The following is a 71,666-nucleotide window of genomic DNA, read 5'->3' on the forward strand; positions in this document are numbered from 1 at the left end:
TTTTTCATGCTCAACAATAATTTGTCCTGAACCTGACTCGCAAAATCTTTTCTAGTGCTTACCTATCTTTTTTCGTTGTGCAGCTGAAGTTCCAGATTGCAACAAACCATCCAATAGTCCAACCAAAGCAGACGATGCACTGCAAAGTAATACGAAATATTTGATCACATTGCAGGAGACGTTTCTTCCAATAGAAGACATGCACTCAGAGCGGACCAGATAATCCAAGCAAATATCAGTAAAATAGTAATTGAAAGCACCAATATAAAATCATTGAAGTGAAAGCGCTGCTGTTGTATTGTTTGTGATCCCATGATGGCCAGCATGAATAACCATGTTCTACAAAGCCAATGTTCAATGTTTGAAGAAATTGTGCCTAACAAAGAAGCAGGAACTTTCTGCTGACAAGTCGCACAAAAGTTTTTTCTTGAACACACAGGAGGACTGCGATCATTTCATTTATAGGCAAGTTGCACAAAAGTAAAAAAATCAAACAAGCTTATAGTCCACCATTCTATGCTAAATTCTGAAAAAAAAAAAGTAAAATAGGTTAACATGTGCAAGATATACAGCATATTCATGACATCAAAAGTGAAATTTTAGTTTCATCAAAGAATTTTTTTACTAGAAATTCAGTAAATCAACATTTCACATAGTATGTGATGCTCAATTCTCTTTTCTTATTTACAGTCATCTACTTTTTGAACGGAAGCTTCTGTTCAGGCATATAGGATGCTGTACCTATTATTGAGAAGTCAAAACCAATATGATGAACTTCTGAGACTCTTTTTGAAATTGTTAGCGCTTCATTTTGATTGTTATAACTGAACCAAAACTGTTCTCTGAGGTAAACAGTTGGTCACGACTACTATCTATTTTTGTACATGCACTCAATAGATTCAGGCAGGGAAGTGTTTGTACTTTCTACTCCACCCTGTCCCACAAAGACTCCACTTTTGAGACAAAGTTGACAAATTAGTGGTGAGAGAAAGACCACAGTACCCCTGATTATAAGAAAGTAGTATGTGAAGTGGTAGGTAAGGGGTATTGAAGGGATAAAAGTAAACTTCTCGATTTGCGGACCGAGGGTAAATAAGAAGCTAAAAATGGAGTCTTTTGGGGACAGTTGAAGGGCTAGAAATGAAGTCTTATTGGGGCAGAGGGAGTAGCTTTTAAGACTTATCCAGCAGATCAGACTGTAGGGAGTTCCATGATTTTTTGTAGATCTTAACTGAACAAAAGAATAGCATGTGCAACACTTGAACAAATAAAATTTCAACATACTTGCTCCTAAATTTAGCTAAGCCTGGTTAAAAATGCTTCAGCATGTAAGATTTCAATATAACCGATACACTGATTGTGTTCATCAGTATTGTTCTTTGTGTTCATTTATAATGTTATGGAAGTCCACAACAGAATGACTACCACCGGAAGAGGCCAGATGGAATTTCTTTAGAAGAGGAAGCGCTAGATGAACAATGCCACTTGGCAGAGGAGAGGGCTGGAACATGAACAGGAGTACAGGGCTTTTTTTTTTTTTTAGTTAACCTTCCAATAACAGTTAGGCAGCCCTTTATAGATATGGCATACACTCAAACTAACATGCCAACACAACTAACGGATAGACCAACTAACAGATAACCTGACCATTCAGAATAACAAGTCAACTGACTAAGCCTAATGACTTATCTGCCACAGGCCTCATCCCTTGACAATGCAGACTTGCCACATGATTGCTGCCACGACAGGCCTGAAGAAGCCTCTCACATAGTGGCATTTTTCTTGCTCTAGATTGGTAAAAGGAACTAATATGTTTGCTTGTTTCATTTATATCTAAACAACTTAGATTTATAGCATCTTTTCATATAATAGTTTATGAACTTAGAATAAAGTGTTAACTTCTATTGCACAGTTGTAGCTGGGGATAGAGAGAAAACACAGATCTGATTTATTTGTTAGACTAATGATTATTTAAACCCACCATCCAGAAGCTTGAAAAGTAACCGAAATACCACCTCAACTCATTCCTCTTGACCCACAAAGAAATTGACAGAATCAATGTACATTGCTGACACATGCAATTTCAACAAGATTGAACCACAGAAACAGCACCTAATCACAATATTGAAAATTCAAATTGATAAGTCTGCTCGCATTTCGCATGGAAATTGGTGATGACTTCAATAGATAAGCTAGTACAACAGTGGTCAAAGTTGATTTTTTTTTTAATAAATGTTTCCTAAGAAGAACAGCATGCAGCAATGTTTTTGAAAGGAGCACGAAGAAAATTGAAGTGAGAAAACAAATGTGTGTTCACAAAATTTTTGACATGGAGCTTTGACAATAATTGATTTATCCTTTTTAAGAAAACATCTTAAGATAACAAAAAAAGGGAAAATTCTATCAGTTCAAGCTTCATGAAATTACCTGACTTCACTCTCACAAAGTTCTTTGGCACGTGTATATAAAGCACGAAGCCGAATCAACGTAGCATCAACCTGTTTATCAACCATCTCTGGAGCTACAAAACAAACCAAATGTAAAGAATTTTAAGATTTATGTCCATTCTAGCAGACCGTAAACATTACTGCCCACTTAAATAGTACCAAGCACAAAATAAAATCCATAGAACAAAAATACAGGAGGGCAAGGGCTCAGGCAGACAGAAGCAGCAGAAGCCCAGACATATATCAGCTGGAGGCTGATCCAAGGAATAGCAACAACAATCTGGAGGAGCACTGTAATAAGATACTGTAGTGATCCATATTCAGCAGAAAGAAGCCAGCTCCAACACAAGAGAAGAAGCATGGCTAGGATATCTAGCAGAAAGAGGCCATAATTCCAACAGAGCCAACAGAAGCATGCAAGGACACCTGGCAGCAAGATGTCATTTCGAACAGACGCACCACCAACATTCGAGAGGCCTGTACTGAAGTAGGAGAATTCTTCAAGGGTTTTTTCTCTATATGCAATATAGATTTATTTGATGGCTTAACAATTGTTTCATATTCAAGTTCCATAGTTTCATTTATCTGTTTGTGTCTACTAACATAATGAAAACAGTACGATGTTACTAATATGCATGCACGAATCTGACTATCAAAGGACCACCATCATGACAACAATGCCCATGGATCAAAACTTCAGTTATTTATCTTGAGCAGAACACTCACAGTTAAATACCAGAATTTCAACATGATTTCAAAGAGAACGAAAAGGACAATTTCAAGCAGCCTCTAGAGTCTAGAGAATACAAAAAACTTCATGTATGGACCCTCACAAACCTGAAGTGGCCTTTCTGTAAACAGTGATTCAGAAAGAACAAGTAGTTAAATTTTCAGCATAGATCAATAGAAAACGAGGAGAAAAAGGGAACTCTTCATTCTCCTCTAAATCCATTCCGCTTCTCCTCTCCCAGCCAAGAACAAAAATATATGGATGGGCTTAAGCATAGTGATGGGAACAAAGCAGCTTACAGAAGCGGAGTATTTTGTGGATTTCATTGATCTTCTCGGTGATGCTGTCCTGATCTTTCTGCAGCTGATCCAGGTGATTCAACTTCTCAAGCAGGTGCTCCATGTAACCTTGCCCTCTTCTTCCTCCTCCTCGCCCTCCCTCTCCCCCTGCCCTAGACGATGACATCTCCTACTCTCCCTTAGATAAGAATTTGACCAGATTTGCACGAGTGAACAAGGCACAGATTGATGGAGATCCAAGGAAGGGGGTTCGGTTCTCTCAATTTCAGCTTTAAAGGTGTGCAAGAGCAGGTGATTGGAAGTAAATAAATGAGTAGTCCATTTCTAAAAGGACAAATTCAGGCGCAACCAGGTTACGGTTGCAACCTTTATTGCTGGTTCTAGGCGTATGTGCCAGTTTGCCTTCCTAGCTGTCGTTTTGCTTATTGGGCTCCGCAACTTGCTCATTTTCAATTATGTTCAGCAGAGTATCTAGGTGCTATAACCTCATGAGTATTCTTAAGCACATAGTAATATATTGTGTTTCTTATTCATTTGGATTCGACAAAAAAAGTATAGCCTATGATCATCCAGTCTACTCGTATATATATTCCTTACTCTTATATACATTCCTTCTTCAAGAAACAATAATTGACTAGCTTGATTGGCGAAATATTAACGTTTTCATAAAGATGATTACCCAAATTGATCGAAGAAATATCAAGGTTTTCATAATCTTCTACTATTAGTTATATTCTTATCTTCTACTATTAGTTATAATGGTATATCATTAACTATAGAAGCTATAAAGTTCTAATTCGTCTCATTTACCCTACTACCCTTCTGTAGAAAATACCATTTTTGCACACCTCCATGCGCTGCTCTTGTGGCATGTATGGAGGAAAACCTACAGTTTTTGTTCAGTTACCCATAAGAGATTTCGTATCTCTGCTGCTCCTGATAAATATGCATTTATGTTACCTATAAGAAATTTGTGTCTATCCTCCTTAAAAATATGCATTTATGATTGAGTCAAAAAGAAGTTGAGCATGAGCAAGCATCTTGACTTAAGTTAACTCACAAAATGGTCTTCATACGTAAGTAGCCTTCGAGATTGTTTCTTTCATACTCACACTCCCCAGCCAATAAATGTTGTTAAATAATAGAAGAAAACAATATTTACTGATCCAAGTATTTCAGCAATGCATCATATCATTACAAATTTGGCTTTTCAAAACACAAACCTAGAGGTTATATTCATATTTCGATTTTTTTTTATGAACAAAGATAACTGGGTAACTTAACAGAGATGTATACTGACATTTTTTTTTCTACTTTACCTTGCTCCCACTTCCCAACAAAAACACTACTTCTTACGCATCTCCATGGCATATAATTTTACTCTCGAACGTCTGGAAAAGAAAACATCTACTCTTTTTCATAGGAAGATTTGTATGTTTGACACATGCATGAGATTCATACACCCTGAAACTTTAACCAAACAAGCAAGCACAATCAAGAAAAGGACAACAGATCAGAGTTTCAGTTCTGTTTTTTTTTTTAATAGAGGGCCAAAAGGCCTCTTTCCAGCGATCCTAGAGTGGAGACAACAGCAGTCATGCACGCCCCATCCACCCCGCACAATCAATCCTAATGGTTGTGCTCGAGCAAGCTATCAGTCTTGCAGCTAAACACATCCTAGCCAACTACTAGCATATCGCACAAACCAACAAAACAAGTCAAAACCCCCGTAGCACCGCCTCCCAATCCACCTAATTCGAGGTAGCAAGCAGCTAGAAATCCATCTAAACCGTCCAAAACTGAACATCCAGCTACTGGATAAGAAACGCATCCAACATCTAACTGAAGGGGGCCGAAAACCGTTCGTCCGTTATCTACAAATATAATCCAACACCTCGGCAACAATTCGAACAGCACGGAAACGAAAACAGCACCCACGCGCGCGCATGGCGAGCTACTTACAGGAGAGGATCTTCTTGTGCATCTTGTTGATCTCGGTGACCACCTCGTCCTGCTCCTTGCGCAGCTGGTCCAGCTCCTTGGCCTTATCCAGCAGGCTCGCAATGTCCGCTCCTCCGCCACCGCCGCCGCCGCCCGCGCCACCTCCCCCTCCGCCTCCGACCGACGACGACATCCCCGGCGCGGATTTCCCCCACGGTTCGGTAAAGGAATCGGAGGGTGGATCGAATCGATCTACTACTCTCCAGTTGGGGGATGGGGGGACAGCTCGAGGCGAGCCGAGGCTTTTATTTGGTGCCGTGCGCCAGTGCAGAACAGCATAGTCGGATGGGAGAATCAGGAAAGCATTTTCTGCTATAAACACAAGGTTATCGGGATAAGGATACTTAAAATGGTATCTTAGTATCGGGATATGAGATTTTTTAAAAAAAGTTTAATTAATATTTATATTAATTACATATAGCCACTATATATATATAATATAGTAATAATAATATATGTCATGCAAATATAAATATTTATTAATAGAAACCACGTTGGTTTTCATATATTTAATTGATTTTTATATAAACTTGAGAATATTTATTTACATTATTTTCAAACTATCTTATTTTAAATAATATTTTATAGTATCGAAGGGATCGTAGAATCGGGATACTACCTAAAATTTTATAGGATCGTGTAATAATGAATAGTAGGATCGAGATACTATGAAAATTAAAATACTAGGTGGGATCGGTATTGTTTTGGCTTGGTAGGATCGTAATATCGTAAGATACGATATGAATCAGGATACTGACAATATTAATAAACACAAGCATACCATCCGAATATTTACTACTCTCACTAGTCACCATCCAAAAAAAATACTGCATCTCCAATACTAGATTGTTTTTTATTTTACAAATGAAGTATTTATCACTTTTAACGTAGAATTTAACAATTTGCCACGGGACTCACATGTCATAGATATATTAGGGCCCATATGACATATGAGTGGCAAATTATTAAATGTCACAACTTAAAAGTGGTAAATAGTTAAATGTCGTAGGTTTGTTGGGGCTAAAGAAAAATTGGTGCCTAAGTGCTCATGCGTTACAATGGATGTTAAAAAATAAGTGAAATACATGATTCGTTATGTCATTTACGTACATGATCTTATAAATCACATAATTAATTCATAATAATAGCTTAATGTATCTGTTAATGACCAAATTTGGTAGAACCATAGATCGGATTCAAGACCAGAGTCAGGGCGGATTTGAAGGGATTCTGGTTGAGAAAAGCAGAGTGTGTATCGGCTACGGATGGCATCGGCTGCCATATGCATCGGCTGACACTAAATCCGACAAGGACAAGCCGATGCAACCGATCCCGAACAGGTGGTCCTGCAACTGTTGTCGGGATCAATTAAGGCACTTCATAGGCATTGCCACGCAAGGATTAGAGTCCAGAAAAGGAAATTGTATCTATTAATTAGAATATTTTGTTAAATTCCTTATAGATATTTTTGGTAAAATTCCGCCTAAGGGACTTGTTCGTGTTTTAAATTGTAATAGAGATAGAGTCGTGTCCAGCAAGGACATGTTATATACTTCGGGTATAAATATGGCCCGACACCTTATAAACAAGGGACGACAGTTCAATAATACTTCGGCGCATCGCCACCCTTTTCTATTTTCATTGTTTCGACGAGTTTTTGCTTTTGAGTTGGGCTGCATCGAGTTCGATTTCCAACGAAGAGGTAAAGCTTGTTATGGCGGTTTGTGTTATCGGGATTAGTGCTTACATCTCCATGATACTCTAATCCCGCCCATGTGAATCGCTAAGTTATCATATACGCTGTATAATCTAGATTGATCTCGTCATCTAACCTCATTGGCTAGCCTCTATCATCGAAAACGGCCGATAGATTTAGATATCGACATTGAGTTAGATTATACAACGTATCTACCATCTTGAAGGAGTTTTCATCGGTTTGTTTGGATCTTGCGTTTCTCTTCACACTTAATGTTGCATCGGTTAGGTCCGATCTGTTAAGTAATGTCTTGAACTGTAATATCTAACTCATTCTATGAATACTATGGAGATAGTATCGGGGTTTCAGACGATCTTACCTGGTTTAGCAGTCTTGTTCCTTATATGGTTCTTGATCTTCTAAATCTGCCCTTTATATTAAGATCTCACTTGTTTGAAATATATCGAGCTCTCTATCGGTCTGTTAGGGTATCCCAATTCCTGGGTTTATGCATGCTTTATATATTTCATTTGTACTAATATCTTAGTGTGAGGTGGTATCGGAGTACTAGCCAATACGCGTTAGGTTTGCTTTATCGGCTATGCTTTGAGCATATACGATCCCTACTTTGAAGTATTTTTAGACATCAAGTGATTTATGCTGTCTCGGCATGTTGTCCGATCTATCCCAATCACTTGGTCCAAATGTATTTCATTGGACAGATTGTGTATTGTTGACATCTACAGCCGATCGAATATCTAATAATCTCTATGCTTGATCTTCCCTCGCCGATCTAATGCAAGTTACATCGGCTTGGCACCGAACGATATGTCATCAGCAAATCAATCGATCGGCTAACTTTGTTCTTCTTTGTCTCTTGTTGGTTGCAGGATCAAACCAACTGGCACGCTCAAAACCTGAAAGCAGTTTCTTTTGACCTATACTAGAGTTAAGCAGATCTCTGAGGCCAGTACGTGTTTTCCACATGAACAGTATCATAGTATAGGTCAAAATTGTGTTTAACCAGTCTAAGCTTTGCATTTGGCCCTCTTAATACCACTGAGGAAAAAAAAGTGCAAATAGCCCCTCCTTCCTATAGTGCACATTCAAATATTTATTCAGCCCCCTCTCGCACTTCATTTCACCATTTCGACTCCCTAGCACAATTAATAAGGAGGGCAACGATTAGGCGATGCCGACAATCGTCAGCAGGCCGAGGTGCTTTGGGCGGTGATTTGTATAGCATAATAGGTGGCACACGATAGGCAGTGCAACGTGGCACCATCGCTAGCATGAAGGTAGTTGATGAACATCAACTTTGAGGGGGGATAGGGATATGCCTTTTTTCTGTCACAGTGGCTTATGTAGGGGTCAAATACAAAGTTTCGATCAGTATGGACAGCCACATTAGTGCCCAACACTGGTCAAACGTGTTTTGCACCTGATTGTCATCATTAAACCAAGATTATAGACCTAAATGTGCAATTTAGAATATCACGAACCTAAGTGACACCTTGGTCAAAGTTTAAGCATCGATCGTGAATTTCACTCTTAAAATATCAATCTTTGATTTTGGGTATGTTAAACCCTATGATTGCTATATATTGTTTGTATAATTTTCTATAACTCTCAGTGAATTTTTTTAGCGTTGTATTTTAGTCCAATGTCTTAATCCCCTCCAACGCACAAATGATGACATACCAAATCCAATCCCCGCACATATCTTACCTTCTACTTCGTCGAGTCTCTATTATTGATCGGTCACACATCAATCTTTCACAGTAACAATTGTCATTCTACAGTTATCCTATTTCATGATATCCTAGACCATACTCTCTACTAGTTTTGCCAATCCCACTCATCATCCCCATCATTCCCCTAGGGACTATCTCATTCATTGTTAGGTTATACCTCGACCGTCTAGGTCTTCTGTAAACCCACCCCCTCTCAATACCACCCGAAATCTATCTATTGTGCTTGAAAAGGAAATAAGGTGAAAACGGTGGTCTAAATATTTGTATTGAATCAAAGGCTAAATTTGAATGAAATCATTTTCAAAGTGATGTGTATCATGTTTAGCAATTTCCTAAAGAGCACCTATTACTTTGTTTAGGGTTTTTAGTGTTCAATGCTACTAATCATTAAAATAAACCATGCTTGCTATTGTGAAAGGAGTTGTGTTCCTAGTGATTAAGTGTGCCACAACATTCCACCCATGAAGGAACTTAATTGTCTTCAATGAGTAAAGCAAACATTAAGGACCTATTTGCCACACCATATGAGTTGAGAGTGAGGCGGAAATGGAATAGGTTTTTCTTTGCATTCAAAATGATCAAGCAAGTAGTGTGGTTCATGCATGGCTAGAAAGTTTGCGTTGAAATTCAACACGCAACAGTTTGTCTAAAAACTTAGTAGATCAAACAATTTGATGGTGACAAGTCCATCCAACCCTGAGAAACAACCATTTTGACCGAATGTACATCATTAGGTTGTGTGGATTAGATAATTCATGATGCGACCAAGAGTACTATGGATGCAACTATTTCTCGTGTAAAGTATCACGAGGTAAATTCGAATAATAACATGCTCCAACTTGATTGCATTAAGAATATGGCACTATGTAATGACATAAATATATTTATTTATTTATTCAGTGACATATAAGAATGGGGCTGCATGTGGATATTGGACAAGTCATGTGATGCATCAGAAGATAGAGATCAAGTCTTCACAAGTTCAAACGGTTACATATCGTTACTTCTAGTGTGGTAGTTACAATTATTTCGTAACAATCTCAATCTTAGTGATTTGAGATTAAGGGAGAATGTTAGATAATAAGGCATAGATTTGTACTTTTTTGTGTTGTGTTGATAAGATAGTTTCTAACCCTAGAGGTTGTTGTAACCATGAGGATATAAGATATATATCTCCTGACCTTTTGTAATCACCATGCCAAGGGGTTTTTCTAGCTATATAAACACACAGACGAGCTTGGAGGAAGGGCATCGATTCAACTAACATCAATAACAAAATAATTTTAGGAACTAGGAAGAGCTAAGCGGCACGCTTTGCTCCATCCGGACTCATTGATTTGCTCTAGAACAAAGAGAACCTCCACATTATAATAATTTATAGATAACATGTGTTGAATCTCATCCCAAGAGAATCAATTTTCTGGAAGAATGTGGTTTGGGTTTCTCAAAGCACAAAAGTCAACAAGCGCACCACCATTTAGAGACCCAGGATATCAGAGAAGACAATGTATGAACTATTTGTGGCGCAAAACTAACAATGGATGTTGGCATGTTGCATAACTACCAATGGCAGGAAGATAAAGATGTGGGGAGCACAAATGAATAAATGTCACTCATGATTCACTTATACCATTTTTCAGAAGCTTAGGATGGCCATATCTCCATGGTGCTCAAGCATCGCATGGTTCACGTTGTAAGAACCAATCAATTGTAGGAAGGGATGTTCATTGCATAAAGGACTAAGAGTATGGCGGGCTCCTCAATAGATTGAATAGACATGATGTAAACATTCATTCAGTCATTTGTTTAATAGGACTTCAGTAAGAACAAAGAAAAAGAGAAGATTTTCATTCCACTTTTGTAGGTTATGCATTGATAGTAAAACAACATAACTAGTGCTCTCAACCTCTGTTACCTAAACATCACAAACTTGTCATCCAATGGACCATCAGGAGTATACACTTATACTACCTTTGTTTTCTAATAGATGACGTCGTTGACTTGTAGAATAACATTTGAATATTCATCTTATTAAAAAAATAGTGTACATATGTCAAACTGTAATTCATATTTTGAGAGGGAGGCTGAGCACCACCTCGTGCGGAGACAAAAATAATGGGATTGCTGGGAAGCGACACAAGATAATGTGGAAGCAGTGAGCCCATGTGGGGGGGGGTTGTAGGATCGAGATATCGACTAGAGGGGGGGTGAATAGGCGATTTAAAATTAAATGTCACCTGATCAAAACTAACCTAAGTTGCTAAGCTCGGCGAGGGACAAGTCTAACTAAGCAACTAAGTTATGTTATGCAATCCTAGGGTGAAAATGGCTCAAGTATGTCTCTATGAAATGTAAATTTTACAAAGTAAATGATACAAGAGACAAGGAATTTTTCACCGAGGTTTGGAAACTCGCCGGTTTCCTACTCCCCGTTGAGGCGAGCCCAACTCCACCGCTCAACCACGAAGCCACCGCACACATCCTTTGTAAAGGGGTGGGCAAGGCGGGAGCCGGCCCATGGAGAGGACTACCCAAGCCTCGATCACTCGGGGTAGTTCTTCCTTCACTCCAAAGGTGGTGAACTCCAAACCACTCACAACCGGCACCGGGCTTCCTCCATAATCTTCTCGGAGAGGTCACCGAGCAACTCCTCCACAAGCCGTCTAGGAGGCGGCAACCTCCAAGAGTAACAAGCAATGACGCGGCTCGGAGATGATCAAGTGCCACACTAGCTCTACAATGAAGCAATGCACTTGACTCTTGGCTAAATCAACCCTCAACCACTACAATGGATGAACACTAAGCTCAATTGAGTGTGGGAGAGGTGCAAGGGGTGTATGCAATTGAAGTAGGTGCCAATAGAGTCCCCTTGCTACTGGTGTGGGAGTATTTATACTCCTACCCACCAAAACTAGTCATTGGGGGCGAAATCCCCCAACTTAGTGTACTACCGGTCTGACCGGAAGTGTGTGGCCGGTCAGACCATGCTACTCTACAATGGCTAGTTTTCTAGGCGTTGTAGCCCTGACATTGGGCCCCATTTGCCCGGCCGGTCAGACCACAGTGGGATGGCCGGTCAGACCGGCCTCGGCTCGGTCAGACCGCCATCGGCTCGGTTTGACCAACCTCGGCTCTGGTGGCTCTGGATCGGCCACCCCAGAGCACACCACCCAGGGCATATGGCCGGCCGGTCAGACCGGCCAACACCCGCCGGTCAGACCGCTCTAAGGCGACGGTCAGACCGGCCATGACGCTGCGGGCAGACCGGCTACACCGGCCGATCAGACCGGCACTTGGGCAGCGGTCAGACCAGCCCTGGTTACCCAGACCAGTGACAACAGGAGATAGACAATGAAATTGAGCACAAGTCTAAATGCAAACATGACCTAATGTGGCAATATGAATCATCTCTCATTACCCCTCTTAATAGTACGGTGAAGCTAAAATTAAACTAGCAAATTTGATCACCCTACACCTTGATCAATTGGAAATTAAAACACTAGTTTAGCATCTTTTTCTCTTCGCTTTACGCCATCAAATTTTAATCCATCGGTAGTCATCCATGCGCACACATAATGTGAACCTAACTTAAAATATATAGCTCAGTAGAATGGTTAGTCTACAATTAGTGCTTGTCATTAATTACCAAAATTAACAACAGGGGCTGTCAGGGTTACGGATAAGGTATACCCTCTATTGTTGGATGTACGTTGTATACTGATACGGTATACCCGTACGTACACGGATAGTTCCTTTATACGTTAAGGAAATCCATCACGTGATAGGAACAGAATCCACAGATGGAAGGAGTCCTACTCGGACGAGACTGGGTCTTTACCATATCGTGAGGAGTCCGATATCTCCGATTCCTACTTGGAGATCAACTGACCCGCGGTATAAAAGGAACCCCCTGGGCATGACCTAAATCATCGAATCTCACCGCCAACACATCCACCACAGCCTACGAAGCCGGTGCCTACAGGAGCCAAGTCGCCGGGAGATCTAGTCGAACCAACTCGACTACGGTCTCGTCGGTATCATCGAGTTCCGCTATTCCCTTTGTAATCTGTGGTTTCCATCATATAATCCCATATCAACTGGATTAGGGCTATTACCTATCAAGGGGCCTGAACCAGTATAATCCTTGTCTTTTTGTTTGCTTGATGTCGTACTACGTAGATCCTGGTACCAACGGACCCTAATACCCTCTATATCCGCTCTACGGGTATCCACCGTCGACAGGGGCCTATATGCTTAGGGGGGGGAGGAGATGTTGCGGCAGTGCCAACATGCGATGATTGGAGTTTCGAAGTGGTCCATATTGATTGCCTGGAGTTGATCTGCTCAAGCATAGACCACGCATGCCGGAGGTGGATGAAGGACATATATTTTCTTTTAGAAAGAATGATGCTTTGTTTAACACGTCAAGAAAATTGAAAATTCCATATGTATCTGTAAATTTTTACCTAATCCTTGCTATATCCCTTAATTCTCCTCATTCCTTTATATACTTCTGAATTTTAGTTTGGACCTTTCATACTCTTTTTGTTAGTGTTAGTTGATCGTTAAATTCCTATAATAAGTTCATTTTGCCATTTGGTAGAAAAGCATAAAAATTTATAAGTTTTATTATTGAAGGGTAAAAATTTATTTCATGGGGCTATTATATTTAAGAGTTTGTTATGTGAAATTATGATAGAATTTCTTTGTAGATATCACAAAAAGTTAATATTTGTTTATTAGTTATTGAAAATTGTTTATGTATAGTATAAATAGATTTGTCATATACAGAAACATGTTGTACTCTTAAAAAATATTTTACATGTACAATTTTTAATAATTAAATAACCATTAATTTTTATATCATATATAAAAATAAGTTTTTATCGTAAATAATATATCGCATAACTCATAAATATAAAAGTCTCATAGAACAAATTTATATACTTCAATAATATACTCTGTAAATTTATATGTATTTTTCATAAGAAATAAACGATCAACTAATGGAAAATACATGGAAGTGATCCAAATTAAAATTCGGGTTATACAAGGAAATGAGCAAAACTTAGGGATATAGAAGATACATGGAAGTGAACCAAATTAAAATTCGGGTTATACAAGGAAATGAGCAAAACTTAGGGATATAGAAGGGATTGAACATAGTTTAAGAGGTACACATGTACATATGGAGTTTTCTCAAAATCTATATAGTTTTGTACAGTTCGAAGCATAATATAATGAATAGTTTGGATTTCTTCGAATTTAATATAAGCAAAACAAAGAAGAAAAGCACTTATGGCATCCTTAATGTTTAAGGTCAATAAAGCTATAAGATAGGACCCATAATGTTATGTTCTTTTACCTATACATATGATATACTCCCTCTGTCTCAAAATATAAAGCCTTTTGTCTGGATGTGACACATCTAGAACAACGAATCTGCACAGACTGTCCAGATTCGTTGTAGGATGTGTCCCATTCGGGCAAAAGCCCTTGTATTTTGGGATAGAGGGAGTATGTTATAAAATGTGTGATCCACGAAAAAACTCTTGTCACCTAGGATCTAAAGCTAACATATACTAATCTGTCAAAAAAAAAAGAGAAACCTTATGTCTAGGTTCGTAGCTAGGATAGGATTGGGGTTTTTTTTATAGAGGGGGTATGCTGCAAATGCATAACATTTTTTTATTTCTTATTTCTTATGATCTAAGGTTACCCTTAGCAATATTTCCTTTTTAACTACTTTCTCAATAAAGGTGAAACAAATATATTATTTTATTGTTATTTTACGTGTCACATTGAGCGTCAGCGGAACAGGAGCGACGATCAATGAGCAAGTATAATAGGGACTATAAGAAGGCTGAATGCTAAGGTGGATGAGAGAGGAGAGAGAGATGAGAAGTAGGCCGTAAGTTTACAGCCGGTTTAGGCATAGGAACCAAGAAAATTTGTGACAGACATGTGGACCATATATTTATAATGAAGAGTTAACCACTACATGAATAAACTGAGAGATAGACTATATACAATAAACAACTGCTTAGGGTTCACAATTCCGATGAAAACCAGTTGAATTCCGTGAAATTTTGACGTTTCGACACGGCTCGGAATTAAGTTTCGATTGGAATTTTGAAGGTTAAACAGTAGATTTTGTCAAAATTCAGTTGAAAATTATCAAAAATTGATCAAAATTTATCAAAAACTGTGATACCGATGGGGCTTAAAATTTAGTGATCAACTGATAATATAAACCTTGACTGGCTGTATTATTAAAATTTAGTGATCAACTGCTAATTGACCTTGGAAGAACCTACAAAACCCGCCCCCAAAACCTTCCCGTGGCTCGAGCCGAATATTAGTAGGGCTTTCTTCATTTCCGCCTCCATTGATTTCAAACGAAAACCGCCGACTGCCTCCCCTCCCTTCCCCTCTCCGTCGTGCCCCCTTCCGGCCTTCCCCCAATGGCGTCGGGCTCCTCTCGAGCCAACATCGACCAGGTAAACCCTAACGCCGGCGATTCTCTCCTCCCCATCTCTCTCTCCCCTCACCACCACCTCCAAGCATTAACGCACTCCTCGATCCGCCTCTCCGCAGTTCTTCCCGGCCAAGAAGAGGAGGCCCTCGTCGCGCAAGGACGAGCCGCCGTCCGGGAGCCCGAGGGGCGCCAAGGGGTCCCTGGAGGGGTACCTTGTCCGTTCCCCTTCAACCGCGGCGGCGGCCTCGTTGGACTCGCCGAGGGGTGGTGGGGACGCGGCGGGCGCCAGGAGGAGCCTCTCCGCGGCGATGGATGTCGATGTCGGCCATCCCGCCACGGCGGTGGCGACAGATGAGGGGGATTTTGAGCTGAAGAGGTTTGCGATGGAGTTCTTGTCATTGTCCCATTACTGCAGGTATGCGATTCTTGTGCAAGATGAGGGGTTCCTTTTTTCCTTTCTGTTTAAGAACCGGTCTTGTGCGAAGTTCAGGTTGTAATTGTTGTTGCAGTGTTATCCCTTCTGTCATGGGTGGTGCTAGCAATGGCGAAGCGGGCAAGCAGCAGAAGAGGAGTGCGATCCAGTCGTTCTTGGCTCCTTGTAGCAATGCATCTGCCAAGAAGCAGCGCGTTGCTCACTCTGGGGACTTGGAAGCTCTAAAGGTTGTTGTGTGTGTGTATGTTGGGGGGGGGGGGGGGTGCATACAAGATTCATCCGTTTTGGCGATTTTCTATGAAAAGTGATACATAAGTTGCAACTTACATTTGGATGTATTGCAGGATGTAGGTCATAAAACCCCCTTCCGGGAAAAATGTGGCACTCAATACGGTGGCCCAGAGGCTTTGGAGGTTTGGTTGATATAAGAAAATATTGAGTCTAAAATTGTTTTGGAAATTCTCATATTGTTTTTTTTTTCTTTATGGAATTCTGATGGTGTCCTTACCATCAGGAATTAGGTGAGGGGACAAAGCTGAGCAGTGAGGGTTTTGTGGCTTTGCAACGATGTAGCTTTACCCCAAATACTGGACAGAAAAGGGTTGGATTTTCAACAGCACCAGGGGCTGGGGAAACACCGATGTCTGTATCCACGAACTCTCTGATTTCACCCGGGGAGGAATTCTGGAATGCAGCAATTGAATTTGCTGATGGCATTTCTGCTCGGGCTGAGAAGGGTCCTGGAAGGCCTGAGTGTGATGTGGATGACAAGTCATCCTGTGCAGTTGCATTGTGCTCTAAGATTCTTCCCAGATCCGGAAATGGTGGTTCTGACCATGAAAACACAGTAGGAAGCAATGAGACAAAGCAAATGGACAGATCTTCATATAAAGAAGAACCAGTGGCAGCAAATAATCATCATGTAAACAGCTCTCCGTTGCCTGTGAAGCATTTGGACTTTTTTCATGAGGATGAAATTCAAGTTCCAGGCCTGAAAATTGAAGAAAAAGGTGGTGCTGTAGATCTGAGTCAAAAGAGTCAAATGAAGAACAGAGAAAATCTCACGCATTCTGTAGATAACGTGAATAAAAGTACTTTTGACATGCACATAGATTCTTCAGCTACGATTCATGATGAGTGTCTGTCCAAGTTAACAACAGAAGGGAAAAATCATCCAACAAGAGTGGGTGACAGTGGTTCTTGTCTGACTAGAAGAGACCTCAATCAACTGATCTATAGTGAGGATAAGCTGCTTACTGCGTATTCAGATCATGGCAAGCCTAGCAAAGATTGTACAAATAAATTTGCATCCCAAGAAATGGAAGCCAACACTCCTACTAGTTCTGTTCCCCAAAAGGACCACTCAAAGCTGTCAAGTTGGCTTCCCCCTGAGCTCTGTGCTATATACATGAAAAAGGGTATTCCAGAGCTGTATCCTTGGCAGGTTAGTTTTTTCAGTTTTTGCTCATGTCCAATGTCGTGCTTTTGCTAGTCATCTGTCGCCAGCAGAATAAAACATTGCTCTAAAGCACAACTGTGCAAGTTAAAAAATTTGTATTTGCTGCTATTCTCACAAAATATGACTATATGCTACTACCTCCGTCCCAAAATATAAGAAGTTTCGGGGTTGGACATGGGTATTAAGAAAGTAGGTGAAATTAAATGGGGGTTTGTTGTGATTGATTGAGAAGAGGAAGTAGGTGGAGAAATTAAAAGGTGGAAGGTTGTGATTGGTTGAGAAAACAATGTAGGTGCAGGAGTTGTTATATTTTGGGATGGAGGGAATATTTCATTTATGCTAGTAAAGTAATAAATATATTCTACTCACCAGATTGAATTAATAACAAATCCTAAGAACCTGTTCCAACTTGTAAGTACTTGTGTCCTGTCAAACTACTCCATATTTCCTAAACATTCTGTGAATTAAGGGTATGCATGCCAAAAAGCTACTTCTCTTCTTTATTTGAAGGGATCCACGCAGAAAAGTCCAAGCTACTATCTTATCATATGTCTACCACTTCCATTTGTACTTAGCAACGCGTGGACCTGGCTTTCTACAATCTGCTTTCTGAGGCAAACCACTCAATTTCTCTTTAATTTATCTATTTCACTGACCTGATGTTACTTGACTATCTTAGTTTTTGCCAAAGCTAAGTGTTTCCACATTTGTCTTCTATTTTTTCAAAGAAGTATAATTGTTCTCCATCATTTTCTTGTAGAACATATCTGAACATCATAAGCAATTAAAGATGTTGCCTTGATTACAAACTCAGTTTAAAAGTAACCCTCACATACTGTCTGTTTCAAGTGCTTCTCCACAGAGGCATGCTCAATTGTATTCCTTATCCATAGGGTTATGTTCCCATGTCTACTGCAGGTGGAATGTTTACTTGTGGAAGGTGTCTTGGAGAAACGCAATCTTGTTTATTGTGCATCTACAAGGTACTGGGAGATCTTGCACTCTTCCCTGTTGATTGATAATCTCAGTATCCCCATGATTCAGCCCTTTTTGTATAAGTTATTTTTAAACTTGTTTCTTTTGTTTGAAATGCATACTTCTCCAGATACCACCTTCGAGTTTTTATTAGTATATTCATAAAAATAATTCCTATTTCATATATTACAGTGCTGGTAAAAGTTTTGTTGCTGAAATTCTAATGTTGAGACGGATATTGTTCAGTGGAAAGATGGCAATCCTTGTACTTCCCTATGTGTCAATATGTGCTGAAAAGGTTCTGCCATATTTTACTAAGCTTACCTTTTGAATGTTTCAGCATGCTTGTATTGGGTTGTATAACTAGTATTTTTTTTAGGCTGAACATCTTGAGCAACTTCTTGAGCCGCTAGGCAGACATGTTCGAAGCTTCTATGGAAATCAGGGGGGAGGGTCACTTCCTAAGGATACATCAGTTGCTGTATGTACCATAGAGAAGGCCAATTCTTTGGTAAACAAGTTGTTGGAGGAAGGCCGTCTTTCTGAACTTGGCATAATAGTAATAGATGAGCTTCATATGGTAAGTTAAACCAATTTGGTCCTCAAAATTTCTCCATTTTCTTTACTTTCAAGATGTTGCATTGGCTTCTTGCTTATGTTTACTTTTGTGAGTCATGGGCATGGGTCCCATTCATGGCGGATACTCAAACACAGTATCTTCCGCTGACATAACCTATTCCCATGACAAATTTCTAACGTGTATTGGGATTTAACTTTTATTTCACCTAATAGGCATCTGTACACTTAAGAGATACATACATAGTGACATTAAGTGCATGGATGTAATCATATCTAAGTAATTCAGAAATTACATAGCTATTTGACATGATCTTCAACATTTTCAAGCTAACCATTGACAAGACATATAGATAAGAGATTTATACTAGTTGATCTTAGTCTTATAGAATTAGTACTTATTGTTCTGAAAATCAGTTTATCTTAATGACAGTATTTGTTGTTGTTCCATGTAAAATGGTTTTGAAAAATGGGAAATTGGTTTGGTACCAACAAAATATTACCCTTTTAGGTTTGTACACTGATATTTTTGGTTCACTTCCATTACCTTATTTGAAATTTCTGTGCTCTCTTTGCGAGAGGAACACTTGTAAAATGCCTGACTTACTACTGTATGTTCCTATTACCTGTTGCCACTTGGCCAGCTGATGCTGGCGAGTGAAGTGATATAGATTCATGAGAGAGAGATACAGAGGGGAAAATTGCCATGATAAGAGCAAATTGGGCAAATTTGAGAGCGCTGAAGTAGGTAAAGCGATTTAGGTGGGATGGAAAATTCAGGTGGTATAAAACTAAACAAATCAAAATTTGGTGGTATGAAAAATTACCTTTTCATTTGAAAAACATAATTCTGCCATCCAATATATTGTAAATGCGGTACTTCCAGAGGACATGCCAATGTAGTGTACATACAATATAATACATTGTATTTTTGGCCTATACTCAATATTTTCAAGTTTGAAAGTTCTTGAGCAAACTGCGAAATGAATCTCTTCACATTACAATATTTGAAGTACTAACAGTGTGCATGTGCATTACAACCGAAGTTGGTCTTCATTATATTGGAACATATTGGTGTACTTTTTTTTTTTTAAAAGAGAAGATGAGTTTACCATAACATATTGGTCAATGCTTTTGATTAGGGACCAGTCTAGCATTTCTCGTTGCTTTCCCCATTTTTTTTGAAAAATTCAATGCCAAAAATATAACAAAATAAAAGTGTTTCGAGAAGCATTTGTTATGTCAAGAATATTGTGTCTCTGAGTCCCAAGTCCTGACCTATTCCTGTTTACCTTTCCCCTCATGCAATTTGAAGTTCTTTTCTTCTTCCTTTGGAAGTCCTTTGGATGTTGAAGAACATGCAATTTTTGAGTGAATCGCACATTGTGCCACCTATTATTACCAAAGTTTCACTTTGTACCACCACCTGAGCAATGCCTTTACTTCAGACTAGGTTAGATATCATTTCCATTGCACTTTGGACCACCTCTTCCTCTTCACCCCTCTCAGCCTTTCTTCTCTCCAAAACTTTGGCTCATCAACATCACTACAAAGAGAAGAGAGGAGGAGGATATTGACTGACAGGATCAAATTCAGCCACTGGCAGTGCCATGAGTTGACCAATTGACAGCGTGAGGAGGCGGTCTGGTTTGACTAGTTCGGCCAACACAAGCTTGTCCACGGTACCTCTATTAGCAGAGCCCTGCCACTGTGCCCCTTTGTCAATCCCTACTGCTATCCGCTGCACTGTTAGACACAGAGTTCCAGATGGTGGGGAGAAGATACTGAGTAAGATAGAAAGGGAGGGTGGACCGAAGTGCAACAAATGGAAATATTACCTGGACAAAAAAAAATGCTTAAATGATGGTCCAAGTGAAACTTTGGTAATAATAGGTGGCCTAATATTTTATATACATGCATATTTCATTTTTAACATGCAATTTTGTGTTTATAGGTTGGTGACCAACACCGAGGATATCTTTTGGAGCTGATGCTGACAAAGCTTAGGTATGCAGCTGGTGAAGGGAATTCAGAATCATCAAGTGGAGAAATCTCAGGTTCTAGCAGTGGGAAGATGGATGCAACTCATGGATTGCAGATTATTGGTATGAGTGCTACTATGCCCAATGTTGCAGCTGTAGCTGATTGGCTTCAAGTAAGAGAACTTCTGTAATTTTTGTTCATACTATTATCTGTTTTTTTAAGAAATGCTGTTATCTACCATAAACATGCTTGCAGTGTAATATCTTACGGTCATTCACCATCATTTTGACAAGAATAATGTATTATTTAACCAAACTGTCTAATGAAATACAGTAGTAAGTAGTAACAAGTTATGTATGCTGATTTGCTGAACTTCAAAGTTTCACATGTATATTTTTTGTGAGTTGATTTTCCTTTTAATGATAACACCACCATACTTTTGATTATTATGCTGAAATGAAATAGTGTACTGTGCTGAATGTACAAGTAGAAAGGATGCTGGGAACCATTGCATTACAGTGAGGATTCTACTGAATTAGCTTTTTTTTTTTCCGAGAAAACCATAAAATTTAGCCTGTCCTGAGGTTCCTTGTAGTGTCTCCACAAGGTGGTGGAGGGCTGGACAAACACTGTGTGCATCATTTTGACAGTTATGTCTTAAGGGCCTAATTAGAGGCATCTAAACTACAAATGACTGATGCAACCAATCTGATTTTTATGCTGCAGAAGGACGAAGAATTTACTGCTCAAGTATTTCACTGAAAATAATGTGGAACTGTGCGATGCTCTATAGTGTTACTATATTTGACAAACAGTATTAGACATGCTCTATAGGCTTTCAACAGTATTTGACAAACATATTTACAGTGGTACGGGACATTGACATAGGTGTTAGAGTATGACTTGGATTCGAGTATCTGATTCAGCAAATTTGGAGAAAAAGGATTCGAAGATTCGTATAATACATATTTTATAAACATATTATATAATATAAAATATTAACATGTAAAATAGTCGGTCAAACACTTAAAATACTTTTAATACCAGTGTTCCAAGGAGTATTGTGGACATAAGATCCCTTTCCTATGTCTGTTGTGCATGGAAGCTTCGCTTGTATGCTCATTGGCTTATAAGCCACAGGCCACAGCCAGAATTTGAATTTTATTAGAACTTAATTTCAGAATTGATTTTGTAGTTTAATTGTTTTCTATTTTTCAGCCTTGGCTTTTGGACCAATAAGAATAGAGTATAAAAGTCTTACCCTATTTTTTTATTACTTTGTTTATTTTCTAAGCAGTACCTCAAAAGGTGCAGGCTGCATGCTCTCTCTCCAGCCTCCTGCAATCCTGGAAAAGCTGCAACCTTTCCGCCTCTTCTTTGTGCGCACGCACACACTCTCTCTCTTCACTTGCTTTACCTCTTACCGCAACTTCGTTCCTCTATTATCAGCAGCTGCAAGCCTGCAACTCTCCTCTCTTTCCTTTGGACTCTGTCAGATGGGTGCCGTCCCACGTCTAACATGCGTTGACGCACGCGTGTCAACATGGTAAAAGAAAAAAAAAAGGGACTTGCGAGTCCCAGTAACACTGCATATTTATCAATAACAACTGTCATGAATATTGCTATAAATATATCTAAGAGAATTTCACAAAATTGCAATTATTTTGTCAAAACTATCACTTTGTTACAATTTTACATGGGTATTTCACAAAACTGCAACAATAGTGAACGATTTATCACAAAACAACAACTTTACCTCCTATGTGTGTATGGCATTTGGGCCCGACTTACACCATCATAAGTATTGCATGTGCGTATGACAGGTAGGCTCAAACTTTGTGAGAAATAAAGTTGCAGCTTTCTGGTAAAATCATACACTTTGAAATGTCTAGCTGAAATTGCAGTAAATTGATAATTTTGACAAAATAGTTGCAGTTATCTGAAATTTACTCTATTATATGAAATCTGCAAACTGACCTTCAAATACCAGCTTGAGTCTCAATGCATGATAGAAATTGTTTTCTGTTTGTTTAAGTCTTGTTGATTTTTATCCAGTCTATTTGTTCCTTTTATTTTGTGACCGTTTAATTTCTTTTTTTTTGCCGGGCCGGCGAATAGCCGGCCGATGTATATTAAGAGTAAGAGACCGTTTAATTTCTAACACGCACAACCTAATTTGTAAGGATTTATACCTGTGTTTTGGTTGTTGACTTGATTCTGCAGCATTTTTATTATAATCTTCCTTGATTATGTTGCTTTGCTAATTCTTGATCTTTTTGGTCAATATGAAAGGCTGAGTGTGACAAAGTCTTTTGTGTTTCAAGTGGCATTTTACTTTATCGTAAAACTAAAATTGGATGATTCATGTGTATCTGATATTCTGCTGCATAATTAGGCTGCACTTTACCAAACAGAATTTCGACCTGTTCCGCTGGAGGAATTTATTAAAGTCGGTAATCAGGTCTTTGATAAAGATATGAATGTTGTTCGCGTGCTTCCAAAAGTAGCTGATCTTGGCGGTAAGGATCCAGACCATATTGTTGAGTTGTGCAATGAGGTAAATACTTTGCGCTATTTAGTCTCCAGTAACCGATTCCTTACTATCTAAAATATATGTGTACACATCTACCTTGTTTTGCTTCCCAGGTTGTTCAGCAGGGGCATTCTGTTCTTTTGTTTTGCTCCAGCCGGAAAGGCTGTGAATCAACTGCAAGACATGTTGCCAAGTTTTTGAAAGTGGCTTCTGTTGGATCAAGTGACGTTGGCTCAGAATTTCCAGATGCTACATTTGCAGTTGAAGCCTTGAAGAGGAGCCCTTCTGGGTTAGATCCTGTATTAGAAGAGACCCTTCCCTCTGGAGTTGCATACCATCATGCTGGTTTAACGGTATTGTAATTTTACTATAATTTCTCATATCATGCCATGAAGAGTTGGTGGACCTTATTTATGCCATTGTCGTTGCCCCTAAGCATTTAGAATCTGCACTGCGTAGCTGAATGACCTTTTTTTTACTACATTTTAGTAGATGCTGTTTTGAATTTATTACTAATTTCTAAAACCATTCCATTACTTCATGACAACCTTTATCTTTCAGTAGGACTGTAGGAAACATGAATGTATGCATTGTACTTTTCTTGATGTCTATTTTGACAACTATTCTCCTAGCTATTGATGATCGTGAGCTTATAATATGTAGTCATTTCTGTTTCATACAAGTACGGCTTTCTCTTTTGGCAGGTTGAGGAGAGGGAGATTGTGGAAACATGTTACCGTAAAGGTCTTGTCAGAGTTTTGGCTGCCACTTCAACTTTAGCTGCTGGTGTTAACTTGCCTGCCAGACGAGTAATATTTAGGCAACCTAGGATAGGTCGTGACTTCATTGATGGAACTCGGTACAAGCAAATGTCTGGTCGTGCTGGTAGAACTGGCATAGATACAAAGGGAGAGAGTGTAAGATATGAAACTTTCATTTATACTAGATGTTTCCCATGAATTCATCAGCTTAGTTTCAATTTTTTATTTATGTATCTGGTTGTGCTGATGTTTTCTTGTTTATGAATGTCTAATACTTTGATATTTGAAATGTAGATACTTGTATGCAAGCCTGAAGAGGTCAAGAGGATTACAGGTATTCTTAGAAGTAACTGTACTCCCTTGGAGTCTTGCCTCTCAGAAGATAAAAATGGAATGACTCATGCAATCATGGAGGTTGTTGCTGGTGGAATTGTGCAAACTGCAAGTGATATCCATCGATATGTGAGGTGTACGCTGCTTAACTCTACTAAACCTTTTGAGGATGTTGTGAAGTCAGCTCAGGACTCCCTTCGTTGGTTATGCCATAAAAGGTTTCTTGAGTGGAATAATGAAACTAAAATATACTCTACTACTCCACTTGGGCTAGCAGCTTTTGGCAGTTCACTTAATCCTGAGGAATCGTTGGTAGGTTACTTTCTTTAGTTATTTTCAATATTTTTTAAATTTAATCTTACAATTTTCTATTTCTCTGTGTAGGTCGTGCTGGATGATCTTTCAAGGGCAAGAGAAGGCTTTGTTCTGGCATGTGATTTGCATTTGGTTTACCTGGTAACCCCGATAAATGTAGATGTCGAACCTGATTGGGAATTGTACTATGAGAGGTTCATGCAACTTACTTCTCTTGAGCAGGTATTTCTGTTGCATCTTAGAACGTTTTTTCTCCAACAATTAGTCTGAGTACATGTAATATTTTCATATCCTATTTGTGTATATCAATAGTAAAGGACCACAGACTGATTCTTGCTATTGTCTATATTGTCCTTATAGCCTGACAGGCAACCATCCTTTTCAAGTGAAAAATGTATATATTTTTCTCTTTACCCAAGTAAAAAGGTGAACACTAAGATGACATATTGAGATGATCAGATAACTTAAAATGTATCAAGTGATGTTGTCAAGGAGGTGGCATTAAACAGTATGTTGTTTTACTCTTATTGTAAAATGGTAGTGATACTAAATCAAATAATATTCATGTAATGCATCACAAGGCCATGAACTCATGCACCCACTTTACAAGTTCATGGCACTATGCTAGAACTTACTCTATTTTATCTATAGTATTGATGCTTGTTGGTAATGTGCAGTCAGTTGGCAACCGGGTTGGAGTAATAGAACCATTTTTGATGCACATGGCTCATGGGGCTGCAATGCCTGTTCGTGGAAAACCTCAGCGTGCTGGTATCCGCAACAGGTCACCAACACGAGGTTCTGGTGGAAATGCACTTATTAATGAGCAGGCACTTCGAGTTTCTAAGCGCTTTTATGTGGCCTTGATGTTGTCAAGGCTTGCTCAGGTATAATTCAACTCTGCAAGATTGTATCATCAATTTGCTTACTATTCCTGAAACCTAGTAGTATGTTAACGATCTATCTCTGCCATGCCAGCAAAGTGCATTACTCTAATTGGTTTTGGATCTTTTTTTATTTGTAAATATAGTATGATTGAATATTTAATGAAGCTATTTAATGTATTGTATCTTTCAGGAAATTCCTGTCACAGATGTTTGTGAGGCATTCAAAGTTGCAAGAGGTATGATTCAAGCTTTACAGGAAAATGCTGGCAGGTTTGCTTCAATGGTTTCTGTGTTTTGTCAGAGACTTGGTTGGCATGATTTAGAAGGCCTTGTTGCTAAGTTCCAAAACCGAGTCTGTTTTGGAGTCAGAGCAGAGATTGCGGAACTTACATCAATTCCATTTGTCAAGGTTTGCTTATGTCACTTTGCATGCATGATAAATCCTAAGTTTTGTCCCATCATATCTTCCTACTTATTTTTATATGTTAATATGTTATGGGATGCAGGGTTCACGTGCAAGGGCTCTTTATAAGTCTGGTTTGCGTACTCCTGTTGCCATTGCTGAAGCATCTATTCCTGAAATTGCAAAAGCTCTTTTTGAATCTTCTACTTGGTCTGGCCAAGGTCTAATACTCTAGCTATGTTTAAACTTTCTATTAAAATATTTGTGTATGTTGTGTTAGTCTGAGGTTCTGAGACTACAGTAGTGCTGCAATGATGGTGGTGGTGGTGGTGGTAGCAGTAGCTTTACTATTAGAGAAATGGTGAAAGTAATAGCTCAAAAGCCATCAAACTCGTAAATTAGTACTCTTAACAACCTGAGAACAAGACTTCTCTTCCTTTGGAGATGGCTGTAATGTGTAGTCCACATTGGCATTCCTTTCTATTTTCTATTTTTGTTTTCCTCTCTTTTTGTTCAACATTTTGGATCAGTTTAGTATCAAGGGGTCAGATTCATCCTATTGGCTTATTTCTTGTGATTTTCCTGCCTTGTGTAATAATATCTGTTCAATGGACTAGGTGATTCTGGTTTACGCCGAATGCAATTGGGTATTGCCAAGAAGATAAAAAATGGAGCTCGAAAAATTGTTCTTGAGGAGGCAGAAGCAGCTAGAGTAGCAGCATTCTCAGCTTTCAAGTCACTTGGTGTACAAGTTCCTCAGTTTACTACACCTCTACTCCCAACTATCGATGAACCCCCAACTCGAGATAGCATGGTTTCTGTTGGCAGAGGTCAAGCTAGTGATGATACAAATAACTGCTTCAGTTATGGTTCTCAAAGGGCTTCTACAGAGAGAACTTTAGGGAACGATATGCACCCTGGTTCTTCCATACAAATAACAGAGAGTGCAAGAATAGTGAATAATGCCAACATCGTTGTCCAAGTAGCATCACCTTTCTCCATAGAAACTAAATTAAGCAGCAGAAATGTGGCTGACAAAGGCCCTGTTAATGCATATAATTTCCCAGGAGGGTTTGACAGTTTTCTTGATCAATGGTCTACTGTTAGTGAGTTTTCTTTTGATCTTCATTATGTCAAGAAGTCAATTAAATCATCTTCAACCTATTTCGATATTCTTGGTTTGGCTGTCTGTTGGGAAAATTCACCTGTTTACTACTGCAACTTTCCGAAAGACCTAATGATGGCTGGTAGCAATGACTCCATTGAAATGTGGGACGAACTAACGAGAAGATGGAACAGAGTAATCGAAATTATGCGACAAAACAGTGTCAAAAAAATGACCTGGAATTTAAAGTTCCAGATTCAAGCATTGAAGTATCCCTGTGTTTCTTGTCAACGGCTCTCTAGACTTCATCTTGACTACAAAATGTTGAAGAATGTTGAAGTCCTCGACAACTTGTATGTTTTCCTACAACCAGTTTCTGTCCACAGTGGATTGGACATATGCTTGGTGGCATGGGTTCTCTGGCCTGATGAGGAAAGTAAAACAGTGCCAAATCTTGAGAAGGTATAATATCTTATGCTGTGATATAGAACTCATGCTTGGTTTCCTCTTTAAATGTTTTCATGGCAATCTCTTTCAACCTTAACATTTCCCAATGATTTGTTAATTTTTTGACAGAAAAGATTTCTTAATTTTGATGCTGAGATATTTCAGAAAATGTACTTTATTTGTAATTTTTACCTGATATTAATTAATAGTTAGTGAAGAGACGACTACACAATGAAGCTGCAGCAGCTGCAAATCGAGATGGCAGATGGAGAAATCAGATGCACAAAGCAGCTCATAATGGTTGCTGTCGGCGTGCTGCACAGACACGGGCATTGTGTTCTGTTTTGAGGAAATTACTTGTTTCTCAAAATCTCAATGATTTACTCGAAACAATTGAGGGCCCATTGGTACGTTCTACCCTTGCCAAAATGCAATATTGTCATCAAATGCTTTGACATTCACATTATATTTGTTGGGCAGGTAAATGTTCTTGCTGATATGGAACTTTGGGGAATTGGTGCTGACATGGATGCATGTCTCCGTGCGAGGCATATCATAATAAGAAAGCTGAAAGAACTAGAGAAAGAAGCTTATAAATTAGCTGGCAAGAGCTTCTCACTAAATGCAACTGCTGACATCGCTGACGTTCTTTATACACACTTAAAACTGCCAGTTCCAAAAGGTTGTGGGAAAGGAAAATTGCATCCTAGCACTGACAAGCAGTCCTTGGACCATCTAAGGTATAAATTTGATCTATTTGTTGTGTGTGTCATTTCTAGGCATTGCAAATTTATTATATTAGCAAGTGTTTTTTTTTCCTTTCAATGTGCCAGTCACAAACTTTTCATGATTCAAGCATTTTTGAAATTTAAAATGTATTTCCTTGTATATCTAGTCTCAACAATGGTTCACTGACATAATGTCTTCATGTTGTATTATGTCTGGATTGAAGTATCCTTGTGTCCATTCTAGTTTCTGCATGTTGAAGATGTCATTACGGTGTTGTCTTGATCTAAGCTGGAATTATTGGGGTGCCATCACATTTTATTATTATGTCTGATTACAGTATGTTTCAAGAGTTGCATGTCATGTTTGGCTTGGTGCTTCAAAGAATTATAGTAAAGTGAGGGTCAGGGAAGGAAGAAAATAATTCTTACGCCTTTCAGAATGTCATGGCAATGCTGGCTCAGAATTTGTTGAACATGCCAATGAGTTGGCCAGGGAAACTTTATTACAAGTAGTGCTGTAATCTGTATATTCTTTTGATGCTTCACTCAACCCTCACGTAATTTTTTGCAAGTTTCCCAAGGAAAGTGTTTGCACTGGTAACAATAAGATTTCAGTAAATGTGGAGAATTGCTCTTGTTGAACTTCTAACTTAGATCATCACTCCGTCTAATAGTCTTTTGCTCTGTTTATTCAGGGATTGACATGTATTTAGAGATGCTTTGGTTTTGTTCATTTTTAATACAGTGTCATATTATTATGCTCTTTTTATTCAGGGATCAACATCCAATTATATCTGTAATTAAGGAACATAGAACATTGGCAAAACTGTTAAATGGCACCTTGGGGTCCATTTGCTCACGGGCTCAGTTGTGCAGCAAATCACAAAGATACATCATACAAGGAAATTGGCTCCAGACATCAACTGCCACTGGCCGTCTATCAATGGAAGAACCAAATCTGCAGGTTATGTTACATTATTGCTAGTGTTTTGTATAATATGATTATATTCATAGGTCATAGCAATGATTGACTGCATTTTTTCCTTAGAAAAAAAACTGACTGAACTATAATTTGTAGTGTGTTGAGCACTTGGTGGATTTCACAACATTGAAGAATGATCATGATTCCACAAGCATGTCAATGGTTGATCATCATGAAATCAATCCTCGTGATTTTTTCATTCCCACCCAAGTATTGCTCACTCAACAATTGTTTCATGCTGTATATATTTTCCTATCGCAAGTAAGGTAATTTTGTGGTCTCCTTTTTGCTAGGAGAATTGGTTGCTGGTAACAGCTGATTACTCACAGATCGAGCTGCGTTTAATGGCTCATTTTTCTAAAGATACTGCATTGATTGAACTTCTAAGTAAACCAGATGGTGATGTATTTACTATGATTGCTTCAAGATGGACTGGTAAAGCGGAGTCCTTGATCTGTTCAAAGGAAAGAGAGACCACCAAAAGATTTATTTATGGCATCCTCTATGGAATGGGTGCCAACTCTCTAGCAGAACAACTTGAATGCAGCCCAGAAGATGCTGCACAGAAAATCCAAAGTTTTAAGAGGTTCTTTCCTGGTGTCTCTTCATGGCTACACGAAGCTGTGGCATCATGTCGTCATAAAGGGTTAGTTTGCTTTGTCATAGCCATTTCTGCCTTTTATGCTCTGATATGTTTTCCCTTTGATTTTTTTATCTTTTCTTTTGAGGTGAAACATTAGGGGTAGACCCTACTCGAAGTATAGAGTAAATTGCATTGGTGGTACATGAACATTTTTTAAGCGAGTACACAAACTTATAAAACACTTATTTTGATGCGCAAACTTGTTTTGTGCGTGCGAACCTAGGCTAAAAGGCATATCTGGCTGCTATTGGTAAGTTGGGTGCTAATTAGGATGCCTCGTAGGCACACACATGAGAACATAGTACTGAGTAAACGTAGTACTCCCTCCGGTTCCATAATTCTTGATGTTTTGGACAATGACATGGTTTTCAAAATATATCTTTGACTTTGTTTTTCTATTGTAATATATTCAATAAATAAATGCATGTTTACTTTTCTTATAGTACTTTGAAAGATAAATCTATATATGTTGTTCTATTTCCTTTAAGCTTTATATTTTTAAAGTTATTGATGATCAAAGTTATAAAAGTTTGACCTCTACCTTGGCCAAAACGTCAAGAATTATGGAACGGAGGGAGTACTATATTATAACGATGATACTACAAAGAAAACATATAAAATATAGACGAATGATGCAGTGGATAGAAACAAAGAAAGAACAAACTAGAATCAAAATATAGAGGTGATTTGCACATGTAATAAGTCTCTTGTCCTCAGGTATGCACGTAACATCGTACTTAGCGTCCAACTCGGTAAATTTAGTCACAATGTGTTGTTTTAGCATCAGTTTGCGTGCATTGGACAAGTTCATGTACCAAAAGAACTGTTTTACAAGTTTGTGTACTTGATCGTACCCATCTAACAAGTTTATGTACCGCCAATGCAATTAACTTGGAAATATATATAGCAGTTTTAGGCACCATGTTGCCAAGGCAGAAAGCACCCACATAGATACACCCGTTGCAGTACTGTGAGGATTGTTGCATTCGACGTGGGCATCGTCTTATACCCACAAGTGTTTTTGAGATAGAAATTGTGAAGAAAAAAATGAGTATATTGTATATTGGGGCACCTATCATTGCCAAAGTTTCACCTATTGATCGAATGAGCAATGTTTTCACTGAGTGAGGGCCAGGTAGTATTTCCTTTTTGTTGCACTTTGAAGTTTGAACCAATCCCTCCCTCCATCGCTCTCACTCGTCTTCCTTAACTTTGGATGGCCATCTCCTTGATCAATGGCAGCATGACATGAGGTGAGGATGGGAGTCGGCAGGCTCCAGTTTGGCAACTTACAGCGGTGTGAGGTGATAGGGCTGCAGCATAAGTAATTTACCTGCTGCTACCTTGGGCGTGGCACACCAGATTGGAATGACATGTGTCCAGCTGGCACATCTTTGTGAGCTCTGCCACTGCTCCCCTCATTGAGCGTTTGCCACTAGTAGCCAACTAGCCATTGATCGAGGAGGCTGGAAAAAAAAAAGAATTCAACTTGAGTTAAATTTGTTTGAACTAGTTTCAATTAGATCAATATGTTGACCCGTGTCAATCATTTTTGTTATTTTGACCAGTGTGGTAGCTGGCAATATAGCATGCATGATTGTTAATGAAATCTAAGTTTTCCAAGTTAAAAAACATATTGATGAAGCACATTTTCTGGACTGTTCACAATGCCTTGTGCACTACTCCCTCATCCCAAAATAAGTTAACCTAGTACAGGAAAATAAGGTAACCTAGTACAGGTGCCTGTCCAGATTCGTAGTACTATGATATATCACATCCTGTACTGGTTTACTTATTTTGGGACGGAGGACGGAGGGAGTACTAGAAGCTGAGGACAACCTTAAACAAGAAACAGCTAACACACGGGTGAATAGGTGCATCTAATTCAGTTAATCTAAGACCAGTGCAAGAGGTGTATTCACAGTGCTATGAAAAGAAGAATGGGGGTACAACACGCATGAGGTTGCGTAACCTACAGGGAAAGGCACATCTGTGCTTTCTGCCAATGTGTAGAAGTACATATCTTATAAAGCATGAATCCTCTGCTTCATTTTATAACCACCCACATGTCAATACTTAAAGGTAGTGCCTAAGCTATTATCACTTATCAGGTATGTGGAGACCTTAATGGGAAGGAGACGTTTTCTTTCAAAAATAACAGCCGGAAATAGCAAGGAGAAAGCAAAGGCACAGAGACAAGCAGTTAATTCTATTTGCCAGGTAATAGAGCAACCATCTTTCTTAAGCTGCTAGGTTCTTAATTCACTGCAATACAGTATTTAAGTGCAAGTCTTTCCAGGGTTCTGCAGCTGATATTATCAAAGTGGCTATGATTAAAGTTCATTCTGCAATTACAAATGGGAGCACGGTGGGAGCAACAGTTGATTCAATTGATGTGGCTATGCAGAACTTTTCTGAAATCAGAGGCCGTTGTCACCTTATTCTGCAGGTATTTGATGAAGCTATCATGAAATATCCCATTTTTCCTGGTCATACATACATATATGTATGTATCCCATTTTCCATCGTTGTTCTGTTAGTTTGCTTGTTTAGATGATGGTAATCCTCTTCTGTGTTTTAGGTGCATGATGAACTGGTGCTTGAAGTTGATCCATGTATGGTAGCGGAGGCTGTAAGGTTACTACAGACTGTCATGGAGAACTCTGCTTCACTCTTAGGTATCACTTTCTAATCTGAAGTTCTGAATCGGATACTGCTAGTTTTCATTTTCAAGCTGAAAATTGAATCGCTATTTGTTTCTTTCACCAGTGCCTTTACGCACTAAAATAAAGGTAGGACAAACTTGGGGTTCTTTAGAACCGTTCCATCTAGAACCTTGACGCGATGGTGAATGCTTCTTTGGAGCAAGGTCCCAAGAAATCATCTGTTTGTTAATGGAAAGGCTAAGGTGCCATTGCAGTCAGAAAGGCTGGGTCAGGTTATTCTTGCAAACTTCTCTGAAGCCATGTTTGATCTGCCAAGTCTGACACCACTTTGGATTCGAACTTACTGTAGCACGATTGATGTTGCCAGGTTACATAAATTGATAAATGCATTCCTTATTTCATACCTTCTAAATTCTGGTTTTGGAAATAGTTTTTGTTCTATCAAATCTGAAACTTGAATCAGGTGATTTCTCTTTCTGCAGGGCCTTCGGTCTCCTTTCTTTTATTACGTGCCACCTTGAATCTATATAAAACAGGTTACATTGCTTCAGTTACGGAGTCCATTGTTGAGAATGAGGATTGAAGGACAGGCCAACGGTTCCGACTGAAGCTGCAGTACCGCCTATACAGGATTCATCACATTATTCATAGAGCAGACAAGGGGAACATCTCAAGGGGACATCCACTTCTACAGTATATATATATTTTTTTTGCGAGGACTTCTACAGTATATATGTTGTACTGTAAATGGACAGACTGTAATAGCTTGTTCATTCTTTTTTGCCTGATGTCTTGATTATGTATATATTGATTATAGAGGTGTTGCTCGAGTTGAAGACTTGTGAAACTGTCATGTTGCACAGTACTTATCATTTATGAGAGTAACATCGTTCGTTGCTCTTTTTGTGCATTGTATTGTACAGTATTGGGTTACATTGCACTCGAGCAAACTTTTGCGAGTCGTGTTGCTTGCTTATTTTCAATCTATAGCTGCATCTTTCTTGGTCGCCCTAGCTATATGTATGGTCGTTGTTGAGAAATGAGGAATGACTGCCAAAGCAACAAATTGACCTTATTTACGTTGAAGGGCAGGGTGCTGCTAGCGCTTTGGCTATCAAGAATGCTAGTATTCTTTTTTTTCCTATCCTTTACAAAGTCAAGTGTCACAAACGAATCGCTGTGTTCCGTTCTTGATTGTATGTCATCCTTTGCATTCCATTGGATGTAACATCGTCTTTTCTTTCTTGCCAAATTAGATATTGTCTGCGGGAATGTAATAAGTTAGCTGATGCTATAGTATCCATTGGATGTAACAGTCCCCCAAACACCGATCTTTTGGGACGGTGCACCTCCGGGCGTTGAGGGTTTGGTTGCCGGCGATTTTGTCGCTTTCATGGGTTAATGGAAACATGAAGTTTTCCTTAAAAAAAAAAACTTTGCATTCCTTTGTCGCGCAGAGGCGGTTCGTCCGTCAGCTTTTCCGATGAAGCAATTGCCATATTGCCATAATTGCTACTGATACTCCATCCCAATTGTTCTTGGAAACTATATCATCTCATGTTGTTTTCTTAAAATAAATTATCATAACCATCTCTCTTTTCTTCCATTTCATCTCTCTATCCCCTCATATATTGAACTGGTTTCTTACATGATAAATGATTTCTTCATCTTTTTGTTTTCTCTGCTCAACTCTTTTGCAACATCATTTTTTTTCTTCTTACTTATCAACATATTAATGCTATAAAAATTAGTTGAAGTGAAGGGTTTCGGATTGCACTAACCATCATATATTGCCCATTTGCATTGATGTTGATCGGTGAAATCGTACACTCCATTCCACGCACACGACGCATCGTACATTGCACAAATTCGGGACTAGATACGCTACAACCCACTAACTTAGGTAGGGATGTGATCCCTTCTAGTACGATGAATCTGGATATCCATATATCAAAATTCATTATAATAAGGGACCACCTATACATTTGTCGACAAATTTTCTCCTAAAAATTTGACAGATGTAATTATAGTATAATCGTAGTGTAATTACACTGTAACTTATATGTAATTACACTGTAACTTGCAGGTAACTACAGTGTAACTTGTATATAAGTTTCACGTAATTTTGAATCGTTAAATCTATTACAAGATTTGTTTTATTGAGGAAGAAAAAAAAATCACGACACACACATATGTGTAAGGATTTATTCTCACAATCTCCATTTTATCGAAATAACATATTACACAGATATTTTTGAAAGTTACATACAAGTTACACTATAGTTACAGTGTAATTACATGCAAGTTACAGTGTAATTACACTATGATTGTACTGTAATTACATCTGTCAAATTTTTGGGAGAAAAATTGTTGACAAATATATAGCAAAATCGTTATAATAAAAGGGGTTACATCCTTTTTAGTTGAGTTTTTTTTTTAAATGGAGAGAGTAGCAACGAGCAAAGCATAATTTTCGTACTGTACCATTTTGCTTGGGAACGAACAAAACTAGAGAGGCTGAGCAACCAACAAGACACGGCCAGGGTGGATCGCCCATCCCGTCCCTGTGGTCCAGAGGATAAGCCGCACCACCACGCGCCGACACGTGGCTGCCGACCTGATGGGCCTGCCAGCTTGGCCGGCCGCATCATCCCCGGCGAAGCGGCAGCCACTCCTCCCCAATCCTCTCGGCAGCCAACCGTGGCCATGGATGAAATGACATGATACGATTGCTGTTTATATAAGCTGCTGGTGAACCAGCGTACAGGGCCTCAACAGCACTGCTACTGGACATACTCTACTACTACTAGCCAGTAAGCTAGCTAACTAACTACGTGGCTATGGCCCCCACCGTGATGGCCTCCTCGGCCACCTCCGTGGCTCCATTCCAAGGGCTCAAGTCCACCGCCGGGCTCCCCGTCAGCCGCCGCTCCACCAACTCGGGCTTCGGCAACGTCAGCAATGGCGGAAGGATCAAGTGCATGCAGGTATATATGATATATACCTCCTCAGGCTTCTCCTTTAAAGTCAAGGATCAAATTAACTCATGTTACGAAATTCAAATTAACCTGATTTAAATTTTTACATTATTTATTCAGGTGTGGCCAATTGAGGGCATCAAGAAGTTCGAGACCCTATCGTACCTGCCACCACTCACCGTGGAGGATCTTTTGAAGCAGATCGAGTACCTGCTTCGATCCAAGTGGGTGCCTTGCCTCGAGTTCAGCAAGGTTGGATTCGTCTACCGTGAGAACCACAGGTCTCCCGGGTACTACGATGGCAGGTATTGGACCATGTGGAAGCTGCCCATGTTCGGCTGCACCGATGCCACCCAGGTGCTCAAGGAGCTCGAGGAGGCCAAGAAGGCCTACCCCGATGCCTTTGTCCGTATCATCGGCTTCGACAACGTCAGGCAGGTGCAGTTGATTAGCTTCATCGCCTACAAGCCCCCAGGTTGCGAGGAGTCTGGTGGCAACTAAGCTAAGATCAAGCATCGCGCTGGTGGATTGCTGCCTATAATAATAGTATGCAGCTTTGTTTTGGGCTATGTTGATGATATATCAATATATAATATGCTATATATTTTTATTTTACAGTTTGGTTATGTACCATCTCAATGGCCTCTGCTCTTAACACATATGTAATAATCTCTTCCCTCCCTCTCCGGCCGGTTTTATTGTAAGAGTACTACAATTATCGTTGGGTGAGGATATGTGAAAACAAAGCTCCGGCTATATACACACAAGATATGTATCTAGAGCATATCTGATAAATTCGTCGACAATAAAAAAAATGGATGGTATCACGTAATTATGTTTGTTTTTAAGTATTTGTTTGCAATGTTTGTTTCTATGTTTAACCGAATGTATTGTGAATATAGGATCTGACATAATTATTTGTGTAAGTTAATTAGTAAACGAATGTATTTCTTTTTGAGAGAACAATGATTTGATCTTTTGTGCAACGGCTGATAAGTCCTTAAAAAAATGAATAAATCAAACAACAATAATTTATCTCAGCACAGTACATCTCAGTTCACCTGACTGAGCACGTTAGCAACGAGCACAGCATATTTTTCATATTTTGCTTGGGAAAACAAACAAAAGTTAGCAATCAACGACACACGGCCAGGTTGGATGGATCGCCCGTCTCGTCCCCGTGGTCCAGAGGATAAGGCTGATAGCCATGCCAGCCTGCCCGCCCGCATCTTCACCGGCGAGCCGCAGCCACTCCTCCCCAATCCTGTCGGTAACCATCCAAAGCGGGAAATTTAACTATTTGCCACTCTTATGACATGGTAATTAACGATTTGCCACGTTCTGTCAATAACACGTGGGCCCTCATGTGTCTATGACATGTAGGTCTAGTGACAAATCGTTAAGCACTATTCGTAAGAGTGGCAAATAGTTAAAAGCTCCATCCAAAGCAACGGGCATGGCTTACATTTCTAATCATTTGAGAGGGTGTTTCCTTGTGTATCTTTTTCTAAATTCAATACAAATAGTTACTTCTTTAAAATATTAAAAATATAGAGTATAGTGATATACAACACTCTAAAAAAAACATCAAGTTTAAATACAACGTACACATTGAGAATCAAAAGAAACGGAAGTCGAATGTAAATAGTACTCTTTTTTATATATCAACTATGAATTGAATTTGGATATAAATATAAATGTTATTAAATTGTTTGAGAATTTTTCTATAACTATTTGAATGATTTTTAGAAAAAAAATTCCTCAAGCAATGCTTGAGTTTAAGATGGGGGTATTCACTTAACCTTTACAAACCTCATGTCCCTAGCTAGTAGTGTTTAGTGGGAAAAAGTTAGGGTATTTAAGATAGTTGGTTAATAGATTAGAAGTGGTGTGAGATAGGAGTAAAAAGAAGTGGATTTATCTCTATTATTATAAAAATTGAAGATGTTTTTGTCGATACGTTGGTACGTTATCCGTGCATGAGTCGATTTTTAATTTTGTTCGCTTTTGGAAATACATATCCGCATTTGAGTCACTTCGCTCACTTTTAGAAATACATAAGGACTCGTATAAGATATCTATTTAAAAAAACCCGCATGCTAACTTGAGATGATTAGACTCCTAATGTAGCTCATGATTATATATATATATATATATATATATATGTGTGTGTGTGTGTGTCCAAGCCAATTATCACAGTGAATTTCATCTTAACTAAACCATATAACAACAATAAGATTAAAATAACCTTCGCCTGTTGTGAGGCACGGACATTTTTTTCATGTTGAGAAAAACGATCGAGAGTGACGTATTAGATGTAGTTAAATATATACATATGAGATATATCTATATATATTAACTTTATTTCATATTTTTTTTGGGTTTTCCGGAAATGCTCAGGATCGATCCCATTGGGTCTGCCCCTGCCCTTTGAGATCGAAACAGTTCCATAGTTGGCGTTATATAAGGTGCTGGAGCCTCAAATTGAGACATGCAATCATCCTCTCTTTATTTCTACTGCTAAGCACATAACTACTCTAGTACTAATAAGCTAGCTAACTAAGGGTCTGTTAAGATTGATGCCAAGAGACATGCAATCATCCTCTCTTTATTTCTACTGCTAAGCACATAACTACTCTAGTACTAATAAGCTAGCTAACTAAGGGCCTGTTCAGATTGATGCCAAAATAAGCCTTACCAAAATTTATCAATGCCAAAATTTTGATAAATTGACAATATTACCAAAATTTTAGTAAGATTGGCTTAATAATGTTGCCAAAATTATATAAACATTACTAATATTTAGTAACAAACTAAACGCAGTCACATAATTATTAATTTTACCAAATAATGATATGGTTGAAAATGTCATCAATCTAAAAGGCCCTAGCTACGTAACTATGGCTCCCATTGTCATAGCCTCCTTGGCCACCTCCGTGGCTCCATTCCAGGGGCTCAAGTCCACCGCCGGCCTCCCAGTGAGCCGCCGCTCCACCAACTCAGGCTTCGGCGACATCACCAACGGCGGAAGGATCAAGTGCATGCAGGTACCATACGTCCTCAGCTTCTTCTTCAAAGTGATCGTGTAGGATCGAATACAGAGAAGCCTATTAAAGGTAGTGTAAATCTCTATCTTTGTTTAGCTTTTCGGTGACATGCAAAACGTGATAAACTATTAGCATATAAATAATTAAGTATTAATTATTATAAACTTAAAATAAAGTTTATTTGATTCTTTCAAGAAACTACTATATAAAAATTATTTTTGCAAAAAAAAAACAAACCATTTAACCATTTGAAAAACATACTAACAGAAAATAAAAAAAAGTTGAAGTTTGGAGTTGAAAAAAAAAGAAACGGCTAAAAGGGATGAATGTTAGATAAAATCAAAGAAAGTCAGACAGTCAAAAGTTTGAAAAACAAAAACTAACCCAACCTAAAAATCCTAAAGAACATTTCTGGCGGTCTGAGCGGACCCATCGTACTAAAAACATAGTTATGTAAAAACATGTTTTCTCTAAAACTAGCTATTGGATTAAAGCCAAAACTTGTTATAATAAAGTAGACAAACCATAGAACAACTCCACTGGGTGAATTTGCAAACCAATCAATGTTTAAGAGAAAACATCCTCAAAATGTCTGTTGCCTCAAATTTTACCAAATCTAAACATAGCCTAAAATTTAAGAAAATTTGAAACCTTCCATATCTGATCTATGAAGTATTAGAAATGTTATTAACTTAAACAAAATTGCCGAAAAATGAAGAATCACAAATTAATGACAAGACGAAACAAAATGTAAAACCTACACAACCGAAAAAGATCATCGACGCCTTGATGATTGAATATGATCTTTATTGTCAAGCATTGTCCATAAGGTGTAGCCACAACACCTCTCACAAAATCTCTCAAAACCCTAACACAATGAGCCCTAATATCTCGAATGTCTCAATTGTCTTTACCCTCAAGGCATATCCTCACTCTCTATTTGTACCCATGGATGTGGTTGTTCATAGCCACGAGCTCAACTAAAAATAGGAATCATAATAACATAGGAAACCCCTCAAATTAAGGTTACACTCATCCTTTTACAAATACGGACTCAATTACAACTCAAACTTGGACACCTTCCAAACTTGACCCCTTTCCATACACATACATATCCTCATGTATCCTGCATGATCTCCTTTCGCTTGAGCATCCTACATAATCTCCTAGATTGTCTAGACCTCAACGTTTCCCAAGTTTACTCCCGATTCATCAGTGGGAATACTCCCGTTGTTTTAAGCAACACCTACATATAGACAATCAAGAAACTATATCCAAGTACAAGTTCTTTCCAACTTAACTCACATTAACATAAATGTAGTTCATAATACACACATGAAACATCTAGAAGTCATAAACATTAAGCACCAAATGCAAAACTCAATTTTACCCCGAAACCGACTCCAACCAAGAATACCCTGGACCACCTTTAGCATTCCTCCAGTCGGTCCACCATGTACTAGCTTGACCATCAAGGTCGGTCCTCCATGTATAGGTCGGAACATCTAGCCTTGTCCAGAACGCTTCGCTAATTTAAACACTTCACCAAAGTCAATTCAAACACTTGTACAACTAGTTGTTCATCCTAAAACCTTAAATCAGCACAATGATTACACGGATCAATCAAACTAACTGATGTTCAAAAGTTCAGAGTGACCTGATTCAATTGTTTCCATTTGTTTAGGTGTGGCCGGTTGATGGCAAGAAGAAGTTCGAGACATTGTCGTACCTACCGTTGCTCACCGCGGAAGACCTCCTAAAGCAAATCGAGCACCTGCTCTAGTCTGAGTGGGTGCCTTGCCTCGAGTTTAGTGATGTAGGGTTCATCTATTGTGGGAACCATAGGTCTCCTGGGTACTATGATGGCAGGTACTGGACCATATGGAAACTGCCCATGTTCGGCTGCAGCGACAACAGCCAGGTGATCAAGGAGCTCGAGGAGGCCAAGAAGGCATACCCAGATGCATTCATTCACATCGTCGGCTTTGACAACGTCAGGCATGTGCAGTGCATTAGCTTCATCGCCTAAAAGCCCCCCGAGTTACAAGGAAAGCAACTCCTTTGACGTAAAATTAGACGGATAGAAGTCCCTAATAGGTGGAGCCCATCCTCATGGGACCACACATCAAGGGCTTCATGGCCTACAAGCCCCTGGGTTGTGAGGAGTCCGACACAACTAAGCCAAGATCAAGCATCACAGCACAAAAGTAATGTCTCTTTAGCAATGCATAGTTTCTAGGAGCCAAAATAATCTATATGCATTGCCTTTGCTGTTGTTACAAGGATATGTGCTAATACATGGTTATGCTTGGTAATAACGCTGCAATGTTGCAACGGATAAGTTCAGCTGGAACACTACTTTAATATACGTTTCTACCTTCTATAATTGCCATCTTTATTTTGCATTATATTTTTTTTTCAGTTATCATAATAATCAAATTAATTGTATGATATAATATTGGAATGTTTAAATCACATCAATAGGCAATGAACATCAACGCATCATTTCATTCATAAGTAGGAACGATATATTTTTTGGGAATACAATATAATCTTACAAAAATGCTTTTGCAAAATCAAATTAACATGTCCCACACCTGAATCGAATGCTCCACCAAGGTTGCTAGAGGCGTGTCACGAGTACCTTCGATAGAACCTGCCGAAATTAGTTTGGGGCTGTCCAGGCGAAGCATGACAACAAAACCCTGATTGCTGTGAAGGCGAAGGATTAGGGCGAACCACGTGGCAAAGCCCAGGACCTTCGCCCCCAAGCCAAATGTCTTCGCCCAGTCCAATGGTCTTAGGGCCCGAAGGGGTCAACTAGACAACGAAGGCCCACCTTGCGGCCCAAGAAGATGCCCAGGGTTAAATTTTCTGTAATTATCCTCATAAATGTCCCTATCGTAAGTGTATCTATGTAAATTCCCTTGTACCAAGTAAACCTAGGGTGCATGCGTTTGTACTAAGCCTATAAATAGACCCCAAGGGGCATTTATTGGGGGGATCCAAAAATTTCAATATTAATACATAATTTTTACATTTCCACAAAGAGTGAACCACATCCTTCGACGGACGCAGTTGTCATTCGACAATAGCTGGAACCGTCTGTGGGGAACCCAGACCAAAACCACTAATTATTCCTCCGTCAGTTTGATTACCTCAGTTGTTGGTAGTGGTCTTTTGTTGTTGAGGTTGTCCTTGAGGTAACGCGCGTAGGTGGGCACTTGCATTGTGTCCAACAATGGCACGATGATGTGGATTTTCTGGATCACCTAAACAAAACGAGCAAACTGCTCGTCCACCAATGGCTTCTTGTATCTTTGAGGGAATGGCAACAGCCTTGTGTCGCAGTACTCTTGCGGCAAGGTCTTCTCTGGCTGAACCTCTTCATTAACCGTGTTGTCAGATGGTGCTTCCCGAGTGTGGCTAGCTCCTGCAGGATTAGGATATGGCGGATCGCGAGTGGACTTACCTCCCCTCATCGTGATCGCCTTAACATTTTCAACAGAGGATTTGGGTTGCCCCAGAATCCTTCCAGATTCATTAGCAGGTACTAGAGCAGCTAATTGTGCCAACCGGGTTTCAATCATTTTATTAAAACTCAGCTGGTCTTGAAATGCAGAAGCGAAGCCATCTAGCTTAACATTTATATTTTCCAGGGTCTTGTCATTAGCAGCTAGCTTTTTGCTAAGAGCATCTGTAGTTTTGGTTTGCGCAAAAACAAGATCCTTCAAGGAAGGTTGGTTAGAGAAATTACCGTTATTGTTGCCTCCTTGGAAATATGGGCATGGCTGGTTCTACTATTGACCTCCTTGTGGTCGGAACCCGTTGTTGTTGTTGTTGCCCATATACATCGCCTCTTCATGGGTTTCTGAGTAGTCGTTCCTAGAATGACCCGTGCCGCCGCAGACTTCACACGTAAAGTGCGAGTCTCATGCCTTGACGGTGCCTTTAGGTCATTTCTCGTGGTCGTCCAAGCGTTTTATGATGAGGTCCAGTTTTGCAGCGAGCATCTCCGTCTCCTTGACGGTGTGCATTCTTCGCTGACGGGTCTAGAGTCGTTCCTCGCTCCAGCACATGTTGGAGACCTTCTTCTCTATGAGATCGACGGCTCCTCTGCCCGTCTTAGAGAAGAAGGCTCCTCCAGCTGCCGCGTCTAGGTGATCACGGGACGTGGGAGTGAGTCCATTATAGAAGTTCTGCAGGATCAGCCAGTCGTCCATCCCATGATGAGGACAGGCAGCCACATACTCCAGTAGTCGTTCCCACGCCTCGGGAATAGACTCGTCTCTTGTCTGCTGGAAACTTGAGATTCTCCCACGTAGGGCATTGGTTTTGCCCATTGGGAAGAACTTTGATAAGAATGCCGTTGAGCATTTGTCCCAGGTGTTGGTCGTAGCGAAGTTGGCATAAAACCACTGCTTCGCTTTCCCAAGGAGAGAAAACGGAAACAATCGGAGCCTGACGGCGTCAGGATTGACGCCCTTCATCGTGTACGTGCTGCAAATCTCCAGGAACTGTTGCAGGTTTGCATTGGCATCATCGTCTGGCTTGCTACAGAATGGGCTAGCCTGCGTCATCGTGATGAGGCTGGACTTCAGATCAAAGTCCATGTCTCCCATGTTGATTTGCGGCCCAGTGGCCATGTTGTCAACAGAGGGAGCAGCGGACTCGCTGAGGGTCATGTCAGCCATGGTTTTGAAGGTTGGTGGCACGGGAATGGCTGGTTTCTAGTAACAATCCGGCCCAGGTGGGGTTGGCCGAGGCCCAACAAATTAAGGTTGCCCGGACCCCAACAGTTCTTGGGCACATCCACTCGGGGAAAGGCCCAATCTCTCTAAAAGACTAGTCCAATAGGGGAAGGGTGACTCTCCCTTTAAGGTGGCTTCCTCCTCCCAAGCTAAGCAAGGTGGGATTATTCAGAGGCTCACACGGTCGCCGCCCGACTTTTGCGTCTTTGCCATCGGGTAATAGTGGAGGATGTCCTCATCAGTTTCTTTGTCGGGAGAGTTTTCTGTGGAGCAACGACCCGCGGCTTGACGCTCCAAAAGAAAACTTCTGGATTTTCCTTGAAACTTTCCGGCAAGTTGAAATCAGTCATACACTACCCTGTTTCCACAATAAAAGTGAAAACAACCAAGGTTAGCATGCAAAGCACAATGATTATACAGAGGTTAATATAAAGTATTAGTTATGTAATCTCTTTTATAAATCTTCTCCGGCAACGGCTTAAAAATGCTTATTGGTATTTCTTAACGACATTACTAGAAATATAATTCCCAGCAATGGCGCAGAAATACTCCTTGTATATTATGGTTACAGAGTTCATCCGCAAGCGCACGGATATACTATTGTAGTATTTCACCCGAGAGTATTCAAAGGGTATCGTATTTGTTTAATCCCGTGGGAAGATTATAATAGAGAGAACCATACTAATAATTTATATATTACTTGTGATAACCAAAGTCTAAACAGGGGTTAATGTAATCCAAAGGGTAGAGTGACACTAAGCAGAAGAATTAATACTCTCATACATAATTATCTAAACTAAGTGGAAAGAAAATAGAGAGAACCTATTCCTATATTTCTAGTGTTTGATGAAAACAAAACAACGAACACACAGAAATAAGGAAACCCTGTATTTTATTAATCACGATTCATTAACATGAATGTTACAAATACATGAGGGCTCCCGTAGGAGTTCGCCTTTTGCCTTCGCGAGGAATGCTTAATAGAAAGATATGCTGACTGGAGATTGCGTGCAGTCCGCTGATTCCCGGCGCCTAGCAATGAGACTACCGGTTAATTACATCCATAGGACGAGCCTACGGAACACCTCCGATTAAGCTGCGCTTTGTGATTGTCATCTTCAAAATTAATTACTCGCCGAAGGTTGAGGTTGGTGCAGATTTAATGGTGAATATAGTGAATGTGGAACAGGTGGCTTTATTTCGCCAAAACCCGATCACAATACACTACCAACACGTCGGTGTGCGGAGAGAATTTGGTGAAGCGGGTGACATTTGCCTCGTCGGTACCCAGTCATGTATCCCGGCCTTCATCAAACATAGATTTTATGGTTTCTTTTGCCTCGTCGGTGCCCAGCAACGGTGTATCCGGCTCCCGTCCATTTTAGACGTGTTAATAGTATAGTGACCTGGCCTTGTCGGCACTCGGCCATGATTTCGTCTAGCCTCATCGGTAATAGACAAATGAAATGAATGAATAGCAGTAGCCCTGTTAGCTTTAGCCAATACGTCGCCCGGCCTCGTCGGTCTCGGACGTAGCACAAATATTGATGAATCGGCCATTTCATCTCGTCGGTATTCAGCCACGATGACGACGTGTATTTTAAATCTGCACGCCTCGCCCTCATGGCTAGCGTTGTTTTATTGTGCGAATAATGCTTGTCTTCAGGAATTGTGAGAATTGCTCCCATCCATCCGATAGATTTTTGAGAGGGAAAGAATTGCTCCCGTACATGACATGCACAAGGCAATATGTGACTCATCTGACATGAATATAAATATGTATAGATCATGGTTGGTCTGATGCTAATAAGACTCAAACTCATCCTAAGTTTATACAAATAAATATCCACATCCAATATTTGATATTGATAATTTAGACGGTTCAACCCTCACGAGGGTCAGGCTCGCCTTGTATTTATTTGCGGCCCATATTAATCGCTTGACAAAATGACGTGTGCGTCTGCATGCGCCACTGGGGATACTTATATCCATGGCTACAATTCACAACGCATCCACGACATATTCACCAGTACTCCACTTTACTGTTTTACCGTCCAGGCTGCGCAACTGCACAACCCTACGGTGTATATTTGCTCCCTCTAGAAGATAATGCCGGGCTATGCATAATATCTGCACAGTACTACGACGCTGTTGTATTGTCGATGACAAATAGCTTGACGAAGAAATTATGTTGATGAAGCGCGGCTCGACGGAAGGCGAATGATTAATTTAGAGTTGCACCAGCGACGATGAAGCATACTCCTTGACGTTGACGATTACTTTGCCTTCTCCTGATTCCTCCCAAATATTTGTGTGGCTATAATATTCACCATCACCAGCACAGGCCTGCATCTTGGCGCAGCGCCTGGCGGCGGCGTGTACGCGTGTGCGCCCCTCGCGAGGAGGGCGATCAGGCCCTTTATATAGGCAGAGCAGCAGCAACGGCGCGGCCTCATCCTCGCGAGTTTTCAGCGTCGTCGACGTGTTGTAGATAATCAATCAACCACCTACTGTAGATAAGGAAATTAACAAATCGCCTGCATGCAGAAGCAATCACGACATTAAATAGCTAATGACAGTGGGCCCCATGAATATATCATATGTGTTTGTTTGCCATGATTTATCTCCTCGGCACAGATAAACCATGCACAACCATAGAGATAATCTTAAGATTAGGATAGCAAATGACAGTGGGCCACACATGTTGTTTGCCTTGGCTTATCACTTCGTTATTAGAGATAATGCCCAAATCAATCACAACAAACCAACCCAAGTACGTATAATGCTAGTACTAGCTGATTTTTCCATTTCACCAACTCATATCTCTTCAATGGTTGATTCGAGAAGCAACCCCTGATTGCCGAGTTTCTTATGACAATCCATCATGACCATCCAACCGGGGCTAAATACGGAGGAGTACCCTCCCCAGGAAAGTAACTTAGGACTATATACACGCGCGGAGGAATACCCGTACTGAGCTGTCACCATCAACGGCCCACCTCGCTTCCGCATCATATAACCCCAAATAATGATATCCAGTAATCTAAACACCACGCTTAAATTACCAAATACTACTCTAATATCATCGTCATGACATAGAGTCATCGTATGCACGTTCATTATACCCACACTATTGCATTTCCCAGTTTAGCTAGCATCATAATCAATATAACTCGGATATATAGTAAAGTTAGTATTCATATACTCGTAAAGTAATACAATACCAGAGTAGTATAAAGAAGAATATTCTAATAAAAGTACTAAGTCTTACAAAGGAAGGAAAACTACTAGAGCTATATTCGAACTCTTCCGAAGACTCTGAGGATTGAAGATTCTATTCTATTTCTATTCCACTGTACTCTAGAGACTATACTAAACTTGAGAAATGTATGAAGCTTCTTGCTTGAGGTGTGTGGAAGAAGTGAGAAGGTGAAGGTCTTATATAGCTTTCCAATGACGGTTGTGACGGTTGGAATGGTCGGATATACCCTCTAACTGTCATTGGGAGCTAATCCACACCGTCCACGCCAAGCCCTGCATCCAATGGTGATGTGGGGGGTTCGGTCGAACCCACTGGTTCAGCCGAACCATGGGCCGGCCCAACCAGCCCACATTTCGGCTAGTGGCCTCCTCGTGTTCTTCTCTTCCCAGACTTGTGAATTTTAGCCCAATTTGAGTATGCCACTTCTGAGTTCTTGCCCCACCTTCCTCTAAGTCCGATTCTCAACAGCGTCCGATTGATCGATCGTTTATTTTGCTGTCGATTCTCCTCCATTTATGTTTATTCTCTGCAAGAGGTTAGTAATCCTGGCACTAGTGGAATATTTCTTATTTTAACATGATATGCATTGCAAGTATAACTAGTTTTTATTTATTAAGGTAATATTGATGGGCGAAACTGATCGATAACGACCGTCAACAGTACCCATACCTTGCATCTGTACATTTGAGATATACAGCATAGTAGCAACTCCTGATCAACAACCAAGTTTAGATTTTTGTGAAGTCCTTTACTCGGGACAAGAAAAGGTTCAAGCTTGGGCGTTTTTGATTATGGTCGTTATCGATCAGTTGCGCCTGTCAATGTTACCAAAATAAAGGAGAACTAGTTGTGCTTGCAAAGCATATTTATATTAGAATAAGTGATATTCCACTAGCACTAGGATTCTAACATCTTAAATACAAAATAGGGGAGAATCGGCAGCAAAACGGACGATCAATCAATCGGACGCTGTCGAGAATCAGACTTGAAGACAAATTGGATGAGAACACCAAATTTACAAGAACCAACAAGCCCAAAATTCAGAAGTCTGCGGAGAGAAGCAAACAAGGAGGCCGCCTGCCAAAGTTTGGGCTGGTTGGGCCAGCCCAGGGTACGGCCGAACCCTGGGTTCGGCCGAACCAGCCGCAGCACTGATGGATCCAGGGTTTGGCTGGACGGTAGAGATCAACTCCCAATGACAGTTGGAGAGTATTACCGACCTTTCCAACCGTCATCACCAGCCTATAAAAGGCCTTCACCTCTTCCATTTCAACACACACCTCAAGCAAGAAGCTTCATACATTCTCTCAAGTTTAGTATAGTCTCTAGAGTATAGTGGAATAGAAATAGAATAGAATCTTCAGTCCTCAGAGTCTTCGGAAGAGTTCGGCTATGCCTCTAGTATCTTTTCCTTCTTTTGTAAGACTTGTACTATTTATAGAATATTCTTCTCAATATATTTACGGTACTTTCCTTCATTCTGATTATTCGAGTACCAACTTTATGAAATATTATTCGAGTTATAATTGTTTAGCTAACTTACTCGGGAGATGCAATGCTGTGGGTATAATGTTCATTTATATGATTACTCTATGTCATGATGATGATGGTAGAGCAGTATTTGGTAGCATAAGCGAGGTGCTTAGGCTATTGAATATCATTATTTAGAGTTATATGCTGCAGATATGTCGAGGTGGGCCGCTGATGGTGACAACTCAGTACGAGTATTCCTCCGCGCGTGTATATAATCCTAAGTTATTTTCCTAGGGAGGGTACTCCTCCATATTTAGCCCCGGTTGGATGGCCATGATGGATTGTCATAAGGAACTCGACAACCAGGGTGGTTTCTCGAAACACCAGGAGGGCATCGTAAGGGGGTATTGGCTATATAATTATATAGTAGATAATATTGACTAAAGTGTATGTATGTATATTAAAAGTATAGCAAATGACTCTTTTCTTATTCTTTCCACTTAGTCTAGAATTAATATGTATGAGAAAAGTGAATGCTTCTGCTTAGTGTCACCCTACCCTTTTGGATTATATTAACTCTTGTTTAGACTTTGATTATTACAAGTAACATATAAATATTAGCTTGGTTCTCTCCATAATAATCTTTCCAAAGGATTAAACAAATACGATACCCTTGGAATACTCTCGGGTGAAATGCTACAATGGTATATCCGTGCGCTTGCGGATGAAATCTGTAACCGTAATATACTAAGAGTGTTTCTGCGTCATTGCTGGAAATTATATTTTTGATAATGTCGTTAAGAATACCAACACGCGGTATCCTACAATTAAAACCGCGAAGTCATGATGTCACGTAACAAAATTTACCTTTTTTAGCTACGGAGTACGTGTGTAACGACTTGTCTTTAAGAGCTGCTATAGATAAAATTTGCCTTTTTTAGCTACGGAGTACGTGTGTAACGACTTGCTTTAAGAGCTGCTATAGATACATAATTAACTGACAGGTGTTGGCTGCCGGAATTGTTATAAAAATCTGTCGATAGATTTTTAACAAAATAATCTGTCAATTTTTAGACTACGGTTTAAGTTAAGATTAGTGCTAGGGTGCTAGAAAAATGCAACCGCGCGAGAGAGCTGGAGCCTGGAGGGAGGAATCGAGCGCGTGGACATCATGCGCTGCTGTTCCAAGCTACTTACCAACTGAGCTAGCAGGTATTGATGGTTTTGTTGCAAAGATATATTTATATTAAAATTACCGCCGTTACACTATATTTACAATGTAAATACACTATAATTAAAAATAAAACATTTATTTATTATGATGTAATTTTTTTATCTGGATTGTAACTTTTCTACTACTTGGTGTAATTTCTGTTGTTGTTAAGCCCAGTAGTTAACTAGTGTGTTTTTTTCTTCCTTTTTGCTAGCGTCAGATAAAGTTCCATGGTATTAGAGCAGGTACAATAGTAGGCTATTAGCCAGCTATAAACATATTTTAATAAGATAAAAAATAAGAGATAAGAGAAGCGGACTACAGATTTATAGTCAGCTGCAGCACGGACTCTAAGATGCAGTGTGTGTATGATAGGTGTGACCATATATTAATAGTATAGTAAGCAGCTGTTATATTGTGTGAATTGACTATTAGATTTAGCTATATATAAATTAAAGCTAGTAGTGAGCTATCCTATTAAACTTACTCTTAACACCCGTACTTGAATTTGATAGTTTTAATCTGAGGCGTACGTAGCTATTTGGTGGCTTGAAAATCTGAGTGATTTAGCAGCCAGCCAGTCACCCGTGCTTTGGATCAGCGAACGGCAGCCACTCTTTCCACATCCCCGGATCAACCAAGCGCTGCCTTCCAATGCCACCTGCGATTTGGTTATTTATAGACGTAATGGATTACCACACAGGTCCTCAAGCCACTGCTGCAGCGTGACTCTGCTCTAGCACCTCACCAAGCAGAAAGCTAGAGAGCTAGCAATGGCGCCCACCGTGATGGCCTCGTCGGCCACCTCCGTTGCTCCCTTCCAGGGGCTCAAATCCACCGCCGGGCTCCCCGTCAGCCGCCGCTCCAACAGCGCCGGCCTCGGCAGCGTCAGCAACGGTGGAAGGATCAGCTGTATGCAGGTATGAACAAGCCAACATAGGATCAGTACAAGCTTAATTGGTATCTTCATCCTCATCACACACACAGGAAATTAAAGAGAGCTCATCAACTTTAACCCATATGATTTCTCTGCGCAGGTGTGGCCGATTGAAGGCATCAAGAAGTTTGAGACCCTGTCGTACCTGCCACCGCTCACGGTCGAGGACCTCTTGAAGCAGATCGAGTACCTGCTCCGGTCCAAATGGGTGCCTTGCCTCGAGTTTAGTAAGGTCGGGTTCGTCTACCGTGAGAACCACAGGTCTCCTGGGTACTATGATGGCAGGTACTGGACCATGTGGAAGCTGCCTATGTTCGGATGCACTGATGCCACCCAGGTGCTCAAGGAGCTCGAGGAGGCCAAGAAGGCATATCCAGATGCATTTGTTCGCATCATCGGCTTCGACAACGTCAGGCAGGTGCAGTTGATTAGCTTCATCGCCTACAAGCCCCCGGGTTGCGAGGAGTCCGGCGGAAACTAAGCTAGTTGGCAAGCCAGCAAGCTCACTCGTGAGCTCTATACAGAGGAGACTCGATTGATCTATTCGGTTTTGGCAGCTTTGAACGTTCGAATCGGGCCACCTTGCATTGGTTTCCCCTTTCCCAGTTTGTTGCTTCAGTTTTTTTTTTTCATCTTGTTTGTGTCAACATCAGCTGTGTATGTATGTACATATGTATGTATCAACATAGGTTGAAGAGCATGCATATGTGAATGCTAGCACCAGGCTAATCATATGCACATACACATCGTAATAAATATATTGTACAAATCGTCAAAAACGATACTTATATGTAATACTATACTCAGACCAAACTTGATACCTCTGGTTTCCATTTCAATTATGTGTGGTAGGACATGCATAGCATTGTTGGGAATTACTTAATTCGTTTCCATGCAAACAGTTCAAAGATACACGCGCGCAAATACGGGCGCCCTCGTTCACATATGTAAATTATTATGTATACATATAACTCTAATCAGATAAAATTCAAAATGAACTGCGAGTCCAAGCTCGATCATCCTGAAATTGCCTCCTCTTCTACGATTCTATACGTAGCACTCATTTCTGAATTGAAACTTTTGTGAGCTTTGGCTTTTGATCCTCGGGTGTTCATCTATTGATGCATACATTCATTTGAACTATATTTAAGCCAAACTTATCTAACGCAGTTGAATTGTCGCCTTCTGTCATTTCAAGGAAATTTGTTGCTTTCTGAACCTTTGTGCTAAAGTTGGAATTTTAGTCCATTGTTTTGGCGTCCAAGATTTTTTTTCCCACATCATGACAATTTTTAATTTAAGAAACACGTTAAATAATAATTTTATAATATATCCTCATAGATCTATTTGCAAACATATAGACCCCACAAACAAATTATTTCTGTACCATTTGCAATTCCAAATTTGCCAACATTAGCTAATAGTAGTGTGTTGTTCTGATTTAGTTCAAAAATACCTGCTAACGATAATAAAATTTAAAAGGGTATTCCGTCGCAAACCTGAACTGTACCAATTTTGAATAATGTACTCCCTCCGTTTCAGAATGTAAGTCATTCTAGTATTTCTCATATTCATATTGATGTTAATAAATCTAGATAGATATATATGTCTAAGATTTATTAACATCAATATGAATGCGGAAAATACTAGAATGACTTACATTGTGAAATGGAGGAAGTACATAATAAATGATTAATTAATACTGAACAGAGAAACAAAAGTTGTCATCATCTTAATAGTCCTTTCTCAGTGTCCAACTGTTCAGGAGATAGGGTTATGATAATACTAGACCACATATGTCCAGTTTCAAAGGATAGGTTCATAAACTAGACCACAAGTGTCCCAACTACAGGATTAGATAGGAATCAACTTGTGATGCCTAGAAGACGTACGTAAATGACAAGGACGTAGGAAAACACACGGTTCATTCCATGTTTCTGGGTAGTGGACATATCATAGATACCAGCATAGGAAGTCACGCATTTGCACAACTATAACCATCCTAATTATACATTATATATATGAAAATATACTAATGATATTAGATGAACGAAAAATCTGTTTTCATTACTGTCGAGAAGTAATCCTCTCTAGCGGGTGGTCGTGAGACCCCTCTTTGTGAGTTCGGCCGGGGGAGATGGCGCGATGATCAAGAGACTTCCACTTGAGATCTAACTACTGGATCGTTCACGAGTATGCATGGAAGACCAAGGATTATACAGGTTCGGGCTGCTGGGAAGCGTAACACCCTACCCTGAGAGCCCGAGGGGTGTGACGTGGCACCCCGAGCCCCCTCAGCCACCTCAGCGCTATCCGAGGGGCGGGGGAAGGCGAGGCGCATGGCTACGTGACTAAACGGGAAGGATACTTCCCTTTACTGTGTGTACCCCCGGGCCTATATCACCGACAATTATAGTCACACTTTTGTGCAACCACAACCGCCATCTATATTTATATTATTTAGCTTGATTTATATGTTGTATATGATAACAAATCACCCACCATAATATATTGGGAACTTTAAATTCATATGATAATTTAAGTTTACATAACTTTATCATTATTTTTCACTGTCTTCACCGCTGCACCAGTCGCCGCCTTTTCACCACCTCCACTGTTACATGACCCTTATTCTCCCCTTAGTTTTCCATTGGTGTCTGTTTTATAGCTTAAGCACATAGATACATTTCATCCTGTATATTTCAACTAATACAATACATTAAATCATAAGTTTGAAAGTCATCCTCAAAACAGAGCAATTTGAATGGTATTTCCAAACATTGGTTCTGCTCTTTAAATACCAAGCAAATCAAACTGACTACTACCAGGCTAGAATAAGCCAATCAAATTGGTGTCACAGGCTGTTTGCTATGCTGATCTTTTCAGCTTGTATCCAAGCGTCAAACAGTTCTGAATGACCCAAAATCTGTTATGCCAGTAGAATATTACTCAGTCTTCCAAGTTAAGAGTCAAACAAAACAGGGAAATGAGAACAAAATTTCAACTATTGTACTTCTGTCCACCATGTATCCAAAATTTCAACTATCGTACATTCCTTTTCTCGAACAACAAATATGTGCCGATTGTAGCAAGTATTGTTCAGCATGACACTGATGTTGTCTGAAGATCTTGATTCATCTGAGATAAAGATCGAAGAAGTTCAGACTTAAAAACACCAGTACGTAATATACAATATATCTCAGATGAATCGTACGCAATGGCTATTAAGACTTTGTCCATGATTCAGTCTTCAACCAAGACCATTCCATGTATATATTTTCCAATACCAGTTTCAGTTATTAAAATCCATAGTTGTGGAAGAAACATTTAAATATGCACATTCCAACTACTCCCTCCGTTCCCTAATATAAGAGATTTTGACATTTTACTTGCACTGTTTGACCACTCGTCTTATTTAAAAAATGTGTGCAAATATCAAAAACGAAAAGTTGAGCTTAAAGTACTTTGGATAATAAAGTAAGTCACAAATAAAATAAATAATAATTCCAAAATTTTTTGAATAGGACGAGCGGTCAAATAGTGTAAGCAAAATATCAAAATCCCTTATATTAGGGGACAGAGGGAGTATTTAGAAGAGGAGGTGTATTCGCACTCATAAATTATTGATGTTAATGGGCTAACGACAGATCATTTTAATCAAGATTTCAAATTCAGAAACGGGCAGTACTACCATAAGTTTGAGGAAATTGTTCATTAGAAGGATTGATCACCTTACGGCATTGCATGCTACCTTACAGCATTGCATGCTATTCGCTGCAGTCATGTAGCAATTCACCAACACCGCCATCATCTTCACAGTTGCATGGGAGAGGTGGGGGGCATGTCTTGGGCAGCCAGAAAACATCTGTGAGAAGCAGTAATCCTTGGGCCTCTACTATAGCTATCAAGAAAGTGCAGAAGCAATGAACATGCTATGCATGGCCTGCCATACGTTCCTGATATCAGTTTTAAATTCCTTGGTAGATTGTACTTGATACATACTCTTAGTTTCCTTGGGCTAATGAGGCAATCTGATGACTCATTGTAGACAGTAAGCTAATGTGATTACAAATATACTGGTCAAGTGGTCATTATGAAAAAAGTTCATACTAAAAAATCAAATCATGGTCAACGTTTATATTAGTCAACCTGCATGTAGTATCTTCTACTTCGTCCCTTTCAGTTACAAGACATTTTGACTTTAGTCAAAGTCAAACTGTTTCAAGTTTAACTAAATTTATAGATAAATATAGTAATATTTATAATACTAAATTAGTTTAATCAAATCAATTATTGAATATGTATTTTCATAATTAATTTGTTTTGGGTTAAATATGTTACTACTTTTTTCTATAAACTTAATCAAAATTAAAGCAGTTTGATTTTGACCAAAGTCAAAACGTCTTATAACCTGAAACAGAGGGAGTACTAAATACCTCGATTTAACAGTTCTACCTTTTTTGTAAGAATAATATGACTAATTATTATACTTGTTGTCACATTTGCCATTTGAACTTTTGTTAAACATATCAAATGCCTAGGAATGCATCTCAGTATATCAAATTAGGTACATATACATGTATTGATATGATTTTTACTCAATGACAACTGTCCAGACATTATGTTTCTTAATAAGTAAATAAGAATCTGGTACCAATTTCATTAATTTACTTGGCAAATTATGTAGTAGCTTACAGTAACTGTTTGTCACAACATCTTCATCAGCACTGTAAATTTTTCTATGTAAAATCCATCTAATGGAGCAACTTTTTTGATTGATTATCGCAAAATGTTAAGAGCCATCATCAGAACATATGCAGTATAATATCCCTATTTAAATAGATTCTTGTGTCAATTTTGACAGTTTACCTTTGAATCAAGCTGTAGCGTTGATGTGCTGTATAATCGCACATCACTGAAAACGTGGTAGACATTAACAGCCGCTGGTTGTGGAGAGGAGCAAGAGGAAGGGGTCGTCGTTGCCGTGGCTGTCGGTTGAAATGCTGTGCAGTGACCAGATTTAGTTCTCCCAGACCTCTGAATGGCGGGATCCAGAGGTGCACGCCGACGGGGATGACGTCGGGGGGTGCACGAGAAGGATAGCTTGTTCCACCCCTAACCATCCATTTGGGGGGAGGGGGGGGGATAGGAAAAAAGTGGGGGAAGTAGAGACGCAGCGACACCGGAGAAAGAGGAGGCGACACTAGCTAGGGAGGAGGACGCGATGACAGGGGATGTGGAGGAAGCGGCGGTGTGGGTGTGGAGGAGGTGGTGAAGGCACGGTGAGCGCGCGCGGAGCAAGAGCGGCGTCTCAGCCTCCTGGCTTCTCCATTTAATTCGGAGAAAAAGAGGTATTTTTGTTCATGGAACATTGATAGAGAAAAAAGCCGACTATTGGATTTGAACCGATGACCCTCGCATTACAAATGCGATGCTCTAACCTCTGAGCTAAGTGGGCTTACATAACAGAAATAGTGTAACAAATAGAAATATGTATAGTATAGGAAATCCGTAAAATGTCATATCTTAATTATTAATCTTAGCTATTAACTAGTTCGAAATTGGAAGTTCTACTTAGAAAACAATACTAGAACTTCATAAAATAAAGTTAGATAGATTTTTTTGAACTTTCTTTTTTCTCTAATTCGCAAATCTATTTTTCTAATAGAATCTATTCCAATTTCTATATTGAATTTGATTTTAGATATTTTTAATTTGATATGGCTCGGACGAATAATCTAATACATGGAAAAGAATAAATAATATATATACGAAAACATAATAAAGAGAACATGCGAATTTCTTGTATTTTCAGTCCATCATTATAGACATTTTTTGAGATATTTTGTTTTTTTTGTTATTTGCTAATAATTTAATGATTAATATTTCACTAAGGAGAACATAGAATCATAGCAAATGAAATTGCTAATTCTGATTAGCAAAAAAAAAGAATGAATATCAAGCGTTATAGTATGATTTTGAATACTCTAAAAAAGGAACGCGGTAGGTGGGGGAGAGAAAAACCTTGGGATATATTGATTCGCATTGAATTGCAAATACATCAACGATAGAATCAATTCAATGCTGAATTGCAATAAGCGGAGTCTCACAACTAGAGACGAACCGCTAGACTACATAGAGTAATGAATCCAACGATTCAAAAAAAACTAACAGATGGAGGAAATTGCACAAGAAATCCTGGTCTCAAAGAAAAAGAAAATGGGGATATGGCGAAATCGGTAGACGCTACGGACTTGATTGTATTGAGCCTTGGTATGGAAACCTGCTAAGTGGCAATTTCCAAATTCAGAGAAACCCTGGAATTAAAAAAGGGGCAATCCTGAGCCAATCCATGTTTTGAGAAAACAAGTGGTTCTCGAACTAGAACCCAAAGGAAAAGGATAGGTGCAGAGACTCAATGGAAGCTGTTCTAACGAATCGAGTTAATTACGTTGTGTTGCTAGCGGAACTCCCTTCTAAATTAGGGAAAGAAGGGCTTTCGAAATCTAATACACACGTATAGATACTGGCATAGCAAATGATTAATCACAGAACTCATATCATAATATAGGTTCTTTAATTCTTTTTTAAAATGAAAATAGGAATGATTATGAAATAGAAAATTCATAATTTTTTTAGAATTGTTGTGAATCCATTCCAATCGAATATTGAGTAATCAAATCCTTCAATTCATAGTTTTCGAAATCTTTTTAAAAGTGGATTAATCGGACGAGGATAAAGAGAGAGTCCCATTCTACATGTCAATACTGACAACAATGAAATTTCTAGTAAAAGGAAAATCCGTCGACTTTCTAAGTCGTGAGGGTTCAAGTCCCTCTATCCCCAAACCCTCTTTTATTCCCTAACTCTAGTATTTATCCTGTTTTTTTTATTAATAGGTTTAAGATTCAATGGAATACATTTCTTTTTTATTATAGTATCGGCAAGGAATGTCGATTATTAACTCGATATTTAAATATTATTAAATAGGCTTTCTTTGTACAATGCATAGGACTGACCCCTCCCCATTTCCAAATTTTGGATATTGACATAGATACAAATACTCTACTAGGATGATGCACAAGAAAAGGTCAGGATAGCTCAGTTGGTAGAGCAGAGGACTGAAAATCCTCGTGTCACCAGTTCAAATCTGGTTCCTGGCACAGAAAAAAGGGATCTTCCGAATAGGTATTGATACAAATACCTCGAGATGGGTTGGGATACATATTCGTTAATAATATAGATAGAGTATGATTTTTTCATCTAAGTAGATAAATCTCTAAATAGAGGCACTTCTTTTTCTGCATTTTTGCATTTCTTAATTTTCTATTCCGCTATTCCGACAAATATTTTTTTATTCTTGCTTATCTTATCTTACTTTCCTAGTTGTTCTAAGTGATGCACGTGGTACAAAGTTCGTGGTAGGGAACTTCTTTGAGTCATCATATTTTTCTGTTCATACGAAGGAAATGAATATGTGATTTTCCAACGAAATGAAGCCCTTTTTTGCTTAGTCTATCTGAACCTTTTGTATAATTGGAATTAATTAGAATGTAATAGGTATTCTGTTTCATCTAGGAACAGAGCGTAAAAATATTCCTTGACTTGCATAAAATCTGGAGTTGTGTTGTATAAGTGAGCATGAATTTCTTATCATTCAATGAGCATCTTGTATTTCATAGAAATTGGGGGTTATATAGTCCTTACGTAAGGGCCAGCCTATCCAACTTTCAGGCATTAGGATACGTTTAAGGCGTGGATGATTATCATAAGAGATTCCCACCATATCAAAAGATTCGCGTTCTTGAAAATCGGAACTTCTCCAAATCCAGAAGACAGATGGGATTCTAGGATTATCCTTTTGGGCAAAGACTTTTATGCATACTTCTTCTGGGTTATCTATACCATACTGTATTCTCGTAAGATGATACACGCTAGCTAAAGATCCACCGGGTGCAACGTCATAAGCACATTGGGAACGTAAATAATTGTAACCATATACATATAAAATGACAGCAATGGAATCCCAATCCTCTGCTTTTATTTGCAAAGTCTCTATTCCTCGATGATCGAAGCCCAAAGATCTATGAACCACCTCATGTTTGACTAGCCAATTAGATAACCAACCCTGCTGCATTATCTTGATCTCTCCTCCTTTGTATAAATATTTCGCAGTTCGAATGCAAGTTTGAAATATTGCCCTGCTCTTTCTTTTTCGGCACAAAGAGCTCCTCCTAATTCACTAATTTGTAGGAAGATACTGGACTTTTGGATTTGAAAAAAGTTTCAGAAGATATGTCTAAAGTAGATGGTGATTGATAGAGCAATTCTTGCTCATAAGTTCCAGTATTAGTACTGCGCCGAACATAAAGCTTGTGGCTGGTAGTAAAACATCGATTTTTCTTTTGAGATAGAGTTCGATCCTCAACTATTTCTCGCGATATCTTCTTACGAAGTTTTGTTAGGGCATCTATAACAGCCTCTGGTTTAGGTGGGCAACTCGGCAAGTAGACGTCCACAGGAATTAACTTATCAACTCCCCGAACAGTACTATAGGAATCCGTACTGAACATTCCACCAGTAATAGTACAAGCTCCCATAGCAATGACGTATTTTGGTTCAGGCATTTGCTCATATAATCTCACTAAAGAGGGAGCCATTTTCATTGTTACTGTACCGGCTGTTAAAATTAGGTCCGCTTGCCTAGGACTTGATCTTGGTACCAATCCATAACGATCAAAGTCGAATCGTGAGCCTATTAATGAAGCAAATTCAATGAAACAACAACTGGTACCATATAGAAGGGGCCATAAACTAGAGAGTCTTGACCAATTTGAAAGATCTTTTAGTGTAGTTGAAATAACGGAATTGGAACTTGTTTGGTCAAGTAGGGGAAACTCAATCAAACTCATAACTGTCTTAATGGAATCTTTTCCTTCTTTTTTTTGTCTGAATATTCAGTTAAGACCATTCCAAGGCTCCTTTTCGCCATGCATAAACTAAACCAACAACTAGGATAAGCACGAAAATGAAAGCTTCGATAAAAACGGATATACCCAATACGTCGAAACTCATTGCCCAAGGGTAGAGAAAGACCGTTTCCACATCAAAAACAACAAAAACTAGCGCAAACATGTAATAGCGTATTCGGAATTGTAACCAAGCCCCCCCCATGGGTTCTATACCCGATTCATAACTAGAAAGCTTCTCTGGTCCTTCACGAACCGGAGCTAAAAGTGCTGAAATCCAAAATGCTAAAATAGGAATAAGGCTTGCTATTATTAGAAATGCCCAAAAAATATCATATTCGTGAAGCAGAAACATAAATGTACTCCCATTAATGTGGAATAGGCGGAACTGAATTAGTCAATTCAAGTCAGCATTGTCAATTTATACAGAATTTCTCTCTTTTCCTCGGTGAAACAAGGATCGGTTTTTCTCAAACCAAAGGGCTTAGTTTAGCCTTTGTTTCCTCTTTGCCACGTCTTCTTTAAAGATTCATCCAATGGAATCCCGACTCCCTTTCTTTTTTATTTCCTTTCTATTTAGGTATGGTGGAGACATAATTCTTATAGAAACAAAACTCTCTCGCTTCACGTTGTCTCATTTTCTCTAGAATCTCTAGAAAAAGGAATAAAAACGAAAATACTACGAATTAGAGCCTAATTAAGATAGGATGACTAATGTATGCAGCCTAATGAGGAGTAATTCTATAAAAATAAAGAACTCTATTTCAGAACGTAGATTGATTTAGATTTAGGTAATCTATAGATATAGATAAGCAAAGTAATATACTTCAAACAAAGTAGGAATTTGCAAGATGGAGAACATCTTGCAGTTGATTTGATAGAAATTCATTTTTCTTTTCCTGTCTCTATAATTTTCGATGAATGAGCCTCTGGTAATCCTTTTCTCTCTATTTTATGGCGCAGGCGCCTGTCCAGTCTATAAACAAGTACTAATAGGGAAATGAAAACTATACTAAAGGAAACGTAGGATATCTCTCCTAAAATCTAAAAAAGGACATATTAGGGCTATACGGATTCGAACCGTAGACCTTCTCGGTAAAACAGATCAAACGGATTATTATCGAAATGATTCGAACTGTTTCAAAGACCCAACATGCATTTTTTTGCATTGGGCTCTTTTATCAACTGATAGAAAGATCAGTTAGTCCACCATAGTTTTTCTTTACGGAAAGATAATGAGATGGCTCCCTGCGCTCTGATTGATTATTTGTATTATGATCTATCTAAGAGCAATACCAAAGTGTTTCAAAGGAGGATTACCTTGACTTAGGTCTGCCTCCGGCCTAAATTAAATCAACCTAAGTGAAATAGAGTCTCTATCGTTCCGCTACAAGAGTTGACTATGAGACTTCATACACCTTAAAGTTCATAGAACGAAAAGAATTTTTTTGGAGGCCCTTATCCTCATTAAGCCTAGCATTTAGTGGGCTGGATATTTACCTTATCAACTAGCAAATCAATAAAGGTTCTATTTGTTTAGGCACCTGGATTGGTACCTGAATCGGACTGAACCAACTATTTGTCAGGCGACTGTTCTCCTATTCTCTCGAATCCATGAAGTAAGACATTGATTTTGCAAGAAGATCCACTATGTTCATTGCATAATAAGCTCCCATGAAAAGCATTGGCGCACGTGTAAACGAGTTGCTCTACCGAACTGAGCTATAGCCCTTGTCAGAGATATCTTAATATATAGAGAATTTCTTGTCAAGATGAATATTCTCTAATAGTAGAGGATATCCTTTGATCTGTTTACTATAATAACATACCAATAACTAAGCGGTATTTGCTTATAAAAAGGATTCGATCTATAATCAATCGAAGTAAAGGGTCTTCCTTTGTGGTGATAAATTGCCTACTTAACTCAGTGGTTAGAGTATTGCTTTCATATGGCGGGAGTCATTGGTTCAAATCCAATAGTAGGTAGGTAGATAGAAAAATTACTAGATAGCATTGGCCCTACTTCGCTTCGCTATCTAATAATTTTTTCTACCCCTCTTCCCTTTTTCTTTGTATCAACTAAACCGTTGGGTTGTCTTCAATTAGATGGGGGAATCCAATTAACAGCCTCGACTCGTATCCTAGCTCGTCTGAGAGCTACCTTCGCTTCAACCAATTCTTTCGTACCCTCAGCTCTACTCACGTTAGCTTCGGCTATTTCAAGTGCCTGTTGAGCTTCTTCCGGATCAATGTCACTACCCAGTTCCGCATCATTTCCTAAAATGATGATCTCATTATTAACTATTCTGGCAAAACTGCTCCACAGAACCGCCGTTAACCATTTATCGTTGAGGAGGCGTATTCTCAAGGGACCCATATCTACAGCTGTGTTAATGGGGGCGTGGTTTGGTAATACGCCAATTTGGCCACTATTAGTAGATAAAATGATTTCTTTCACTTCACAATTCCAAATAATTCGCTTAGGAGTCAGTACATAAAGATTTAATTTCATTTCTTCAATTTGTTCTCCTCTTCTAAGTTTATAGCTTTCGTGCTAGCTTCATCGATGTTACCCACCAAATAAAAAGCCTGTTCGGGTAGGCCGTCTAATTCTCCGGAAAGGATTAGTTGAAATCCCCTAATAGTTTCTGCAAGACCAACATACTTTCCCGGAGAACCGGTAAAAACTTCTGCCACAAAAAACGGTTGTGATAAGAAGCGCTCAATTTTTCGTGCTCTTGCTACAGTTAAACGATCCTCCTCCGATAATTCATCCAACCCAAGAATTGCGATAATGTCCTGAAGTTCTTTGTCAATGGCTCTAAGTAAGAAAAGCTTTATCAGATTCTATTTTCCGAAGTTGCACCTACAACTATTCATTGAAAAGAATCCTACTCTTATGGGTAAATGCTCAATATCCAAGTGGGCTTACAAATTTGATCATGATCAATTGCTTTGTGGATTGTCTCGCGTCTCTTGATTAGTTGGTATTTATCCCCCCCAATATTGCAAGTTTCTTACGTCCAAACAAAGTATTTACTTGTTACTAATAAAAAATCAAAAAGTTTAGACTACGTTCTTCCTTAGATCCCTTCTTTTACTCCGATAGTATTGCATATCGCAATCGATGCAAAGAAAATGAATGCATTTCCATACTATAATAAAAAGTAAGTGTAATAAATAGAGAATTGGATCATGTCACATGACTTATTCCACTCCTGCCATCTCGGAGTCCAGGGAAGCGCACAGATAGAGCAAGGAAGAGAAGGGGGGAAAAATGAAAAGAAAAATATGGGATGTGGAAGGATCCCATTGTGAAAAGATGTTTTCGGAAGGATCGCGGGGAGGTTTCACCGTTTGAGAGATCCAACAGCTCGCATTGTCTGGTGTAGAAATCAGACGGCCCATAATTTCTTGAAGACGTGGGTTTATTGAGTTTTACTTTTCACTTAGTTAGATAGGCATTCATTAGCTAGCCACTCTTAGCACCTAAGAGCAGTCCTACTATTAGCCAGCTATAGATATATTTTAACGAGCTAAAAGATGAGAGAGAAGAATAGTGGGTTACAGATCTGTAGCCAGCTGCAGCACGGACTCCAAGACGCAGTGTGTGTATGACAGGTGGGACCATATATCAATAGTATAGTAAGCAACTATTGTATGAATTGGCTATTAGATTGGCTATAGATGAATTAGAGCTAGTAGTTGGTTATACTATTAAATTTGCTCTAAGAGGCATCATGTCTGAGGTTTTGTTTGAAATTCAGGATATGGAAAACGTAGGAACATTAAAAACATAACATAGGAAATAATAGGAATATGATAGGATTGTAGGTTTAAAACGGAGTGATTATAAAGCATAGGAAAACTGAGCAAACTATTGTTCGGAAGCGCAAAGAAAAACTCAGAAATCTTATTCACTAATAGAAGTAACTCGATAACATATTATCAAATTGTACTTAGATGGTACAAGCAACTGATGTGTGGGCCAAGGAACAGTAAACCATCGTTACAAAGGCCAATTGAGTTGATTTATTTCTCCCTTTGCATCGGTCCTATATATGGAAAGCCAGCAAAAAAAAAAAAGAGGGACTCTCGACATGACAAACGGCTCAAAATTTTTTGGGTTTCAGCCGTTTTTTCTCACCGTGCGATAAATACACGCGTCACCCATCCCCTCCCGCACAAAAATCCCACCCGAGTAGCTGGTAGTGCGCTTTGCACAAACGGCACAACAAAATCCCGCTTGTGTTTGTTTTGTCCGTGTGGGTTTAGTCCACAAAAGAAAAAGGCCCATGACGTTTTATCTTTGTAGAAAGCCCACATCCCGCAAGGAGAAAAAAACCAAGGACTATTTTTATCCGTGTAAACAAGCCCAGAAAAAGAAGCACACATCGTGCAACTCTTATTTTTTAGGAACCCACATCCTGGACTTCTTTTTTAGAGACACACAACCTGCACTTTTCTGTGCTGCTCCAGTACGTCTTGCTGCATGAACCATGCTGGTTTGGTTTTGTTAGTGATATGCTCTAGAGGCAATCATAAAGATAATTATATCACATAATATGTTTATATATTTATCCGACATTGTTCTTTAAAATAGATAACACATTATTGGTTAATGAATATGTGATTCTTTCATGAGACTTTTTATGTTGTATGTTACTATTTCTGAAGGATCCCTGATCAAATATCATATGTGGAACAAATATGTTTAAATGATCAGCACATGTATTAATTGATGATTATGTTTCATGGATCATGGTATAGAGATACCAAATTAATAATGTGGACACATGTTGGGGAACATGTTGTTGGATAGACCCAACATGATACATTGCAAGAGCCATATGTGTTGTGTTATCAGTGATCTCATTTAGTGTTGGTGTTGAATCCTTAGACCTGAGATTATCATGGTTCCCAACATATGTAGTATCTTACTTAGGGACTGCTAAACGCTACTCCGTAATTGGGTAGTTATAAAAATAGTTTTCGGGTATGCTATGAAACATATAGTTAGATATGTATAATCAAGATGGGATTTGCTCCTTCTATGGAGAGATATCTCTGGGCCCCTCGATGTTATAGATTATGAAAGTGCATGGCCATACCAAAGGTCATTGAGGAGTCAATCACAAGTTATATATATAATATATCACATGTTCGAGTGAATGATTGAGCTATTAGAGGATGTCATATATCTAGCCTTGAGCTTAATCGATATCATGAGGCAAAGGTGTTCATACATGTATACACTAGATATTCAGCCGATATGATCTTTATGTATGCCCGGTGGGTCAATACATTCTGCTAGGGGCCACCGTTGACACGTGGACCGAAAAGGAGTTTTCGGGTTACAGCTGAGTGTACATGAACCTACAGGATTGCACGCTTATTGGGCCGGAATAAGGGGATTAGATGGAGATCCAATATGAGCTTAATTCGAATAGGGATCCGAGTTGGAGTCCTACGGACCTTCACGGATCCTATATATTTGTGAGGGGTATGACCGGCGGAGGTATTGCATCACGTGAGAAAGCCTAGCCGCCACTCCCCTCCACGAGCAAAAAACCCTAGCCGCACGCGGGTGCTAGCACATCTGCGCGTGGCGTTCCGTCCCTGTACGTGTGGATACTGGTAGAGACGCCGCTGCTTTGCGGTGCTGATCAGCGTGGGAGCACGGCGAGGAGAACGCACGAGGAGGAGAAGGTCGAGCCGGTGTGATCGACTACTTCCTCTACATCGACGCGCGCTACATCGCGAGGGTTCCTTCGCCTTCTTAGCGCTTTCTTCCACTGCGCAGCGCGTCGAGTGGTAACGATCTATGATCTAATACTTGCATGGTTCCTGATTTACGCAGTAATTTATACTATCGTAGCCTACGCGTGTCTCAACAGGTTTCACATTTTTTTTTCAAGAAGTGTTCCTGCCAAACAAAATAAAAAGGTTATATTAGGACGACATGATTGCATACAAATATGGGGAGCAAAATACTAGGTTCAGAAAACTGTCAGAGTTAATTCTGAACTGTTAAATATGTTGAAAACTACGTTAACCCCAAAGATGCAATATGGCGTGATGCATCATTCATGCTGAGATGCAACAAACATGTATTGACGTTGTGTTGCTATTGGAAAATTACTATTCTTGGCCTAGTTCTTTTTCCAAACTTCAAACTTCAACTTCCTCGTTTTTCATTAGCACGTTTTTCAAACTATTATTAAATGGTGTGTTTTTAATAAAAAAGTTTCTAAGTAGAAGTTGTTTAAAAAATTCCAATGAATCTATTTTCTAATTTTATACTTCAATAATTAATACTTAATTAATCATGTACTAATGAGCTTTCTCGCTAAAAATCTCTCTCAACTCACCTATCGAACGGGGCCAGTAGAACAAATAAAGAGCATCAGATAAAGTAGCCCATAGTCTCGCGCACCTTGCGCTTAGATCGAAGGAGTCTGTAGTTTGGCGTCTTCAGGCGCCGGAGTGTGTTCATAATCTTTTAGCCCTCGATTGTAACCCTATGATTGATGAGTAATAAAGCTTCATGTTTCCCTCGCAAAAAAAAAAAAGAACATCAGACAATGTGTAGCAAGGAAAATTGTGTAGTTGTTATGACTCAAACTAAAAATAGGTGCTATGCATGCACAGTTATAGTCAAATTTGTGGGCACAAATTTTAATTGCTACATCAAGGAAATTTGCATTCGCAACTATAGCAAATTTGCAAGCACAGCTAGAAATCTATACCTATAGTATAATTGGGAACTTCATAGGAGCTCCCACGTTAACCAGTAAAATCAGATCGTTAATTTGATACATCATATAATCCTAACCATTGATTATAAACTCTAATCTACATTAGCATGATGGGCCTGATGTAAAGCCCATCCAATCAACCGCTTTAATTATAGTGATGGGCGTGCGTTCCACTCCAGTCTTGCACCTAATCTTCGTTTTCTTCCACAACCTTATGTCAATCAAGAGATCAATCAATCCACTGCTCCTACTCTTCCTCTCAGAGTTCAATCCATGGTGTTTTTTTTTCCCTGGTCATCAATGATTTGCAAATAGTGATAATCATTTACTCAATTTTGATGCATCTTCACGTAGCCAAATCAAATAGCCGATGAATCAAATTTAAAACAGATCTATGTAGGCCATGCCCTAGCTAATCTAGAGCAGGAAGTTTCATGTAAATCTCACACCTCCTTGCAATACATAGACAATTGATCTTCTGATTTTATCTGACAATAGATTAAATATTTCTTCTTTCCAGGTGATTGCTAGATATTATAATTGAATATACCATACCAGACATGTTCTCTTACAGTTTTTGCCAGTACTTGTTTTCTTTAATAAAGAACATTTGTTGCATGCCTTAATACAATTATAAATAATATTCATTGGTTCAACATGGTCCAGGATAATGTTCTGCTTATAATATTGGTACCTTGGAAAATTTGATCTTCAAAACAAAATGTATACAATAATTTACTTCCCAAGCTACGGTAAATAGCTTAAATTCATCAGTCAATATTAAATTCCATATTTTACTTTTTTTTAAGGTGATTGCTATATGTTTCTGCAGGGCACCATAATACATTTGTTGACGGTTGTTAGCGATCAGTTTCAATCGTCAATATTACCAAAATAGAGAAGAACTAGTTATACTTGCAATGCATATCCATGTTAGTATAATAATATTCCACTAGTATTAGATTCACTAGCCTTTTATAGAGAATAACCATTAAGTGGAGGAGAATCGATATCAAATCAGATGATATATCAATCGGACGATGTCGAGAATCAAACTTATGTATGAATGGGCCAAGAACTCAGAAATGACACAACCAATTGGGCCAAAATTCACAAGTCTGCAGAGAAGAGAAGTCTAAGAGGCCACCAGCCAACTTGTGGGCTAGTTAGGCCAGCCCAGGGTTCGGCCGAACCAATGCCAGCACCGATGGATGCATGGTTTTGAGGGAACAGTGGAGATTCACTCCCTATGGCGGTTAGAGGGTATTACCGACTATTCCAACCGCCATAACCGTCATTATATCTACCTATTTAAAGAGCTCCTCTTTCATTTCACTCATACACCTCAAGCAAAGCTCTCTCATATTCTCTCGAGTTTAGTTTAGTGTTCTTAAGCTAGTGGAATAGGAATAGAGTAGAAATCGGAGTCCAGAAGCCTTCGGAAGAGTTCGGATATGGCTCTAGTAGCTCTTCTCTTCTCTTTTGTAAGCTTTGTACTATTATTAGAATACTCTTCTTTATACATTTATGGTATTAAAATACTTTCCGAGTATATGAATGCCAACTTTATATTATGTTTATGTTGTACTGATTATACTGCTAGCTTATCTGGGAGATGCCTTGGTGCGGGTATAATGTTTTTATATGCAATTACTCCATGTCATGACGATGATATTAGAGTAGTATCTGGTAGTTTTGGCGTGGTGTCTAGATTACGGGATATCATTATTTGGGGTTATATGCTGCGGATGAGAGGTGGGCCGCTGATGGTGACAGCTCAGTACAGGTATTCCTCTACACGTATATATAGTCCTAAGTTAATTTTCTGGGGAGGGTACTCCTCCGTATTTAGCTTCGGTTGTATGGTCATGACGGACTGTCGTAAGGAACTTGGCAATCAGGGGTGGCTTCTCGAAGCACTAGGAGGGTATCGGATAGAGGGTATTAGCTAGTATATCAGATAACTAGGATATATGTATACTATGTATACTAGAAGTATAGGAATAGATTCTCGTTCTCTTTTCTTTCCACTTTGCTTAGATATTTTAGTATGAGAATGAGTAGCTCCATGCTGTTGTGTCACTCTGCTTAGACTATGATTATATTAACCCCTGCTTAGACTATGATTATTACAAGTAACATATAAATTATTAGTCAGGTTCTCTCTACCATGATCTTTCCACGGGATTAAATAAATACGATACCCTTGGAATACTCTCGGGTAAAATGCTACAATGGTATATCCGTGCGCTTGCGGATGAACTCTATAACCATAATATACTAGGAGGATTTCTGCACCATTGCTGGGAATTATATTTCTGGCAATGTCGTTAAGAAATATCAACAAGCATTTCTGGCGCCGTTGCCGGGGACGATTCATAATAGAGATTACCAGAACTAATACTGTAACAGCCCTAGGTCAATTACCAGGTAATTAGAAATGCAATTATCATCACTTAGGTTGCATCTTTACTTTATTGCAAGTAATTACATGTGATAGCAATTTAAACTTTAACCGGCAAAACCAAAGCAACTTCTAAATGAAAAATAACTTGAACAGAAGTATATGTGTTTAATATTTTATTCAAATATTAGTTTATTTATCATCACTAAATATAAATTTTGTGGAATTTTTACTCTCTGTTTAGGCCTCCTAAAAATTCAAACCAACTTTCAGCCTAACCAATTTCATCTTTTCACCAGATTTAAAACACTTGGAATTTATGTGTGAAACTTTGAAAAATGGAACCTAGAAACCTACACCTATCACCACACCAAATTTCTACATTTTTGAACTTGTTTTACCTAGTCAAATTGAATTTACCAAGAGAGGGAAAGAAAATAAATATTGGAAATTGCAAGAACGAATTTATACTCAGTTTTTCACCCACCTCTCTCACCCTCATAGACAGCCACGACTTGGGCCCACTTGTCACTGACCTTGGGTGCCTCTTTAGCCCCACAACACACCCATGGGCGTGCTCCCACCTCAGGACTTAAGGGGGTAGAGAAAACCCCATCTTCTTCCTCGCCTTTCATCTTCACTGCTTGTTCTTTCTTTTCTTCATCAAGCTGAGCTCTCATCTCACTTCTCCTCCCCAAATCCCATCCAATAGCCTAAGATCAATCCCTGCATGTAAGACCACAACAATCCCTATCATAAAAACTTTGCATCCATCCCAACATCTTGCACATGCATGGAGAGTTGAGAGAGATCGAGAAGGAACAAAAGAGTGGTGGTTTCAGCCTGCAGGGCTGCAGCAGCAGCATTTTGTTTTCCTCCATTTGGTAAGCTTCCATTTCATCCATGGTGCCTCTTTTGGATTCCCTCCATGTTGAACATCTATAGCAATGTTCTATAGGTTGTCCACTCCATTGCTGCAGCTAGAAGGTGGCTGCAACTCACCCCGAGTTCATATCTTTTGATTTCGGTTGAAGCAGCCCTAGGCAACGTCTCTTGCCGTCAGCCCAAGACCTTGCTCCATCTCTTGCCATCAGCCCGAGGCCTTAGCCTCGCATGACCCTACGTCCAGGTTGCTACCATGTGAGCGAAGTCCGATGGAAGTTGGAGAAAAGGGGAGTGAAAATAGAAATCGATTTCAAAGATATCTATTGAGCTAAAAGAGGTATGCGCTTTAAAAATTCATAACTAATTCATATGAACTCCGAATTCAGTGAACCAAATTTCTGTGGATTAAGAAAAACGTGATCTTCAATGTTGTAAAATAAAAATGACCAACTTTTGTACTGGTTTTCCCAGTAAAAATATAAATAGCTAATATGTATCCCTTGTGTGGTCTAGCTCTTAATAAATTCGCAAGAAATTATTGGTAAAAGCTAAAATTGTGAAACCAATTTTGTTGAGCTTATATTTTAGTACTCTTTGCTGTTGTGGTGTTGTTTTTGGCAAAAATACCTCTTAAATCTTGTTTAGCAGTTATTTAGCATTCCCATGATTTTAACTTGTAAAACCCATATATAAATGAGATAATCCATGAAATGCCATTGACAAGCGTCCCAGAAATGCCGTTAACGGCGCGGAATGGACGGAACCCTAACGGCGATGGCATTTTTGGGACAAAATCGTTTGTACGATGGCATTTATTGGAACTCACACTTGTCGATGGCATTTCTGGGACTTAGACGCTTGTCAATGGCATTTCATGGATTATCTCTATATAAATAATGACAACAGATACAGCTGTGAAATATTTTTTCTTAGAACCTGTGAGTGATGTAATTTACTCTAAAAATAATCATTATTATGAAATCTTGGTTTGAAATGCATGTTACTTGTAATGTACTAAAGGAAATGTTAATATTTACAGAACTGCCATTTTCAACACCTGAGAGCTTGTCATTTTCATATCTCCCAAACCATAAGTGATAATCTAGTGATTCTTTCAACTAAATTCAAGTTAAAATATGATCTACCCACTATATTTATTTCATAATTTATTGATCATTTTGCATGTGCATGTTTATTTGGCTCTTATTCGCATATTACTTCTTTTCGATAGATTCGGAGATTCCGGAGAGTAACGAGCCATATCCTGAGGAGGATAGTGACTACCCTCAGCAGCAAGGCAAGCACCTAAGCATATAGAACCTGTGCTTTCTCTAAAAATGATTTGGTTGCAATCTATACGTATATATATATGCATGTATTGCCTAGATATTAATATTGTCGATTTATGGTGTATGGGTAGAACCTATTTATGCATTTAGTTCTTGTGATATTGCTGTCCTTATACCCCATTACCATTGGTTGGGATTGCTTGGGATGTCTTATTCATTAATGCTTAGCCATGCTTAGTGCTAATAGAACTATAGTGATAGACAGTGCTATTAATTGTGGTATATAGACAACTTGCATTATTGGGCATAAAACTTGAGCACTTACACTACTAAATAATGGTTGATGAAATATGTTGGACTTGGACGGGTGATAGGGCAATGATGGGAGGTTGGTTTCCCCTGATGCAAGTAGCCCCGTCTAGGTTGTTAAGGACTGAACATTTTGACATCTAATCAAGCACCCTACGTACTTATCACATGCCTTATTTTGGGACCGGCTTGTTCTTACTAGTTCTATTGTGATCATTTATACCACGTTGGAGAGTTGTGAGGCAGGTAGCCTTTGGAGGGCCTCGGGTGCCTAGGTTTGGCCGGGGGTGCCTCCCGCGTGGCGCGCCCGCCTTGGTCACATCACGCACGCACGTGACTGAGTCGTCGGGAAGGCTAGCGTGGTATAGGTGGTTGGGGTGGGGCTAAGAAAGGGCATGTAATGAGCTTGAATCACTTGTGTACCGCAGTTGACGGGGTGTGTAGCATTTGATCTTTGTTCATTTCGTGTGGGACCAGTTGTACACCTCTGATCAGAGTATAATCTATTCGAATAGTCGCGTCCTCGGTGATGGACAATGCTTGATGTGTTAGTCAGTTATGTTAGCATCAAATGTGGATTATTATGGATGGGATTATGTTCGATGGTGGTGTTGGCATGTTGTGCCATGTTGGTATAGACTTTGGTAGTCCATGGTTGATGATGAGAGCGCCGTTTGGGCTCATTTGCTTATACATTTCAGAATTATATACTTGCTGTCCATAAATTAAAATGATGCTAGATTTACTTATCCTTGCT

At 39.3% G+C, this 71,666-nt stretch overlaps 4 protein-coding genes, 1 long non-coding RNA gene, 3 other non-coding genes and 1 pseudogene across 12 annotated transcripts in view; 7 read left to right on the forward strand and 2 right to left on the reverse strand.

The window, feature by feature from the left end:
• The window catches only part of LOC4352010 (SAGA-associated factor 29 homolog A), a 14,232-nt gene extending 8,540 nt beyond the window's left edge, over positions 1–5,692 (reverse strand). For 2 of the 3 annotated variants that reach the window (XM_015764863.2, XM_015764862.2), the window contains exons 1-3: positions 5,439–5,692; positions 2,428–2,521; positions 63–139 (exon numbers count right to left, since the gene is read on the reverse strand). In XM_015764863.2, coding sequence (XP_015620349.1) covers positions 63–139; positions 2,428–2,521; positions 5,439–5,610 — 343 coding nt within the window. In that variant the 5' untranslated portion in view covers positions 5,611–5,692. Of the gene's footprint in view, positions 1–62; positions 140–2,427; positions 2,522–3,476; positions 3,719–5,438 lie in introns of those variants that run through there. The other variant, XM_015764864.3, reaches the window with a different exon arrangement.
• Positions 5,693–15,314: 9,622 nt separating this feature from the next.
• On the forward strand, positions 15,315–33,544 carry LOC9271500 (helicase and polymerase-containing protein TEBICHI). Of its 3 annotated transcripts, none has more exons than XM_026021884.2 (28): positions 15,315–15,427; positions 15,525–15,820; positions 15,915–16,065; positions 16,183–16,251; positions 16,353–17,282; positions 18,216–18,280; positions 18,465–18,570; positions 18,652–18,852; positions 20,803–21,003; positions 23,227–23,388; positions 23,478–23,717; positions 24,069–24,281; positions 24,420–24,770; positions 24,843–24,995; positions 25,451–25,660; positions 25,851–26,069; positions 26,167–26,284; positions 26,681–27,630; positions 27,825–28,022; positions 28,096–28,355; positions 29,118–29,307; positions 29,422–29,535; positions 29,619–29,971; positions 32,080–32,188; positions 32,268–32,417; positions 32,550–32,646; positions 32,738–33,001; positions 33,098–33,544. In XM_026021884.2, the coding sequence occupies exons 1-27, from the start codon at positions 15,392–15,394 to the stop codon at positions 32,806–32,808; spliced, it is 6,213 nt and encodes a 2,070-aa protein (XP_025877669.1). In that variant the 5' UTR covers positions 15,315–15,391; the 3' UTR covers positions 32,809–33,001; positions 33,098–33,544. The 3 variants fall into 3 exon arrangements, with proteins under 3 accessions (XP_025877669.1, XP_015619406.1, XP_015619407.1); XM_015763920.3 differs by having other exon boundaries at positions 33,117–33,544; XM_015763921.3 differs by having other exon boundaries at positions 32,738–32,906; positions 33,117–33,544.
• Positions 33,545–35,404: 1,860 nt separating this feature from the next.
• Positions 35,405–36,575, forward strand: RBCS1 (ribulose bisphosphate carboxylase small chain A, chloroplastic-like). The gene is made up of 2 exons (NM_001404729.1): positions 35,405–35,621; positions 35,733–36,575. The coding sequence occupies exons 1-2, from the start codon at positions 35,475–35,477 to the stop codon at positions 36,111–36,113; spliced, it is 528 nt and encodes a 175-aa protein (NP_001391658.1). The 5' UTR covers positions 35,405–35,474; the 3' UTR covers positions 36,114–36,575.
• A 1,937-nt stretch (positions 36,576–38,512) lies between these two features.
• On the forward strand, positions 38,513–40,724 carry LOC4352015 (ribulose bisphosphate carboxylase small subunit, chloroplastic 2-like; annotated as a pseudogene).
• Positions 40,725–42,880: 2,156 nt separating this feature from the next.
• LOC112937512 (small nucleolar RNA R71) lies at positions 42,881–42,987 on the forward strand. The gene has a single exon (XR_003240177.1). It is a non-coding gene; the product is annotated as a small nucleolar RNA R71 (small nucleolar RNA).
• A 6,847-nt stretch (positions 42,988–49,834) lies between these two features.
• Positions 49,835–51,115, forward strand: LOC4352016 (ribulose bisphosphate carboxylase small subunit, chloroplastic 2-like). Its single transcript, XM_015763923.2, has 2 exons — positions 49,835–50,278; positions 50,396–51,115. Exons 1-2 carry the CDS (start codon positions 50,132–50,134, stop codon positions 50,774–50,776), a joined length of 528 nt encoding a protein of 175 aa, XP_015619409.1. The 5' UTR covers positions 49,835–50,131; the 3' UTR covers positions 50,777–51,115.
• A 4,565-nt stretch (positions 51,116–55,680) lies between these two features.
• Positions 55,681–55,753, reverse strand: TRNAT-UGU (transfer RNA threonine (anticodon UGU)). The gene has a single exon. It is a non-coding gene; the product is annotated as a tRNA-Thr (tRNA).
• A 1,632-nt stretch (positions 55,754–57,385) lies between these two features.
• TRNAF-GAA (transfer RNA phenylalanine (anticodon GAA)) lies at positions 57,386–57,458 on the forward strand. The gene has a single exon. It is a non-coding gene; the product is annotated as a tRNA-Phe (tRNA).
• An 11,594-nt stretch (positions 57,459–69,052) lies between these two features.
• The window catches only part of LOC107279716 (uncharacterized), a 3,045-nt gene continuing 431 nt past the window's right edge, over positions 69,053–71,666 (forward strand). The window contains exons 1-3 of the long non-coding RNA XR_001542006.3: positions 69,053–69,310; positions 69,385–69,648; positions 70,543–71,666. The exon at positions 70,543–71,666 is cut by the window's right edge and continues 431 nt beyond it. This is a non-coding gene — a long non-coding RNA (uncharacterized lncRNA). The remainder of the gene's footprint in view (positions 69,311–69,384; positions 69,649–70,542) is intronic.

The sequence above is a fragment of the Oryza sativa genome, chromosome 12, assembly GCF_034140825.1.
Source record: "Oryza sativa Japonica Group chromosome 12, ASM3414082v1".
Classification (NCBI taxonomy): domain Eukaryota; kingdom Viridiplantae; phylum Streptophyta; class Magnoliopsida; order Poales; family Poaceae; genus Oryza; species Oryza sativa.

What these genes read in the sequence shown, in the direction of transcription:
- LOC9271500 (XM_026021884.2), top strand. Translation starts at nt 15,392, where the DNA reads ATGGCGTCGGGCTCCTCTCGAGCCAACATCGACCAG. An exon ending in TGTCAATATGTGCTGAAAAG is followed by an intron (nt 18,571 to 18,651) that starts GTTCTGCCATAT and finishes TATTTTTTTTAG; the next exon opens with GCTGAACATCTTGAGCAACT. An exon ending in CTGTAGCTGATTGGCTTCAA is followed by an intron (nt 21,004 to 23,226) that starts GTAAGAGAACTT and finishes CTGCATAATTAG; the next exon opens with GCTGCACTTTACCAAACAGA.
- RBCS1 (NM_001404729.1), top strand. Translation starts at nt 35,475, where the DNA reads ATGGCCCCCACCGTGATGGCCTCCTCGGCCACCTCCGTGGCTCCATTC. An exon ending in GAAGGATCAAGTGCATGCAG is followed by an intron (nt 35,622 to 35,732) that starts GTATATATGATA and finishes TTATTTATTCAG; the next exon opens with GTGTGGCCAATTGAGGGCAT.
- LOC4352016 (XM_015763923.2), top strand. Translation starts at nt 50,132, where the DNA reads ATGGCGCCCACCGTGATGGCCTCGTCGGCCACCTCCGTTGCTCCCTTC. An exon ending in GAAGGATCAGCTGTATGCAG is followed by an intron (nt 50,279 to 50,395) that starts GTATGAACAAGC and finishes TTCTCTGCGCAG; the next exon opens with GTGTGGCCGATTGAAGGCAT.